Source organism: Peromyscus leucopus, chromosome 5 (genome assembly GCF_004664715.2).
Source record: "Peromyscus leucopus breed LL Stock chromosome 5, UCI_PerLeu_2.1, whole genome shotgun sequence".
Lineage (NCBI taxonomy): Eukaryota > Metazoa > Chordata > Mammalia > Rodentia > Cricetidae > Peromyscus > Peromyscus leucopus.
The window spans coordinates 56,268,115-56,340,203 of NC_051067.1; the positions used below are offsets into that span (position 1 = coordinate 56,268,115).

Here is a 72,089-nt window from a genome sequence, read left to right on the forward strand (position 1 = left end):
GCTGTTTGAAACCTGGGGCTTATCAGGGTCGCTAGGCTCGGCCTGGGAGGTAGGGACTGGACCTGTCTGGACTGAGTCTACCAGGTTGATCTCAGTCCTTGGGGGAAGCTTTGCCCTGGAAAAGGTGGGATTGGGGGGTGGGCTGGGGGGGGGGAAGGGGAGGGGGGCGGGAGGGGGAAGAACAAGGGAATACGTGGCGGATATGTAGAACTGAATTGTATTGTAAAATAAAATAAAATAAAAAAGTAAAATACCGCGCGGCGGCCGCGACCCGGCCCTGCCAGCTCGGGCTGCCTCAGGTGCCAGCGCCTCGGCCCGCGGACGCGGGTCTCCGCGGGGAGCCCAGGGGCCCGAGCAGCGGCTGCGCCCGACCCCGCTCCCGCCGACCCTCCGGGCCGCGCCGGGCGCTCGGTGGTCGGGCGCCGATGGTCATGTTGGTCGGCGGCGCCGCCGAGGCCAGGGCGGCGGCAGAAGATGGTGCCGGGGGCCGCCGGCTGTGCTGCTGCTGCGGGCGGAGGAGGCGCTGTCGGTTCTTTGAGATTCACCAGTAGTGCCACTCAGTTGTCAATATCAAGCAAACACAAATAAGCCACTTGTAATCTTCTAAGAAAAGCAGTAATACTCTTCACAGTACCTGGCGGAACTGCATTGGAGTGTGAGGTACAGCTCACAGATTGCAGAAAGATCATCATGAAGTTATATGTGTTTCTGGTTAACACTGGGACCACTTTGACATTTGACACTGAGCTAACTGTGCAAACTGTGGCTGACCTTAAGCATGCCATTCAAAGCAAATACAAGATTGCTATTCAGCACCAGGTGCTAGTGGTCAATGGAGGAGAATGCATGGCTGCAGATCGAAGAGTGTGTACCTACAGCGCTGGAACGGACACAAATCCAATTTTTCTTTTTAATAAAGAAATGATCTTATGTGACCGTGCACCTGCTATTCCTAAAACTACCTTTTCAACAGAAAATGACATGGAAATAAAAGTTGAGGAATCCCTTATGATGCCTGCAGTTTTTCATACTGTTGCTTCAAGGACACAACTTGCAGTGGAAATGTATGAAGTTGCCAAGAAGCTTTGCTCTTTCTGTGAAGGTCTTGTCCATGATGAGCATCTTCAGCACCAAGGCTGGGCTGCAATCATGGCCAATCTGGAGGACTGTTCAAATTCATACCAAAAGCTTCTTTTCAAGTTTGAAAGTATTTATTCAGATTATCTGCAATCCATAGAAGACATCAAGTTAAAACTTACTCATTTAGGAACTGCGGTCTCAGTGATGGCCAAGATTCCACTGTTGGAGTGCCTAACCAGACATAGCTACAGGGAATGTTTGGGAAGACTGGACTCTTTAAATGAACATGAAGGCGCAGAGAAAACTGAGATGAAAAGATCCTCTGAACTGGTGCTCTCTCCTGATATGCCTAGAACAACTAACACATCTTTGTTAACCTCATTTCACAAGTCAGTGGAGCATGTAACTCCAGATCCCACCAATGCTGAACGTGGCAAAGAACTTAGGGAATCTTGTCAAAGTACTGTCCAGCAAGAAGAAGCTTCAGTAGACAATAAAGACAGTGATCTACCTTTTTTTAATGTTTCCTTGTTAGACTGGATAAATGTTCAAGATAGACCCAATGATGTGGAATCTTTGGTCAGGAAGTGCTTTGATTCTATGAGCAGGCTTGACCCAAAGATTATTCAACCATTTATCTTAGAATGCCATCAAACTATTGCCAAACTTGATAATCAGAATATGAAAGCCATTAAAGGGCTTGAAGATAGGCTATATGCCCTGGACCAGATGATTGCTAGCTGTGGCCGGCTGGTAAATGAACAGAAAGAGCTTGCTCAGGGATTTTTAGCTAATCAAATGAGAGCTGAAAACTTGAAGGATGCATCTGTGTTGCCTGATCTGTGCCTGAGTCATGCAAATCAGCTAATGATTATGTTGCAAAACCACAGAAAATTGTTGGATATTAAACAGAAGTGTACCACTGCCAAACAAGAGCTAGCAAACAATCTACATGTCAGACTGAAGTGGTGTTGCTTTGTGATGCTTCATGCTGATCAAGATGGAGAAAAACTGCAAGCACTGCTCCGCCTTGTGATAGAGCTGTTAGAAAGAGGCAGAATTGTCGAGGCTCTTAGCACAGTTCCGCAGATGTATTGCCTAGCTGTTGTTGAGGCTGTAAGGAGGAAAATGTTCATTAAACACTACAGAGAGTGGGCTGGTGCTCTAGTCAAAGATGGGAAGCAATTGTATGAAGCTGAAAAGTCAAAAAGGGAATCCTTTGGGAAATTATTTAGGAAATCCTTTTTAAGAAACCGTCTGTTTAAGGGACTGGACTCTTGGCCCCCCTCATTTTGTACTCAGAAGCCTCGAAAATTTGACTGTGAACTTCCAGATATATCATTAAAAGATTTACAGTTTCTTCAATCATTTTGTCCTTCAGAAGTGCAGCCGTTCCTCAGGGTTCCCTTACTTTGTGACTTTGAGCCTTTACACCAGCATGTACTTGCCCTACATAATTTGGTAAAAGCAGCACAAAGTTTGGATGAAATGTCACAGACCATTACAGATCTGCTGAATGAACAAAAGGTGTCCACAAGTCAGGCATCCCCACAGTCGGCTGCTTCTCCAAGGATAGAAAGTACAACTACTACCTCACCAAAAACTCCTCCTCCACTAACTGTTCAGGATCCCTTATGCCCAGCAGTGTGTCCCTTAGAAGAATTATCTCCAGATAGCATTGATGCTCATACATTTGATTTTGAAACCATCTCCCATCCAAATGCAGAACAAACTATTCACCAAGCTTCGTTAGACTTGGACTCATTAGCAGAAAGTCCTGAGTCTGATTTTATGTCTGCTGTGAATGAGTTTGTGATTGAAGAAAATTTATCATCTCCAAACCCTATAAGTGATCCACAAAGTCCAGAAATGATGGTGGAGTCACTTTATTCATCAGTCATCAATGCAATAGATAGTAGGCGCATGCAGGACACAAGTGCTCGTGGAAAAGAGGGGTTTGGAGATCGTGCTGCTCTGCATGTCCAACTGGAGAAATGCAGAGTTGCTGCCCAAGAGTCTCACGTCAGTATACAAACCATCAAGGAAGATCTGTGCCACCTCAGAACATTTGTACAAAAAGAACAGTGTGACTTATCAAATTCTTTAAAATGTACAGCAGTAGAAATAAGAAACATTATTGAAAAAGTAAAATGCTCTCTAGAAATAACACTAAAGGAAAAACATCAGAAAGAACTCCAATCTTTAAAAAATGAGTATGAATGTAAACTTGATGCTCTAGTAAAAGACAGTGAAGAAAATGTAAATAAAATTAAAAAATTGAAAGGAGATTTAGTATCCCTTGAAGAGGTTTTACAGAATAAAGACAATGAATTTGCTTTGATTAAACGTGAAAAGGACGCTGTCATCTTCATGCAACATGAAAAAGATCAGAAGTTATTAGAGATGGAAAATATAATGCATACTCAAAATTGTGAAATTAAAGAACTAAAGCAGTCACGAGAGACGGTGTTAGAAGACATGAAAAAGCTACATGTTGAAAATGATAGGAAAATAGAATCACTGAGAACCGAATTTCAGTGCTTAGAGCAAAGCCACCTAAAGGAATTAGAGGATGCAATGCATGTCAGGCACACACATGAATTTGAGAAAGTTATGACAGACCACAAAGTGTCTTTGGAGAAATTAAAAAGTGAAAATCAACAAAGAATTGACCAGATACTGGAATCTCATGCCTCAACTATCCAGGAAAAAGAACAACAGCTGCAGGAATTGAAACTCAAGGTTTCTGCTTTGTCAGACATGAGGTGTAAATTAGAGGTTGAACTTGCGTTAAAAGAAGCAGAAACTGATGAGATAAAACTCTTGTTGGAAGAGAGTAGAACACAGCAGAAGGAGACTTTGAAGTCTCTCCTTGAGCAAGAGACAGAAAATTTGAGAACAGAAATAAGTAAACTAAACCAAAAGATTCATGATAATAATGAGAATTATCAAGTGGGCTTATCAGAGTTAAGAGCTTTAATGACAATTGAAAAAGATCAGTGCATTTCAGAGTTAATTAGTAGACATGAAGAAGAATCTAATATACTTAAGGCTGAATTAGACAATGTAACACCTTTGCATCACCAAGCATTTGAAATAGAAAAAAACCTTAAAGAACAAATAGTTGAACTGCAGAGTAAATTGAATTCAGAACTGAATGCGCTTCAAAGACAAAAAGATGAAAAAATAACCCAGCAAGAAGAGAAGTATGAGGCTCTTATCCAGAACCTTGAGAAAGACAAGGAGAAACTGGTCATGAGCCACGAACAAGACAAAGAACAGCTAATTCAGAAACTTACTTGTGAAAAAGATGAAGCTGTTCAAACTGCACTAGATGAATTTAAATTGGAGAGAGAACTTGTTGAGAAAGAGTTATTAGAAAAAATTAAACATCTTGAGAATCAAGTAGCCAAAAGTCCTGCCTTTGAATCATCCAGAGAAGATTCTTCAAGCTTAGTTGCTGAACTTCAAGAGAAGCTTCAGGAAGAAAAAGCTAAGTTTCTAGAACAGCTTGAAGAACAAGAAAAAAGAAAGAATGAAGAAATGCAAAATGTTCGAACATCTTTAATTGCTGAACAACAGACCAATTTTAACACTGTTTTAACAAGAGAGAAAATGAGGAAAGAAAACATTATAAATGATCTTAGTGATAAGTTAAAAAGTACAATGCAACAACAAGAGCGTGATAAAGATTTGATAGAGTCACTTTCTGAGGATCGAGCTCGTTTGCTTGAAGAAAAGAAAAAGCTTGAAGAAGAAGTGAGTGAACTGCGTACTAGCAGTTTTATTCCCTCGGCACCTCTGGTTGCAGCCCCAGAGCTTTATGGAGCTTGTGCACCTGAGCTCCCAGGTGAGACAGAGAGATCAGCCGTGGAGACAGCAGATGAAGGAAGAGTGGACTCGGCAATGGAGACAAGCATGATGTCTGTTCAAGAAAACATGCTATCTGAAGAGAAACAGAGGATCATGCTTCTAGAACGGACATTGCAGTTGAAGGAAGAAGAAAACAAGCGGTTAAATCAAAGACTGATGTCTCAGAGCATGTCCTCAGTATCTTCACGGCATTCTGAAAAAATAGCCATTCGAGATTTTCAGGTGGGAGATTTGGTTCTCATCATCCTAGATGAGCGGCATGACAATTATGTGTTGTTTACTGTTAGTCCTACTTTGTATTTTCTGCATTCAGAGTCTCTTCCTGCCCTGGACCTCAAACCAGGTGAGGGAGCTTCAGGTGCATCTAGAAGACCCTGGGTCCTTGGAAAAGTAATGGAAAAGGAATATTGTCAAGCCCAAAAGGCACAAAACAGATTTAAAGTTCCTTTGGGGACAAAGTTTTACAGAGTGAAAGCTGTGTCATGGAATAAGAAAGTATAGCCACAGAAGAAATCTACATCTGATACCATTTTCTGATTTGTCCTCTAGTGCTAATAAATCACTCCAAAACAACTGGCCATCCTTTTTTACAAAAGTCAACATGACAGTATGCTTCATTGGTGGACTTCACTTACCTTTTAAGTGGATACATCTTAGGAACAATAAATTCATCAAAATTCTTGGCTGAATCAAGATGGTTTTGTTTTGTTTCCACCCAAAAACTAGAAATTCGGACCAAACTAGTTAATGTTCTCCAAGGGCAAAGCCTACACTGTGGCTTGTGACTAGCCTCATTAATTGCCTGTTAATAAACATTAGCTGAATAGATACCAGTGTTGTTGTTACCAGCATTTGTTCTGTTGTGAACTCAAGAGTCCTTGCACTCTTTAACACGTTCTTTATAAAATGTGTAAATCCTTCCAAGCTATTTAAAGAGGAGTGTTATTGCATGCAGATAATCGTAATTTTGAGTTTGCCTCAGAAGACTGCTAACAAATTCTTTAATTTTTTTAAGATACCCTTTGATGTTTCAAAAAATTAACAATGTAATTTGACTGACTTTAAGATCGGCCATAAATAATGAGCAATCTTCAAAAGCACTTTCCACACAGATCATCTGGTCTCCCAGGGAAGAAAAGTCTGCACCACTGATATTTTCAAGTGCAGGACTCAGACTTCTCAGCTCTTAGGACTGTTTCAAATAATCATATTGATGAACTCTTAATTCATGATTGAGCTTCAAAAAAGATATTCATTGTACATTAACATTTAGAGGTCATTTAAATAACAAAATAGTGTATTGTAAAGGACCTGTACAATTTTAAGACAATAAAGAATTGAAAATGTAAAAAAAAAAAAAAAGTAAAATACCGAGCTATAACCAAATAAAAGCGCGCGCGCGCGCGCGCGCACACACACACACACACACACACACACACACACACACACACACAAGAATCCCTCTTCTCTCTCTGACCAGACAGCAGGAGCTCGGGCTGGTGCTTGGTTGTGGATCTCTGCATCTGCTTTCATCAGTTACTAGATAGAGGCTCTATGATAACAGTTAGTCTCTGGCTTTAGGTAAGAGTCCTAGTATGTAGTAAGAGAAAACCAAGGTTGTTGAGAGAGATTGAGGATGGACTGTGATTGGGATCACACATCTCTAACCCCACACAGAACTTGTTTGAGTTTACACAGACTCAGGCTGTAGTGAATTGAGGTCGAGGTGCTCCAAGATTTTATTTCTTTTCCTTGCTGTTTCTTTCATTGCTTCAGAAACAACTTTTTAAAAGAAACTGTGCGGTCTCCCATTCAAGTACTAAGCAATGTTAATTAGCAAATTGCAATTGGATTCTTGATATTTCCAAGTTTAAATTTGAAACTCCATAGGCTAAGATTTTATTAACCTCATTCTGTAGCTTCAATTTACAGTAGGCACATAAGATTCTACTCAGTCATGATCTCATAAGTGTTACAAGTATTTTCAAACAAAAATATTCCATTCCTCATTTTTAGGACTCAGATAGTGAACTGATAGGAGCAACTTGACATTTTTGGTGACTCTTCTTAGGTGTGCCTCTTTGGTCTGATAAAAGGTTAGTGAGTATAATCTGTTTTCTTGTTGATCCATGGGCTAAGAACACTGACTTCTTTTTTTTTGACATTTTTATGATTAGCTTTATTAACAGGATAATATGTTCATGCACACACACCTTTTACAACCCAAAATATAAGAGAACACTGACTTCTTAACACCATCTAAAGTCCACTTGCCTGGAGCTTGAAGAGTCTATGTTCTCCCATCCTTCAATTTCCTAAATGGCTATTATTATTTCCCATTCTTCAGCCAAATCAATTTTGGTTATAATTAGTCAAAAGAAACACATGTGCAAATAAGAGAGATGGTACCAGACACAATTCTTCAGGGAAAAGAACATCATATTTATTTCAATAAGTGATTAAAACTTTAGTGTCTTTCTTCCAGGATGTTGAATGTGGTTCCAGTTGCCTGTGAGTTGCTAAGTAGTATGGATCAACCAGAAGTGGTGGGTCTCATTAGCATCACCTCAATCATGAGCAGCAGCATCATTATCCACATTTAGGAGCTTCAGGTAGAAGCCATGATAAAGGGTATCATGTTAATATTCATCAGAAAATGGAAAATTGGGGTGTCCAACAGCACTAAAATATGAAAGAGAAATGTCCAATGTGGGATCAATGAATCTGGCTCAAACAAAATATATAATTATTGTTACTATAATTTATTATTATTTCTTGCGGGCTCTGGCACTAGAATGAATTTGAATTGCTTTATTTCCTGTTTTCAAAATCTGCCTTTCTTACTTTCACGAATGCAGCTTCATAAAAAAATTTTTTAAATACCATAAATAAGTTATTTAGATTATAGTCCCTGGCCTAGAACAGAAAACCAAAAACGTTTTCACATATGTGCTTTTGACTTAACTACATCTGTCAATCAAACACAGCAGAGAAAACCCCAGAATCTTCTTCAATTTAAGTCACCTAAAGAAAACAGGTGCTAATTGTGCATCTTTAGTACAACAACAAGTCTAGATAATTATCAACACAAAAAATTAAGAATGCCCGACTCACGAGTTCTAATTTCAATTCTGCTAAATATGCACTAGTTATTTTTGTCATTCTGAATTTCACACAGTGCATTATGTTTAAATTGGTGACACAATGCCTTTAAAAAGTCTTCCATGCCCATGGAACTTTCCATATATGTTTGTAGATCTCCTTATATTAATATCAATGCAATATATAAAGTAAAAATATTTACTAGCCATTTGGTGCTTTCTCTCTATATATATTATTCCCATACATTATCCACCATTTGCTCTATGCTAACAAAATTTAGTAATAAATCTACCAAATTTTGAGCCCAAACAATTGTGGGTTTTTCAATGCACTTTCAAGCACTATAACACTTATTTCCTTTATGAGTAATATTTCCCACCACAAGCAAAAGGATAATGGAGATTCCCCTTCAACAAGCAATAAATTTAGACAAAAACCTATAGGCAGCTATTGATTTCAAAGAGAGGGAGAATTATTATATTCTAGTGATGAGTCCCTTGTTTGGTTATCCAATACAAAGGGGTCAGCCCTAGAATCGTATACACATAAGCAACACTAACAGACTTATCAGATTATACACACACACACACACACACACACACACACACACACACACACGTATGCAACAGTACTAAAGAAAAATAGGCCATCAAATTGAGAGGAAGGAAGAAGGGGGATGGGAGTGATTGGAGGGAAGGGACATGAGAGAAGCTAGAGGGAGGAGAGGGAAGGGGAGGAATGATGTATATTTTAATTTTATATGTAAAATTTTATATTTTAATTAAAGTAATTTTAAAACAATGCTTATGGATGCCTTACTTGCTCCTGTTTGTAACATACAGTTAGGATCGTGTTCTAAAGTAGAGAATGAAAGAAGAAAAACATTTTAAAGATTGTAAACTCTCTTTAGTAAATGTACTTCTGCTTAAATAGTCTTTCCTTACTTTTGAATCCCTCACCAAAACTTTTAGCCTCTTCATGGAAACCTTTTTGTCTCTGAAACTCACCAAAAGATCCATTGTGGGTCTCTGAACAAATTTGCACCAAAGGAAGGGAGAGACTTAAAATTAGGAAATTGATGCAACATGTTTCTCAAATAACCTTACAGCATTTACTGAAGTTACTTACAAATTCACCGGAAAATATCTGAAATTTCTGTTCAGGCCATCTAAGACTTCCATATCCTCTGGAGGCAAGTGGAATTCAAGTACCTATCACACAAGGAGAAAAGATTTTCACAAATCTACTCTGTGAACTTGCCAATCTTGAAAACCCAAGTTAATTATATTGGTTCAGATAAAATATTTAAAAGAGCTGATAAATTTACAAAAATAATGAAAGACATTGGAAAATACACAGGTCATCATCCATTTATTCCATCTGGTGGAATAAAAACGAAACGTTTTTTTTTTCTTTTTGTGCATGATTTTGATTAATACATCGAGAATTTCACACAATGCATTTTGAGCATATTCATTCCTTGGCTCCTCCCCTTACCATTTTCTCTGTCCTCTCATTCCTTCTCCTCCATCTGTGAGATTACTTTTTCATTTTCATCTTTCTCCATGGAGTCTGTTTTGTACTGCCCTCTTACTTTTGGTGTTGAGATAGTCCTAGTATGTGCTTGCTATAAGTGGTTACATCATTAAAGGAAAGTAACTCTCCTCTCAGTAGCTATTAGATATACCAATGTCTCCTCAGCTAGTGGTGTTTTTACATGTACACCTTACCCCTTCTTGCTAGAATTTTGTCTGGCTGGAGCTTGTAAATAGCTTGTACATGTTGTTACAATCACTATGAGTTCAAATGCACCTCTGCCTTGTTGTGTTTGGAAAATACTATTTCCTTCATGTTATCAGCCGCCCCTGGCTAGATCTTACTATCTTTCTGCGCTCTCTTCTGCAAAGATCCATAAGCTTTGGGATGAAATATATTCAAGCTGCACTACCTGAGGAGACTCAAACATGGCTGGAGAAGAAACAAAGATGGCATCACTCAATGACTGCATTACCATGTACTTAAAAGTTCTGAAGAATCAAGAAAATAGTTTTAAACACAGAAGTTAATCAATCAATTTCCCTGGATATAGATATATTTGAACAATATCCCTTTAAATAAAATTTAAGCCAGGAGTTGTCCAAATATAAATGATATCTTAGGACAAAAGAACTGGCTTGAAAAACTTCATTCTCTAAATACGTGATTTTTCTTTTAACCTCAAAATGACTTTCATGAAAAAAACAAAAAGGTCTCATGTAGAAAATAGAAAGATCATCAATCAATTAAAATAACAAAGCATAAACTGATATTCATTCAAAATGAATAAGCACATAAGCACTAAATTACGTGAAAATATAGGGGAATATAAAAGATAATAATAATCATAATAATTTACATAATAAAAATAGAGATGCTCCATTTCAGAAGGTAAAGATGTCATTTGTACATGTCTTACTTAGTGATGGAAACTAAATCTCTTTGTTCTCTATCAGACAATATTTTCTTTATTATTTGAGAGGGCTGGGATGGAAGAAGAATACCAAAATATATTGTATGAAAATTTTAATAAAAAATAATTAATTAAAATAAATAAGAAAGCATTTAATCCCAGAATTCAGGAGGTAGAGGCAGGTGGATCTCTGTGAGTTTGAGGTTTGCCTGGTCTACAGAGTGAGTTCCAGGAAAGCTAGGACTGTTACACAGAGAAACCCTGTCTCAAAAAACAAAACCCAAAAAATAAATAATAAAAAAGAAGGAATATGTTATTAAAAGTACAGAAAGTTTCAAATTTAGACTAAAGTACAAAGATCAATGCAATGAATGCCTGGCACCTAGATCCGTGACTTGTGAGAATATTCTGGCATTTATTGATATTTCTGGAAATGACCACATTTGTAAACATTCAGTTTTGTGTTCTGTTAGCAGTTCTTGAAAATCACATTTGAAATCTCACATGCACAAGAAATGCTACAGACAATGATTTGACAAAAAATTTACAGAGGTTTCCAAAGAAACTTATGGGTGAGGAAGAACACCCAGTGTAACACGAATCTTAAAATGTCTTATTAATAGAAAACCCAGAGCCAGATATTGGGGTAAAAGCTGAAAGATCAGATAGGCAGAGAGCAAGCCACTAGTTCTTACCCCTATGAAATCCTCCACCAATAAAGAGTGAGTTTCTTTTTCCTCATGTCTTGTATACCTTTCTGTGTCCTGCCATATTACTTCCTGGGATTAAAGGCATGTGTCCTTCCCAAGCAAAGACATGAGATCTCAAGTCCTGGAATTAAAGGTATGTGCCACCACTGCCTGGCTCTGTTTCCAGTGTGGCCTTGAACTCACAAAGATCCAGACAGATCTCTGTTTCCAGAGTGATAGGATTAAGGGTGTGTGCCATCACTGTCTGGCCTCTATATCTAATCTAGTGGCTGGCTCTGTCCTCTGAACCCCAGATAATTTTATTAGGGTACACAATATATTGGGGCACACAGTATATCAACACCCCCAGGGTTCTAGATACCCATAGCTTCCCACATTACCTGAATGTTCTCTTTCATCTCATTCTCTTCATAACTATGAGCCAAGGCAATGACCCCACGCTGCACCTGGTAGCAAAGGGCAATCTGTGCTGGACTTCGATTGTGCTTTTTGGCCATGGCACAAAGAACTGGATCATTCAAAAGAAATGGGGCATTCTGGTCTACCCTAAAAGGAAAAGCAGAAATACTGAAGCTGAGTGTTTGGTTTCTTAGGGGACATCCAAACACATCAAGATATTGCTCTAGACAAGAGATCATCATAGTTTTTCCCTTGACTAGAAGCATCAGTACTTTGAGGAGACTTTCTAAGATACAAATTCTCCTGTCTTCCTGAATCAGTTCAGAGAGAAGCTATTTAAAGAGAGGATTGTAGAAATAAAATGTTCTTATATGATACCTATGAACCATATCAATGACCAACATGACACAATGAAGGTGCAGTAGTGGCACACATACCTTGGCAGTAACCAATAACTCTCTAATTAGACTTAGATCCTCCATTCAACAAGAGGGGCACCTTGCCTGGTACTTGAAACCTAGCCAACTACTCAGTGACAATGAAGTCACAGATGTTGGGGGAGAACTTGCAACCACTACTTTACTAAAACTGCATAATCTTTAACAACAATCTAAACGTTTGTCCTTACACCCACAAATAAGTGTAGTCTTTAGTATATATATATATATATATATATATATATATATATATATATATATATGCTTGCAATAACAATTAGTGAAAACAGAGGCAATGAATTTGAAGAAAAGTAAGAGGGACATATGGGGGGTTAGGAGGAAGAAAGGGAAAATGTTACAACTAAATCATAATCTCAAAAAAAAGGTTCTGCTTATTACCAGGTTTCAGGACGCTGAGATCCCAGGGCTCCATAGGCAACCAGAACAATATCTTTTGACTTGCAGAAATCCAATAGCTTGCTCTGGTTCAGATAAGGATGACATTCTACCTATAGATGGACAATATAGAAATATATTGTACTATAAGAAATTCTATTTAATAAAATAGTTTTTACTGTGTCAGTGTGTGGTTGTGTGTGTATATGTGTGTCTGTACATGTGTATATTGGTATCCTTTAAGGGTAGAAGGTGGTAGATCAATCAAGTCTTTAGAAGAGCAGCAAACACTCTTAACTATTGTTTCATCTCTCTAGCCCCCAAAGTGCCAATATTAATATGAAAAATACATATGAAAAGTAAACAGAACTTAAATAGAAAAATATGTGCAACATGACATTGGAATTAAAGAAAGTAACATGGCTAATTTCTTTTATAAATTGACTTCATATTAGTGACCCTTATTCCCCTGGTTGAAAGTTATTAAGAAGTAAATTAGAACAGAAGACACATGTGCATAAATGGTAAATGGTTGATTTGATTGCAGAAGACACAAAAGAGATGACAACTAAGATGTGGTCAGGAACAAGGTCAGCTTGTGTTCTATGAGTGGACTTCGTCTACCACTAAAACCACTGTAAGCATGTAACTCATCTGTCTAATGTGGGTCCTTTTATAGCAAGCATCCAGTCAGGAACTATGCTTTTGGCTCTGAGGTCACATTCATATCTGCAGATTTTTATATTCATTGGGCACTAATATCATGCTGCCATCATTACTAAGACACCATCAAGAAGAGATACAATTGAGAATCTGCAATGTGCTCTGGGACAAAGACACCACTGTGAGAATATTGTATTCTATAAATTTAAGATGAATGAGAAGTGGGAAGGAATGGTTACCTGCTGTATGACAGAAAGAAGACCATGAAGACCAGAAAAAGAGGCTTGAGGGTTCTCACCTGGTTGCACACAGGCTTGTACTTGAGCCCTGGCTTGTTCAGGATCATCTCTAACAGCCTGCGGTTAAAGTTGGACACCCCGATGGACTTGACAAGTCCTGCATCCTTACACTTCTCCATGGCCTAGGGAAGGAAGAATTGTTTAGGGCCATATATACATTTATAAAGTGTATTGACAAGTTCTATATCACATTGACACAAGCTAGAGCCATTTGGGAAGAAGGGCTCTCAATTGAAAAAATGTCTCCCTAAGATTTGCATGTAGGTAAATGTATAGAATATTTTCTTAATTAGTGATTGATGAGGAGGGGGAACCTCAGCCTATTGTGGGTGGTGCTATCCCTTGCAGGGTGTTCCTGGATGGTACAATAAGGCAAGCGAGCCAGTAAGTAATACTCTCCCATGGTCTCTGCTTCAGTTCCTGCCACTAGGTTCCTACCTGTTTGAGTTTTCCTGACTTCACTCAGTGATTGACTGTGATGTGAAACTATAAGCTGAAATAAACCTCTCCCTCTTCAAGTTTCTTTTGGCCATGGTGTTTTATCACAGAAATAGAAACCCTAACAAAGACATTTGGTTAATATGAATGAAAAATGGAACTGTTAAAAGAACTGTCTAGAAATGGCAATGTATACTAAAAACAAAAGCAAACAAAAACAAACAAAAAACCCTAAACATGAAGTACTACAAAGTACTTTAAAAAACTGAACTAAAAGAAAACAATCAATCCCATTTAAAATTGTGTTATGGGATAACCCTAGGTTCCCTTTCTCATCTTGTCACCTTATCCTGTCCCACACTTCTGGTGGAATCTCCTATGCCACCAGAAGCCAAACCAGCATCCTGAACCCTAGAAGCCCCCAGGCCAGATTGGTGGCCACACACATAGCCAGAATTTCAGTCCCAAACTTGGACAGCAACCACCTGCTAGACCAGAGGTCATTCAGGCCATCAGAAGTCCATCCCCCAACATGGATGGAAACTCTACCCAACCACAAGTCATGGCAGTCAGAAGACCAGAGAGGAATCAGAAACCAGGGAAGAAAACATTCATTCAACAAGGACAAATGCAGGATTTGGTGCCTAAACATATAATAACTCCAGATGTCTAAATATAAGTATAAGAACAGAAACAGCCCAGGAACTATGCAACCACCAAAGCCCAGAAATTCCACCACAGCAAGCCCTAAATATTCCAAAATAGTCAAAGCATATGAAAATGACCTTAAAACCAACTTTATGATGATGATAGAGGTCCTTAAAGAGGAAATGAATAAACCTTTAAAGAAATCAAGGAAAAGACTAAAAAAAGGGGGAAGAAATCAATGCATCTCTTAAAATGTCTAGAAAACCAGTAAAAACAAACAGTGGAGAGAAATGCATTTTCAAGTCTGTTCAAGAACTGAAAATGGAAATAGAAGCAATAAAAAAAACAAACTGAAGGAATTCTGGAAATGGAAAATCTAGGTAAGTGAACAGGAACTACAGATGCAAGTATCACCAACAGAATACACGAGACGGAAAAGAGAACCTCAGACATTGACACAATAGAAGAAATAGAAACAGTGGTCAAAGAAAATGTTAAATCTAAAAAATTACTGGCATAAAACATCCTTGAACTTGCTCTCTAGACCAGGATGACATCAAACTCAGAGATCTGCCAGCTTCCCCTTTCCCAGTGCTGGGATTAAAGATGTGCCTCACCACACCCAGCTCTAAGCTTTTCTTTAGTTTCTTTTCACAAATTGGAAATTTAGCAGAGTGGGATCCTGACCTGAGGTCACCACTCTCTTTATTCCATTTGTTAATCTGTTTATCTCTTTGAACACAGAATTTAGTGCTACTCCATTTTTGGTACTCTTTTTCTCCTCAAAATTTACATTTTGTAATTTACCCTGCACAGCTTGCTCCTTTTTGTTATAAATCTTCATTAGAGTTACCACTATTAACCATACAACAGAATCTACACTAGGCTGTTTTGAGATTTCCTCTGCCAACAGAATTAATCCAAAACTCCTCACTTTAGCCTCAGGCAGACACTTCAGACAAGGGCAGAAGGCAGTCATGCTGTGGGATGTTCTGTATGTCCTGTGGGAGCCTGTTCTCGGGTTCCTCATGGCTTTACCCAGCAGGTCCGCATAGAGGATGATTAGGACCACGGGCCTGAGTGCAGGTGTATGAGATGGTCTGCACTTGGCTGTGCTGTGGGATGGCCTGTATGGCAAATGTGTTGCTCTTATTGGTTAGTAAATAAAACACTGATTGGCCATGGCTAGGTAGGAAGTATAGGCAGGACTAACCGAGAGGAGAAATAAAAAAACAGGAAGGCAGAAGGAGTCAATGCCAGCCGCCACCCTGACAAGCAGCATGATAAGATGCCGGTAAGCCATGAGGCGCGTGGCAAGGCATAGATTTCTGGAAATGGATTAATTTAAGTTTTAAGAACAGTTAGCAAGAAGCCTGCCACGGCCATACAGTTTGTAAGCAATATAAGTCTCTGTGTTTACTTGGTTGGTTCTGAGTGGCTGTGGGTCTGGCGGGTGACAAAGATTTGTCCTGACTGTGGGCAAGGCAGGAAAACTCTAGCTACACAGTCACTTTCTTCACCAAAATATCACAAGAATGATCTCTAGGCAACATACTAAAATTCTTCTCTGAAACCTCTTGAGTGAGGCCCCACAGTTCAAATAACACTTAGCACCACTGTCTTCCATGCTCTTATTAGTATGGCCAAGTAAGCAGTGCTTAAAGCATTCCACTGCTTTCCTAACCATGACTTCCAAAGTCCAAATTCTTCCAAACACAAACATGGTTAGGCCTATCACAACAATACCCCAGTCCTGGGTACCAACTCCTGTCTTAATTAGAGTTTCTCTTGCAGAGAAGAGACACCATGTCAACTCTCACAAAGGAAAATATTTAGCATAGGTGGCAGCTTGCAGTTCAATCCTGTACAATAAAAGAACTTCCAGAAGTATCACCATCTCTGATATCAAGCTCTGCTACAAAGCTATAGTAATAAAAACCTTAATGTATCAGCATAAAAACAGACAGGTTGGTCAATGAAATCCAACTGAACACCCAGATGTAAATCCATACTTCCATGGACACCTGCTTTTCATCAAAGTAGCCAAAGTTGTACATTGGAAAAAAGAAAGCATCTTCAACATGGATCAGATGGTGCTCACAGACTGCAACCCCTAGCTAAGGAAATATTGTCAACTGATGGGTGCAAGAGGAGGGAGACTCAGTTTTCATCTTGTCCAGCTTCTGATAAGTTGCCCGTCTTACAATACATCACTCCTGTACATACAAGCAGTACTAAGTGGACTCAGTGCGTTTAAAGTAGAGTACATCAGTTCTGGGGACAGTGCTGGTGAGGAGTTGGAGGGGGAAGATTTTATTAAAAGACACCTGTGTGTGATATTGCAGAGAGTACTCTTCCAATTATACTCTGGTCTTCACTTCTACTTCTCTATACTCAATTATGTATTCTGTTCCACTACTTCAGGAAAGCACCGTGAACACAAGATGCTCCTAAGACTCAAGGGTCAATATTCCATTCTCATAAGTGAAAACATGGCCAGACTCTCTCTTTTGGGTTTCTCTGAGGTCTTACCTTCATGTACTCACCTCCCAGGTAGCACAGAGATCTACTGTCTCAAATAATATTTTTCCATTTTCATTTATTGTATATATCTCCTCTGATGGCTGTAATGAAAGCACTTGTTATAGAAATCTCAGTAAATACATGCATCCCACCCATTGCAGCAGTCTTAGAAATCTATTGAAAATAGGAAAGTAAACATCCATGAAATAAGTTGTGTACAACACCATCTCTCATTTATATAAACAAATTTAATTAGGCTACATGATACAAATGACATACCTTAATTGACATTGGGTAATGAATAAGATAGAGGTCAACATAATCTAGTTGGAAGTTTTTCAGTGATCTTTCTAAGCCAACTTTGACCAGTTCTGGTCGATGGAATGTAGACCAAAGCTGCAGGGTTAAAGAATGGGCATTGTCTTAGTTAAAAATAATAACAATTGAGAAATTTTGTAATGAGTAGAAAACAATAACCACGGGGCATACTATTTATTTCAGTTGAGTTATTTGATCTGAACTATCTATGTGAACTTCAGAATACTACTGGTTACTCTTAGTTAATCCGATTAATACGGTAAAGACACTACTAAAGGGGTAAAATTTACCAAGTAATAATGCTCAAATCTCTGAATGATATGTAGATGTTATAAATCTAAATTTCTATAAGCATCCCATCCTCTCAAGTCCCCAGAAATATGTTATCATATGTTTATTAATATAAATCATGGGAAATATGCTATGAACATTTAATGACCAGTGGGCACAAATTTTCATGAATTGCATAGATTTTGTTTAACATTCCATGAACTCTGATGTTTTCTTATTTTCAGTAGGAAATAAAATGTTTAATATTATAAATGTTCAGGATTTTCTAAGCTTCCCAAGATATAAAGAAAACCCAAAATTGATCAAGGCTATTTCTGAGTTCACAGATAAGACTGAATCATGCTGTATTGAGCCTGGGCTCAGGAAAGAAAAGGATTTGAAAAATCATACATTTGTAGAAAGTAAGAAGCCTGTGGTTCTCTGTGATTTAAACTAAGCCTTATATAAAATATATGTGTGTATAAATGTTATACCAAAAACACATTTCACCAGCTAGCAAGGCAATAATATAATTTTAGATTCTTTACATCACATTTCATTAATTCATATACCAGCCTGCCACACACATAATACCTTTGTAGTGAGGAATATGTCTTCTCTCTTCACAACACCATCTGCAATCTTTCTTCGAATAGCCTGTCCTGTCTCCTTTTCATTTTGGTACACATAAGCAGAATCAATATGGCGGAACCCAATATCTATTGCTATTTTAGTAGACTCCAAAATCTTACTCTTAGGAACCTAGATGGGAAAGCAAAATTATAATTTGGACATAAATGACTGAGAAGTATGTTTTTGAATATCATCTTCAAGCCTCTTAATTAAAGGACAAGGGAATAATTCCTAGAATGCAATTTCCTGATTTTCTTCTCCATAAGGCTTTACAGAACTTCCAGTGAGCAACAATGAAATACATAGGCAGAAGCAATCACTCCCCCAAGAGGTAACTTTAATCTATTGTGGGGTATTCTCCAGGCAAGACTGCTTAGACATGGGTTTATGCCAATAAAAACCCTTTATTAACTAGCCAGCGATTACACTGGATGTTCAAGATCCCACTATAGTACTGAGTCTTCTTCAGGGTGAGCTTTCAAGCACACACACACACAAAAAAAAACATTTCCTGGGTTGACACATTCAGTTAACAAGAACAGTTAGCCAGAAACAGAACTACAGAAGCCAAAAAGCAAGGTTAGTATATTTAGAGACTTTCCTAATGTAGATTGGATGGGTTAGGTCTTTGTTTTAGTTTTGGCATGTGGTGCTGTCTATGTGCTGAGTTTTATAGCCTGAATTGCAGTTCTATCATGGAGTCATTTGTGCTAAGGTCTGGAGACCTATCAAGGTCTGGGGCCCTGTTACATTACTGATGCCATTCACTGCTTCTGTAAGTAGAGTAGTAAACACATACCAATATTTGTCTTGGTCTCTTTTTATTAATAAGAATTTGCCATCTTAAGAATCTCTTCACACATAGGCAATGTTGGTTAATAATTGACATTACTTAGAAGAATAGTGAGACCAGTGATTTCCTAGAACTTCCAGGAATCTGCACGTGGTTATAATCACACCTGATTGACCCCCCCCACACACACACACACCATGTGTGTGTATATATATCTCTGTCTCTCTCCCTCCTCTTTTCTCTGTCTCTCTCCCCCTCCCTCCCTCCCCTCCCTCCCTCCCCCCCCCTCTCTCTGGTGCACACGTGCGAATGTGTGAATATAAGTGTGTGAAGAGGATAGTGAACTAAGAGTACTTGTGGGGATCAGAGAACAATTTGCAGTTGGTTCTTTTACCATGTAGATCCTAGGGCTAGAACTCTAGTCTTCAGACTTGCCTGCAAATACTTTTCTTCACTGAGTCATGTTGCCCATTCTTGCATTATTGACATAGTAGTATTACAAACTAAAATTAGTGAGTGGAAATTTTCCTAGAATGAAGTATGGGAGTAATGTGGTACAGATTTCTATGAGAATTCTTCCAAGGAGTTTCTGTGAGAATTCTTAGAAGAAAGACACAGAATTTTCATTTCACCAGAGTTGAAATATGACAATGCATGAGAAATGTATCTACAAGAAAATCTCTTAAATCATGCCCTAAAATTTCTCCAAGCACTGATTATCTTCACCCCTATGCTACCACACACAATATTTTACTCATCCAAAGAAAATCAGATACACATATTCACTGCTAGTAGAGGCAGTCAAGACACAGTTAATATTCTCAGTAGTTATAACATTGAAAACAAAAACTAAATGTTAATAAGTAAGATTGATAAGAGGACTTGAACTGATGCTGCAATGATATTTTAAATCTTAGGAACATACACCGTTAGTCTGTGTCACCAAAAAAATCACTGGTGGGAAAATTTATAACCCATGAATTCATATTTAGAAATGTGAAATTATCCTTATTGTGTAAGGAATTTTTGCTGTGTCTGTAATCACTTAAAGCACAAATTCATTTTTTACAGAGACCGGTCTAAGGTAGAATTTTAAATTACTGCCTTTTCTTTGCATTTGAATAATGGCTTGAAAGTTCACATCTTAGGGGTAAAGCAAAAATCTAATGCATTCATGCCCATATTTAATGATTTTAGAAACTTTCTTTTCTCAATAAAAGTACAATGAAAAGATGATGATTTCCATGCTCCTCTCCCAACACCAGTCTGACTTTCTTAGTTTGATAAAGGACTCATCAAGGTGAAACTTTAATAGAACACTTCATTCCATTCTGCCCTTTGCACTATTGGTTACTTCAAAACAATTAAGTTGTGCATTAATATTCATAATTATGCAAGATATATGAGTATGGACATGAAATTCAGTTAACTTGTCCAAATTTATACAGTTGAACAGTCTAAGGAAGACTTTAGACTATTTACTTGCTTCTAGGCTACTAAGTTCTCTACTTTGTATACTTCATGTCACAATATCATCTTTATCACCGCAAGAGCAAATAGTTCATAGCAGCTTCCGTAAGGTTACAGCTTCCCTAGGTTTTATATTTTACAATCATGTGAATTTCCCACAGTTGTCAGTATTGCATAGAAAATTCTACTTATCTCAATTCCAGCATTTACTGGGAGTTGTTGAAGGCTTCCCTGCAGAACAGAAGTATTCCTCTACCAATTATTCTATGTTTTACATTTCCAGTAACTTTTGACACATCTGTTTTCTAGTGTTTTTTCCTTACTGAAAGCAAGGAAGAAATATATACTGAATTGTAGAAACAAACAGAGAAATTACTCCCAATTTTATTAGTATCAAGTCAAGGAAGCTGTGAGGCAATTTGCGGAGTAATGACTTTCATCTTTAGAATTAGGCTAGCAAATGAACTAAAATAGGGAAAATACAGTGCCCAGAACAATCACCAACAGCATAATCAGACCCTGTTAGGGCATGTTCTAGCTATTTTCATTCTTAACATGAAATAGTCCCAGCTAGCAGAAACTAAAAATCAGAGATGATAAAGGAGAGTTCAGCTCCCACATATCATAGATCAATTTTCTTTTGAGACTCTTGATTCCTAATCCTCCATCTTTTGTTACCTCTGGATTTTGAGCAGTGCCATAGCCCAGTACAGGCATGATGTGTCCATCATTGAGTTCCACGTACTGCTGTTTGAAACTCATTGTTTTTCACACTCTTCTGATTGTGCAGGTGGTGTATAAATTATCTCCTAGTTATGCATGATTGAAATAGGGGTGGGGTGGGGGCAGAGCCTAATTCCTAGAATCTGTTCAATGTTTAACCAATAGCCTGTGGGAGCAGTGAGATGATACAAAGCAACTCATGATTAACATTCAGAACCAATTTATTTGATTTATGTGACTGTGGTTTTGCCACTGAGGGGCCCACTGACCAACAGGCTCTCATCAGGTCAGAAAAAGGGAGAGGAGATGTGGATAGGTGAACTATTGGACAGATGTATAGACACACATGGGAACCTTATCTGAGGGCCAAAGCGCGATTCTTCATTTCATTTTTTCTATTTCTTGATTGTTCTCCTCTGTTTTCTCTCTGTTCTTTTATTTTACCCTGTTGTTTTTCTTTTAAATTTTCTACCAAATCTAGTCTCTCCTAATGTTCTCCTATTTTTTTCCCTGATCATTCCCTTCTATTCTTCTTTCCTGCTGTTTTTCCTTCTACACCTTTTCTTCTTTTTCTATCTCTTATTTTTTTCTTACCTTCTTTATACCTCCTAATCAAAAGATTTCTGCACAAGAAATGATTACTTCACAACCACAAGTTACATATTTTCCAAAAACTAATTAAAATCTTTACTATTGAGAGCCACTGGTAGCAAAAGACCATGGGAGTATATAGCAAGTGACAACTAGAGTTCAGAAGGTCAGTCTATCAGAACTAAGGGTTCTGTTAGAGGAAATCATCACACAAGGCATTATGGAATTACTGCCTTTTGAATGAAATGGCTGTCTCTTGTTGTAAACTTCTTATGCAATAATTCTATGATTCTCCCCATTTACCATGCATTTCCATGTTATGTGTACATGTAATCTCATAATTGCATCTCAGTCTTAGGGACAACTCTCCTTATACATTTGGGGTAAAAGGGTAACTGTCCCCAGCTGTGTTTATTTTTCATTAACATAAATCAGAGACCTGAGTCCCTCCCTCCCAAGGAAGCAATGCGTGTTTTATGCCTGGGCTTGTATGTATGTTGTGACTCCTGATAAAAAACTGTACATGGACACCCTTTGGGGCCAGATGGCCAGCAGAAGGGATAGAGGGTCTCTTTTGTTGTACTGAGACAAACTAAAAGTACTCTTACCCCTATTGCTTCCTTGGTCTCTGACCTAGAGCACAAGCAGTGGTGGGCTGGGGCATACTGTTGTGGTGCCACATGTCAGGTGAGCGGCAGCCAGGGAGAGACTCAAGTCACTACCAAGTGGATAGGTGCTGGGGCAGGCCATGAGCACTGTGGGGCTGGACATACAGGTTTAGGGCCAGGCCACTGTGCAGCTGTGGGGTAGAGACTTTGTGGTGCAAATGAAAACCAGCAGGGGCTGACAGTGTGCCTGACCCAGCACACTGTGGGACTCAGTGGGGAATTGCCCCTCTGAGGTCGCAGCCAAGGAGTGGCCTACAGGGGCCCTTCACTGGAGGGGCCCTGCCGGGACATGGAGTCCCTTCCAGTCTGCAGCTCTCACGCAGTTGAGAATCTGACCCATGCTGCACCCTATCCCCTCCCATGCAGATGGGTGGGGCTCCCACAATCTGCCTTGAGGGCTGCCTGCCAAACCTGACCAAGGTTTGGTTCCAAGAACAGAATGGAATATCACTGTCTATGGTTGCTAAGCTACAGCAGTTATAATGCTGTAGCCAGGGCGGCTTTGATCATTCAGATCCAATAGATTCTTCCCATTGTTACAGTGTGAATTGATGTGAATTTAGTTATTCTTGTTACAGCATATGCATCTATTTCTGTTCTTGTTTAAAATATTGTAGCTGTACAATAGATCCTAGACTACTGAGGTAACCCATAAGAAAGACTTTGGTAAGAGTTTCTGTGTTAAAATATAATGGACTGAAGTGCATAGAAGGTTGTAGAAGGCCAGAAGGAATGTTAACTGTGTTGTGGATTATGTTAAAAATGGAGATATATACATTTGTATTATGTGAACTTGTATGTGACTTGGATTTAACTCTATATGTGTGAATGTAAGTTAGCTTTAACTGTGTATTTATTTATGTGTATTTAACTTGGATCCAACTGTGCATATGTGTGCAAGTAATTATTGTTTACAAAAACATGTTTTAAACAGCTACCACATGGCTTTCCTCCATCTTGGCTGATGACCTAATCATGATGTAGGTAGCCACATGGCTGGCAGCTATCTTTTCCTAAGGTTATAAAGATCTATCCATGTTAACAAAAGCTAACTTAGAGATTTATACCTAAGTACTTATGTCTTTGCCAAGTGTTCAACAGCAAGCGTCTAGAGAATTTAAATAGATGGCTACATGTGTTTAATAAATAAGGTATTTGATTAAAATTAAGGTTGTACTTCAATGCTTTTATACACAACAATGTACCTTGCTCTGGCAGCTAAATTTTGTAATTTAAGAGTCACCCAGGTGATAGTCACCAGAAACTGAGATGTTCATTTCTTGTGATGCAGCAAGACATTGATCTAGGCAAAGGGCTTGGAACAGCTTGTGACTCCATGAGTCTCAACCCTTTGGGGGTTTAAAAAAACCCTTTTTATAGGAGTAGCCTAGGAACACCTATATGCCAGATGTTTGCTTTGAGATTCATACCAATGGCAAAACTGCAGTTATGAAATAGCATTGGGAAAGTTGAGAACCAGTGATTTGGAGAATGTTTCTCCTTACTCAAGATCTTTTCAGGCTTAAGAAGGTATGACTAGCCTCTTTGTCTTTACTAAATTTGTTAAGTTTAAGCTATTTGGATCAACTGAGTTGTGGGAACCCACAACTGACTCAGTTTCCCAGATTGAATCTGAAGTCTATTCTGAGTCAATAGAGTTCAAGCTTGCTTGCTCCAGGGCTACCAGGAAGTCCTAATTAGCCCACAGGAAGGAACACACTATCTAGCTAGATGCAGAAATGTAGAGTAGAAATGTATGTATAGTATGTTCTAACAAAATTAATCTCAAATTTGTATCAATATAGTGTATTATGTACACAAAAGTTGTGTACACTATACAAAAATGCAATCCAGTGTAAAATATTTAAAACTAGTAGTTGCTTTTTGAAAAGTAGATTCAATAATTAACCTTTTTATCTTATCATATATATAGCCTCCCTTTTTTCTTTTCAGAGTAGATTCAATAATCTATCCCTTTATCCTGTCATATAAGTATCCCCATTTTTCATTTTCTTTTTTTTCAAACAAGAACCTTGAATCTAATCTCCTTTGTTCAGCTTTTTAACTTATTATTATTACTGATAACTGCTTATAATAAACCACCCTACACAATGACAAATATCCATAACCCATTGAAAAACCAAAAACCACCCACCCACCTCTTGGGAATGTGGGCATTGTGTTCTTAAAATTACTTCCTGCTGTTTGAGCATGACAGCATCCTTAGGGGATCCCAGAAAGAAAAATTTGGGTCAGTTATCAAGTCCTGGGAGAGGTAGTTGTATCAATTGTTGTTCAGTCTCTATGTAATGGGAAAGTACAGGGCTTGTCTAAAGTCCTGGCTAGAGTAGTCTGTGAGGTTTAATCTTCTCAGTTAGCTACCTAGAGATTGTCATGAGCAGTTTGTAGCTCAAAGCCAATCTTTAGGTTGTGTTGGTCAGCTTAGTGACATTATCATAGTCCTAATGGACTCATTATTGTGGGGACCCATAATCCTTTTGGAGACTTCAAAATTCACTGTTAGGTATGGTCATGGTTCATTGGAGAAAACTTAAACATTTTAAATGTCATATGCAACAGATCTCAAAGTGGTTAAAGGATCAATATTTGTGATGTATATCCAGAGTACAAAAACTTAATTCATAATTACCTGATAGAGATTCAAACCTGAAATCATGTATAGGAAGCTAGATGAAGCCTTTTTCTAGAATTAGTTAGTACTCTATATGACCATTAATATCATTACAAAAAGTTGTATATATTCATATATATAAAGTTTTATATTTAAAAAGTTTTAAAGAGTCAAAATCCTTTAAACCAAAGGATTATGAGATTAGTAGCAATAAAATATTCCTTTAATTTTGCTTTTTCTTCTGTTCCATATTCCATATCAGGTGGATCTTTTTTTTTTTTTTTTTTTTGGTTTTTTTGTTTGTTTGTTTTTTCAAGACAGGGTTTCTCTGTGTAGCTTTGCGCCTTTCCTGTAGCTCACTTGGTAGCCCAGGCTGGCCTTGAACTCACAGAGATCCGCCTGGCTCTGCCTCCCCGAGTGCTGGGATTAAAGGCGTGCGCCACCACTGCCCGGCAAGGTGGATCTTTTAACATAAGACAGAGATTTTGGATTTTACTTTAACAAGCATGCTTGGGTTTAGAGAAGGAGAGAGCCACACTCCAACTCCAAAGCCTGCTTTTAATTTTTTAATTGGAATGGGACTACAAAAAGACCATTTGAATTATATGTCTGTAGAGAACAACAGAAACAAACAATTAGGGAGATTTATGAAATTTTATCATGTTGAAAATGTGATATACCAGTCGGACAGTGGTGCCTCACGCCTTTAATCCCAGCACTCAGGAGGCAGAGGCAGGCAGATCTCTGTGAGTTCAAGGCCAGCCTGGTCTACAAAGTGAGTTCCAGGAAAGGTGCAACACTACAGAGAAATCCTGTCTCAAAAAACCAAAAAGAAAGAGAGAGAGAGAGAGAGAGAGAGAGAGAGAGAGAGAGAGAGAGAGAGAGAGAGAGAGAGAGAGAAAGAGAAAGAAAGAAAGAAAGAAAGAAAGAAAGAAAGAAAGAAAGAAAGAAAGAAAGAAAGAAAGAAAGGAAATGTCATATACCAAAAGGTCAATTTATTCTTTTTCTTGGGACATTTTTTTTCAGGATGATTTGTTCTTTTTCTTCACATGTCTCTTTGTCCAGTGGTCTTCAGATTCTTCAGCTGGATGCCTTCATTCTCCTGAAAAGACAAAAACAAAACACTTCCCCAGCTCTAACTTTGAGGAGGTTCCCTTTTGGCAAATTATAGCTGACCAAATGAGAAGCATTTGTTAATCTTGTTAAGTTAGTTTAGAATGAACAGTCATGCTATTTGATGAACTATCTAACCAAGAAGTCTCTTGTTCAAATCAAACCTTTATCAGTTTTGATGGTGGACCATAGCTTTTCTTCTCTTGAGGAAACAAAAGCAAAACCTCTTCTCCAATGTAATCCATATATTGGTTTCCATTTTGAGGTCAGCAAATCTTTAAAGTATACAGGATGATTTAACTCTGTATTTTTTTCTATTATCCAATGTCTTTCCACAGCTGTTGTTCCTTTCTCATTAGCATTTAGAATATTCAAAGTTAATAAAGCGTTATGTAATCTATTTCTAGGGACATTTATTACCCCTTTCTGTTTATTTAGCACACCCTTTAGAGATCAATTTGATCTTTCTATAACCGCTTGCCCTGTAGGATTATGTGGTTCACCTGTAATATGCTTTATATTGTAATGAGTAAAAAAAACTGTTCCACATAATAGCCACAGATTCCCCTGTTCTCCCACTCTCGCCCCCCTCCCCCTCCCCCACCCCACCCCCCATTCCCACCTCCTCCAGATCAAGGTCTCCCCCGAGGACCGGGATCGACCTGGTAGACTCAGTCCAGCCAGGTCCAGTCCCCCCCTCCCAGACCGAGCCAAGCGTCCCTGCATAGGTCCCAGGATTCAAAAAGCCAACTCATGCAACTAGCCCAGGACCCGGCACCAACACACAGCTGCCTCCCAAACAGATCAAGCCAAATGACTGTCTCACCCGTTCAGGGGGCCTGATCCAGTTGGGGGCCCCTCAGCCTTTGGTTCATAGATCCTGTGCTTCCATTCATTTGGTTATTTGTCCCTGTGCTTTATCCAACCTTGGCTTCAACAATTCTCGCTCATATAAACCCTCTAAATGATGTTGTAAAATAAATTTACTTAAAAAAAAAAAAACAGTGGCAGATTCTGCCAAAAAAAAAAAAAAAGTTCTTGAACTTATTTACAGCATATGTCCATATTGTCATTAGCAAAATTCTCAGAGGTGAGAAAACTTGTTTAATAGCCTGTATATGTGCAATACCACAGGTCTATGTCTAAGATATGTTTTTTCAAGACAGTTACTGAACTTTATCTTAATAATCTAGCCTGAATTTTGAAGTCAATGAAATTATACATGCTAAATGAATATTTGGGACTCAAATGAAGAAATATCTATGTCATACAAGTATATGCATCTAGATGTTGTTTGCATAAATGATATAGGAAAATAAAGCAAATGTCTTGAATGAAAAAAAAAACTGTTCCATTTAACTAGAGACATATGCTGGAGCATTGTCAGTCTTAATTTGTACAGGTATACCCATGATGGCCATAACATCTAGCAAATATATGATTACAGAACCAGCCTTTTCAGGGCTCAAAGCACTTGCCCATTAAAATCCTGAATAGATATCAATGGTGTGGTGCACATCACTTTAGTTTTCCAAATTCTACAAAATGAAACATAACCATTTGCCAGATTTCAATCCTTTGAGTACCATTTGGGTTACTTCCTGCAGGTAGTGGAGTTTGGTTGTATACAGAAGAAGAAGGACATTTCCTTATAATTTCCTTGGCTTGTTGCCAAGTGATGGAAAAATCCTTTTTCAAACCCTTGCTATTGACATGGTGTTTTTTATGAAACGCTAGGCCTCCAGCACATTTCCTATCAATAGTTGATTAATTTCGTCATTAACTTGTGCTAGAGGGCCTGGCATATCCATATGAGACCGGATGTGTGTCATATGTAAGGAATGATTCTTATTCCTGATTATTTCTTGTAACTGAATAAATAATGATGTTAATTCTTACTCAACAGGAATCAATTCAGCAGTTTCAATCCATGTGTCCCTCTTTGGGTCCTCCTTGTTAACTAGCTTCTCTGGAGCTGTGGGTTGTAGTCTAGTTATCCTTTGCTTTACATCTAGTATCCACTTATGAATGAGCACATACCTACACAAAGGCAAACATCCATAATCCATCTTTGGTGAATGTGGGTGTTGGTTACTTAATACTACTTCCTGTTGTTTGTGGGTACTAAAATCTTTTTTGGAACCTTAAGAAAATCAGGATAATTGCTAAATCTTTGCTGGAGAAGTCTGTGAGGCTGAATGATCTCAGCCAGCAACCTTGAAGCTGTTTTGGATGCTGGATCCCTGGGAGCATGTGTTTTCATTGGTGTCTGGTCCCCTTGCTCTGAAAATATATGCTTTTAAAGGCAACATACATATCTGCAATAATATAAGTATAGATTGCACATTGTACATAAATCAGCCAAAGATTTTTTTCTTATGTATTTGAGCAGGTAAAATATACATCACATGTCCTGTAGTCCTTCTAGGTTTATTTCTTTATGTTTGTAGTAATGGTTTTCAGGGGGGTCTTTCTCAATCAAACCTGATTTTCTTTAACCCAGAATAAATCCACAGCCTGCATTTCCTATGGACGTAAAAGCATAACCTCTCCCTTAAAGTAACACAACTTTTGACTTAAATTTTGAAGTCAAGATATTTTTTAAATATATAGATTAGCTTAATGTATCAGTTTTCATAATCCATTGTCTCTTAGCAGTCAAAAAATTTAAAGACAACACAATAAGATATATGATGCAGACTGTGTATTTCCCATCTTTATGTGGCTTATTTCTTTTATATTATTTTACTCTCTTTTTAAGAACTTTATTTTATAATTTTAAAACCTTATATTTCTTTTTTTGTGACTGTCTATGCCTTCTCTTTTCCCTCCCAAACCTATTTATTTTTAAACACACTGTAAACCATTTAGAGGTTTTGGGTTTTTTTTCCCATCTGAATTTTTTCTTTATTGCATATTTGTAATATTATTTTTGACCATATATGCCTTTAAACTGTTAAGCAGCGCAGCTAGGACCAAAGCATTTGTTTTGGCAGCTGGCTCAGCCTCACTTGGTTTCCTGAGAACCTAGCTTCGTGATGGTGGTACCAGTGAGAGTCACGTTTACTGCCCCAAATCTGTGATGTTGTGTGTCTGACCAGAAATAGTAACTGGCAAGCAGATGAACCACACATGAAGACTTTGTTCTTGATCTTTGAGACACTAGACTCTTCTTGTAACATTTGCCAAGACAGATTAACTTTCAAATATTTTTAAATGATTAATCACAACAAAATAGATAACCAGGTTTACATTTTACACACTTCAGTTTATGGACAGAATTTTATTTACAAAATATATAGGCTAATTGGGTATAGTTTACTGCTAGATATCATTAAAATGTATCTCAATAAAACAATAGCCATATGAATATCCGAATCTTAGACACTGAAGAGCTCCTTATAATGTATCATTTGAGAATATGAGGATTTTACATGATTAGCTCAAGCTTCTTATAGAATGAGGTGGTTTTGTTGTTGCTGTTGTTGTTTTGTTGTTTATACACATACTTCTTTATTTCTCTGTTATACTCTGATGCTTCCACTTACTCTGGTTTAAATTGCTCTTGAACTTTTCAAGAAACACTGAGACTCTGTAGGGAGCAGAGTTCATCATTTTATACTAAGCAAAGCAGTTTCAGATATTTTAAAGTGTTAGCTTCCTACCTGGAAACCCCACACAAATTATTGAATCTAGGATTCCATTGTATTTTTGTATGTAAACATGTTTCTCAGTTTCAAAGATAATATAATTTAGTTCCAGAAAACTGAAAAATATCAATAGTTCATAATCTGCACTTTCAGGAAAAATGACAATGATTTACAACTATGCCTTTTCAGTTATGAATAAAATATTACCATAAAACTATATTTTTGTAATATTAAATATATGAGAAAACAAACAAAAACACCAAAAATCAACATGATGACCACAAGTAGCACACACATTTCCATTTCAATAATTACTTTAAATACCAATGGCCTCAATTCTCCAATTAAAAGACTTAGGCTTACTAAATGGATCAAGAAACAAAAACTGCCTACCTGTTGCCTACAAGAAACACATTTTATTTTTAAAGATAGGTGCTGCCTTAGAGTAAAATGTTAGACAATTAAATGGGACCAGGAAGCAAGGAGGCCCTGCTGTTCTAATAGCTGACAAACAGACTTTAGACTAAAAATAAACAGGAAAGATAAAAAGTGTACTTCATTTTAATGAGGGGAGCAGTTAACAAAGAAGATGTTACTATCCCAAATAATAGATAAAATATTAAAGGCACAGATTAACATCGGTCCATTAATAGGTGATTTCCCTCTTTCTCCAATAGACAGGTAATCAGACAGAAAAAAAAAAAAAACAAAATTATCATACATCAAATAGACTTAACAGAATTTATAGAATATTTCACCCAAACACCAGAGAATACACATCTACTCAACAGAACATGGAAGCTTTTCTAAAATATATTATATCCTAGACACAAAACAAATCTTTATAAATTCAGAAAGATAAAATCACTCTTTGTATCTTAACTGATCATAATGCAATACCGCTTGAGTAGATGCAAATAAGTCTCTAGTAAATACACAAACTCATGAAAATTGTACAACTTGTTACTGAATAGGTCAAAGAGGAAAAAAAATCAAGAAAGGAGTAAAATATTTCCTGAAAGAAACACAACACACCAAAACATCTGGGACACATTGAAAGTAGCCCTGTGTGAAATTTATAGCTCTAAGTGCCTACAATAAAAAATCAGAGGGACTACAAACAAAGGGCTTAAAAGTACAACTAAAAAATTTGGAACACAAGCAAAAACAAAATCCAAACCTAGTAAAAACCAAGAAATAGCATAAATAAGAGCATAAATCACTACAATGGAAAAAAAGAAAATGAAACAAGTAAAAAAGCAAAAAGCAAACAAACAAAAAAATTCAATGACCCTAAAGGCAAATTCTTTGAGAAGATAAATGCTCCACAGACCGCTCTTGGTCCAACTAAAAGAGCACTCCCAAATTCCTTCTATGAATCCACAATCGTTTTTCCTAAAATCAAAACCAGAGGGGAAAATGGGAAATTAAAGGAAAAAATATCCAATAAAATGAGTGCAGACATATATCAACAAAATTAAACACCATGACCAAGTTGGCTTTATCCCAGAAATGCAGGGATGATTCAACATACACAAGTCAATAATTGTAATAAAAACATAAATTGACTTAAAGACAAAAATACACATTTTCATCCCATGATCATACATATGATCATCCCAATAGATGCAGAAAAGCCTTTGAAAAAATCCAGCTTGCCTTCATTGTAAAAGTCCTAGAGAATGTAGGACTAGAGAAAACATACCTCAACACAATAAAAGCTATATATGAGAAACCCACATCCAACATCAACTTAAATTGAGGAAAGTTGAAGCAATCCCATTGAGGTCAGGAATGAGACAGGGTATCCACTCTCCCCATTTCCTTTTAACATCATGCTCTAGGTGTAAGCTGAAGCAATAAGGCAAAAGATGGAAGTTAAAGGGATGCAAATCGATATTTACAATTAGTTAGGAAATGGAAACAACTTAAATGTCCTTTAACCAACAAATGGGTAATAAAAATGTAGTACACTATAAAATATTAGTGAGCCTTAAAGAAAAATGAAATCATAAACTTTACTGGTAAATGGGTGGAACTAGAAAAGATAATATTGAGTTAAGTGACTCAGACCCAGAAAGACAAACATTATATGTTGTTTGTCATCAGAGGCCCCTTGCTTTAACTCTTTAGATGTGAGTACATAGCCTGGAGTAACTGCAGAAACCAGGAATGCTAAGGGGGACTATTGCCAGAATATGGGTATTGTGAAATGGAGAGGGAGATAGCAGGGTACAAATGATCTGATCAGGGGAATGGATATGGGGCTCTTCATGGAAGGAGAGATAAATAGAGAAAAGGAGAGAGGAAGGTAAAGTTGAAGGCAGGATACAAGGGATCTGATTGAAGAAATGAGCAGGAGGGATTATCTGGGGAGGAAGACAGAGGTAAATATAAAAGAAGGATGGAGAAGAGTAAAATAATAAGGATGTCTGGAAAAGTCTAAAGAAATTATACTATTAACTATGTATTCAAATGAACTATAATACAGATAATTCTGTGTATAAATACTCATATATTTTAAATGAACTTTTCTAATCTGAGCTGACAGTACTCCCTTTAAGAGCCACAGATTACCTAACAAAATAACCAGTACCAGACATGAAAGCTCTCTGTCTCAGTTTTGGGTTTTTATTGCTGTGAAGAGACACCGTGAGCATGGCAACCCTTATAAAAAATATTTCATTGAGGGGGCTCACTTACAGTTTCAGAAATTTGGAAAATTATCATCATGGCAGGGAGCATGGTGGCATGCAGGCAGAGGTGGTGCTGGAGCTGAAACTGCTACATCTTGCAGGCAACAGGAAATCAACTGACACACAGGGCAGTATCCTGAGTATATGAAGCCTCAAAGCCCACCCCCATTGTGACACACTTCCTCTGACAAGGGCATACCCACTCCAACAAAGCCACACCTCCTAATAGTGCCACTTCCTAGGAGATTATGAGATTATGGGGTTATTGCATTCAAACTACCATATTCTACTCCCTGGCCTCCATAAGCTTGTAGCAATATCATAAAGCAAAATGCATTTTAGTCCAGTGTTAAAAGTCCCCATAGTCTATTACAGTCTCAACAATGTTTAAAAATCCAACACATGACAATCTCTTAGCTGTTATCACCTGTTAAAATCAAAATCAAAATGCAGATCATGTAGTTCCAACATATAATGGCACAGGACATACATTACCATTTGAAAACACAGGGAATGGAACATAACGAAGAAATACTGGACCAAAGCAAGACAGAAAACCAGCTGGTCAAACTCCAAACTCTGCATCTCCACATCTGATGTCAAAATGCTCTCCACACCTTCAATTCTGTTGAGCTTTGTTGACTGCAACACACTTCTTTCTCTTGGACTGGTTCCACTCCCTGTTAGTAGTTCTCCTTGGCGGTATCCCGTGACTCTGGCATCTCTAACATCTTGGGTAATAATTACAAAATTCCAACCTTCCAATATCTGAGATCTACTCATGTTCTTCTGGACTCTTCCAAAGGCCTTGGGTTACTTCTCTAGCTCTACCCTTTGCAGCACACGCAGCTCATCTTCTAGGTTCTGGCTGGCTCCACTCCACTGCTACTACTGTTTTTGGTGCTCACTCCATGGTACTGGCATCTGAAAAAATGCTTGGGTCTTCTGCTGCAACTGGGCTGCACTTTCACCAATAGCCTCTCCTATGCTCTCCTCATGGTGCCAAGCCTCAACTTCTTTGCATGACTCCTTCAATCCTGGACCTTCAATTGCCTCTGAGGCTGCACCTTCACCAATGGCCTTTTCTCTTCCCTGAGAGTGCCAAGCCTCAGCTGCTTTCCTTCAAAACCAGTACCACCTTGGTGATGCTTACACATTACCAAGCCTGGCTGCCAGCAAGAGGTACAACCTTGGCTACCTCTGAAACACAGCTTCTGTGTGCTCTCAGGAGACACTTCCTAGAAGATTTCACCTCAGTGATGCTGTTTTTTTCTGAATTACTGCTAATTTCTTAGATCCAGCTGACCAGCATCAAGTATCCCCTCAAAGAAAAATTTTGCTTTAGTAGTTCTAGTATCTTGTTCATCACAGCTGATTCTTTAGCCTCAGCTAACCAGAACCACAACATAAAGAGCAATATGGCATCACCAGAACCTAGCCCTCCTCCAACAGCATGACCTGAACATCACAATGTAGAAGAAGCAGAAGAAAGCAACCTTAAAATTAGCTTCATGAAGATGCTAGAGGCCTTTAAAGAAAAAAAAATGAAAAATTCCTTTAAAGAAATTGAGGAAAAGACAAACAAAAAACTGGAAGAAATCAGTAAAGAAACTGAGGAAAAGACAAACAAAAAGCTGGAAGAAATCAATACAAAAATTGAGAAAAAGACAAACAAAAAATTGGAAGAAATCAGTAAAGAAATTGAGGAAAAGACAAATAAAAAATTGGAATAAATCACTTAAAGAAAGCTAAGAAAACCATGAAAAAGCAATTAAACATGTGAGAGAAACAGTTCAAACCCTGAAAAGTGATATAGAAACAATGAAGAAGACAAAAACAGAGGGAATGCTGGAAATAGAAAATCTGAGCAAATGAACAGGAAACACAGATGCAAGCATAACCAACATAATTCAAGAGATGGAAAAGAGAATCTCTGGTGTAGAGGATACATTAGAGGAAATAGTTTCATCAGTCAAAGAAAATACCAAAGACAAAAAAGTCATAACACAAAATGACCAGGAAATCTGGGACACCATGAAAAGACCAAACCCAAGAATAATAGGGATAGAGAAAGGAGAAGAACACCAACTCAAAGGCACAGAAAATATATTCAACAAGATCATAGAAGAAATAGGACCTAACTCCTCAATGGAGACTTTGAAAGCCAGAAGGACCTGGACAAATGTAATGCAGACACTAAGAGACCATGGATGCCAGCCTAGACTAAAACACCCAGCAAAATTTTCAATCACCATAGATGGAGTAAACTAGACATTCCAAGACAAAACCAGATTTAAACAATACATATCCACAAATCCAGCCCTACGGAAAGCACCAGAAGGAAAATTCCAACCAAAGGAAGTCAGATACACCCATGAAAACACAGGCAATAGATAAACCTACAACAGTAAACCCCAAGAAAGAGAAATATACACACACACTACCACCAAAAGATAACAGGAATTAACAATCACAGCTCATTAATATCCCTTAATATCAATGGACTTAAATCACCTATAAAAAGACACAGGCTAACAGAATGGATACGAAAGCAGGACCCATCTTTCTGCTGCATACAAGAAACACTGCTCAACTTCAAAGATAGACACTACCTCAGAGTAAAAGGCTGGGAAAAGTCTTTCCAACCAAATGGTTTTAAGAAACTAGCTGGTGTAGCTATCCTAACATCCAACAAAATAGACTTCAAACTAAAATCAATCAAAAGAGATCGAGAAGAACATTACATACTCATTGCAAGAAAGATCCACCAAGATGAAATTTCAATTCTGAACATTTATGCCCCAAATACAAGGGTACCCACATATGTAAACGAAACATTACTAAAGTTTAAATCACACTTAAAACCCCAAAATTTAATAGTGGGAGACTTCAACATCCCACTCTCACCACTGGACAGATCTTCCAGATTGAAACTTAACAGAGAAATAAAGGACTTAACTGATGTTATGACTCAAATAGACTTAATCAATATCTACAAAACATTCCACCCTCACAAAAAAGAATATACCTTCTTCTCAGCACCCCATGGAACAAACCTTCTCTAAAATCAACCATATACTCGGTCACACAGCAAATCTCAACAAATACAAAAAAAATGGAATAACCTCCTGTATTCTATCAGACCACCATGGTTTAAAGTTAGATTTCAATAAGAACAAAAATTACCAAAAGTCTACAATCTCATGGAAACTGAATAATGCCCAACAGAATCACCAATGGGTCAAGAAAGAAAGAAAGTAAGAAATTAAAGACTTCCTAGAGAACAATGAAAACATATCCAAACTTATGGGACACTATGAAAGCAGTGTTAAGAGGAATATTCATAGCACTAAATGCCCACATAAAGAGGTTGGAGAAATCTCACACTAGTGACTTAACAGCATTCCTGAAAGCTCTAGAACAAGGAGAAGCAAAGTCACCCAGGAGGAATAGATGCCAGGAAATAATCAAATTGAGAGCTGAAATCAATAAAATAGAAACAAAGAGATCAATACAAAAAAATCAATGAAACAAAGAGTTGGTTCTTTGAGAAAAATCAACAAGACAGACAAGCCCTTATTCAAACTAACCAAAAGGCAGAGAGAGAGCATTCAATTAACAAAATCAAAAATAAAAGGGGAGACATAACAACTGACAATGAGGAAATCCAGAGAATCATCAGGTCATACTTCAAAAACCTGTACACACCACAACAGGAAAAACTAAAAGAAATGGACAATTTTCTGGATAGGTACCACATTCCTAAGTTAAATCAAGACCAGATGAACTATTTAAATAGACCAATAATCTCTAAGGAAATAGAAACAGTCATTAAAAGTCTCCCAGTCAAAAAAAAAAAAAAAAAGCCCAGGACCAGATGGTTTCAATGCAGAATTCTATCAGATCTTCAAAGAAGAGTTAGTACCAATACTCTTTAAATTGTTCCACACAATAGAAACAGAAGGAATGTTGCCAAACTCCTTCTATGAGGCTACAGTTACTCTGCTTCCCAAGCCAAACAAAGTTGTGGCAAAGAAAAACAATTACTGACTAATCCCCTTCATGAACATTGTTGCAAAAATACTCATTAAAATATTGGCAAACAGACTCCAAGAACACATCAAAAAAAATTATCCACCATGATCAAGTAGGCTTCATCCCAGAGATGCAAGGTTGGTTCAACATACAAAAGTCTGTCAATGTAATACACCATATAAACAAACTGACAGAAAAAAAAAAAAACCACATGATCGTTTCATTAGACCCTGAAAAGGCCTTTGACAAAATCCAACACCCCTTGATGATAAAAGTCTTGGAGAGATCAGGAATACAAGGAACATGCCTAAACATAATAAAGGCTATATATAGCAAGCCAACAGCCACAATCAAATTAAATGGAGAAAAACTCAAGGTGATTCTACTACAATCAGGAATAAGACAAGGCTGTCTGCTCTCCCCATATTTATTCAGTATAGTACTTGAAGTTCTATCTAGAGCAATAAGACAACAAAAGGAGATCGAGGGGATACAAATTGGAAAGGAAGAAGTCAAACTTTCACTATTTGCAGGTGATATGATAGTATACATAAGTGACCCAAAAAATTTGACCAAGGAACTCTTACAGCTGATAAACTCCTTCAGTAATGTGGCAGGATACAAGATTAACTCAAAAAAAATCAGTAGCCCTCCTATATACAAATGACAAATGGAATAAGAAAGAAATAAGAGAAAGATCACCCTTTACAATAACCACAAATAATATAAAATACCTTGGGGGTAACTAACTAAGCAAGTGAAAGAGTTGTATGACAAGAACCTTAAGTCTCTGAAGAAAGAAATTGAAGATGTCAGAAAATGAAAAGATCTCCCATGCTCATGGGTAGGTAGGATTAACATAGTGAAAGTAGCAAACTTGCCAAAAGCAATCTACAGATACAATGCAATCCCCATCAAAATACCAACACAATTCTTCACAGATCTGGAAAGAATAATACTCAACTTCATATGGAAAAACAAAAAACCCAGACTAGCTAAAAGAATCTTATACAATAAATCAACCTCTGCAGGCATCACGATCCCTGACTTCAAGCTCTACTATAGAGCTAAAATAATAAAAAACAGCTTGGTACTTGCCTAAAAACCAACATATGGACCTATGAAACTGAAATGAAGACCCTGACATTCATCCGCACACGTATGAACACCTAATTTTGACAAAGAAACCAAGATTTTACAATGGTGGAAAAAAAGCATCTTCAACAAATGGTGCTGGCATAACTAGATATCAATATGTAGAAAATCGCAAATAGATCCATATCTGTCACCATGCACAAAACTTAAGCCCAAGCAGATAAAAGACCTCAACATAAATCCAGTTACTCTGAACCTGATAGAAGAGAAAGAAGGAAGAAGTCTTGAATGCATTGGCACCAGAGATCACTTCCTAAGTATAACACCAGTAGCACAGACACTGAGAGCAACAATTAATAAATGGGACTCTTGAAACTGAGAAACTTTTGTAGGGCAAAGAACTCAGTCAACAAGACAAAAGGTAGGATAAAATATTGCCGCTGCCTCTGACAAAGCAGAGGCTGTAAAGGATAAAAAATAAAATAAGGAAGTGTCACACAGTTTGAAAACACCAGTTTCTATTGAGGAACCATATAGACTGTGGCTTAGGTTCACGACTAAGAAAAACAACTGAGTCCCAGTAGCCCAGCTCCATTAAAATCTTTTAATCTTAAAGTTGCGAGATGTGTTCACAGGTTGCAGAGTGCATCATAGGTGAAACAAAACTTTGAAAACAATTTAAAGTTAGACTAAGATGTTTCTGTTAAATAGCTTTGAAGTAAAAAACCTAAGAAGGCAATCTAAAGTTTTAGAAAGGCACATAGTTGAGTGTGGAACCCATTAAGGTCAGAGAAAAAGAACAACACAGCCCAATTGCTATTACTGATGTGCCATTCTTGCTAGGATGGGTTGGTGACCAAACGTGATGATTAATTCCTTGTGCCCATTGCTGCCTTCAGCTTCTTGATATAAAAGACTGTATGTCAGTGGGTATGCACTCTGAGAATTTAAAACAGAGCTGTTTCTTTTTCATATACAAAAGTTTAGGTTTGTGATTCTTCTAAAATTTCTTGTAAGATTACTTTTGAGATAAATAATAAAATGATTGGTCCTTTGTTTGTAACTGTGAAATGCAGCCAAATATTTTAATTATTTATTTTCTTTATTTATTTATTTTATTTTTTAATTTAAAATTTTTTTTTTCAAGACAGGGTTTCTCTGTGTAGCTTTGCACCTTTCCTGGAACTCACTTTGTAGACCAGGCTGGCCTCGAACTCACAGAGATCCGCCTGTCTCTGCCTCCCAAGTGCTGGGATTAAAGGTGTGCGCACCATCACTTGGCTAATTATTTATTTTCTTAAGTTTTAACCTTTAATTCTCCTTCTTAGATTTATTTCATCTTGCTTTTAACTGTTTTATTTGGAGAGAATTTCTTTTTCTCTTTTTCGCTTTTACCAATTTTCTGTACTTCTTTCCTTTGACGGTATTCTTCTCCACCTCCTCCTCTCTTCTTTGGCCTTTAATTTTTTTTAACAGTGCCTCTCCTCTTTCTCCCCTGTCCTATTTCCTTAATCTTTTTCATGTACTCTCTCTACATTCATTCTAAATATTTTTTAATTTTAGACCATAATCTGCAACAGTCTCACAATTCTATATTTGTCATCACTGCTGATGTAGTGATGGGTCATGAATAACTTTAAGTGTGTTTCTGAAACTCATTTTGAATGATGTGGTTTCTGATAAAACAGTTTGTTTTTTCCTCATTGAATGGTCCTAGCATCTGCAATAAGATATATATGAAACAAAAATATACCCTGCAACACAGAAATGCAAGAACAGAAAAGCAAGGCAGCATGACCCTTCCAAAAACAATTTCTCAGCTACTGATAGTCCTTAACTACTGATATTGTAAACTGATAAAATGCCAGAGGCTAAAACTGTCCTGGTATTAAGGATCACTGTCGTGAAAAAGAGACAAAGAGCAATTCAATTCAATCTCAGGCATGGAGAGCAAAGGTATCAATAGAGAGGGAAAAAATCTGCTGATGGATAAAATGATAACCATGTGCATTATATGCATTGGTGATTCATTCTGAGTTACCAATAATGCATCAGTATCATATTAAGGGAAAAATAAAAGTAGTTCCCCTTGGAGTCATTTAACCAAAAGGGAGTCCAGATTTCAGTTCTCTGCTCCATGTTCCCTGTGTCTTCTACATTTTCTGTTGTATGAGGCTGAATTTGCCTGCCTGAAAATTGAGGTTGTCGCTGTGTTTCCATCTATCTAGTCTGTCTGTGTATGCCTATGGTGTACCTGTGAATATCTCTGGTATGTTATTTTTGTGTATATTATCTATCTCTTTTGCTCTTAACATAGGACTTCACTCTCTTTATTGAACAGAACAAAAAGCATCACATGGGGAAGGAATGGGATACATTACAGAAATATTTAACATAGTTATAGATGGGACTAAGTCACTGTCTCCAACTGATTCCACCTGGCTCTAATAACAAACATCAATATTTATCAACCAATATCCATAAAAGTTGCTTTCAAATTTTATAGTAGATCTTAGAAAGTTGCTTTCAACTTCCATGTTTCATACTTTCAGCAAATGATACACCTTCATTGTCTAGGTCAGGTTCCCAGAAGAGTATTTAACTAAGGATTGTAACTACACACTACTTTAAGTTATAAAATTGATTACATGAAAAAACAAAGGCAAGTAAAGTTGATTATTATATTATTTTCTTAAAAGCAGGCCAAACAAGCAGCTGACCACATAGTAGGATGATAGTCTTGATTCTCTAAGTAGCCTCATGATATATTTTTAACTTTGACTGTGAGGTCCAGCAAAAGTTCCAGTTTCTTAGAATGTAGGAAATATTTCATTGTCACAAATCAATACATATGGGAAAAGTCAGAAAAAGTCAAAGAAAATTTCAGCAATGGATTTTTGAGATTTTTGAGACACAAAAAAAGCAAAATTGTTTTTAAGTGGAAAAAAAGCACAAAAGGTAAAAAAAAAAATACATTGGGTCCAGAAATGTGGTTTCACAGTTTTAATCTGAGCATTTGAGAGATAGAGGCAAGTGGATCTCTGCGAGTATGAAGCCATCTTTTTCTACATAGTGAATTCCAAGGCTTCCAGAAATATATAGTAAGACCCTGTCTCAATAATTGATGATGATGATGATGATGATGATAACAATAATAATAGAAAGGTCAGTATCCCTGACAGAATCAATCAAGAAGAAGAAAGAATAAGAGGACTGTAGTTGGTTTGTATTGTTATGTTTTGTTTTTTTCTCTTTGGGGCCATGCCACCCAACTGTCAAATAAATACACATAGATGTATTTTTATGAATGCCCAGCCTTAGGTTGGCTCATTTCTAGCAAGCTTTTCTAACTTAAATTATCTTGTTTCTCTTGTTTTACATCTTGCCTTTTGGCCTTTTAACCCATCTTTATTCTATATATTCTTCCATCCTTCTTACTCCATGGCTGGCTGTGTTGTTGAGTGACAGGACCCTGGCAGTGTTCTCTCCCCCTTTTCTCACTCCTCACTCTCTTCTTCTACTGAGCCTAGATTTCTCCTCCTATTTATTCTTTCTGCCTGGCAGTGCCACTTATCCTTTCTCCTGCCTAGCTATTGGTCACTCAGGTTTTTATTAGCTAATCAGGTGTTTTAGGCAGGCAAAGTAACACAGCTTTACAGAGTTAAACAAATGCAACATAAAATGAATAGCCGGGCGGTGGTGGCGCACGCCTTTAATCCCAGCACTCGGGAGGCAGAGCCAGGTGGATCTCTGTGAGTTCGAGGCCAGCCTGGGCTACCAAGTGAGCTCCAGGAAAGGCGCAAAGCTACGCAGAGAAACCCTGTCTCGAAAAACCAAAAAAAAAAAAAAAAGAATGCAACATATCTTTGCATCATTAAACAAATATTCCACAGCATAAATGAATATAACACATTTTAAACTAATATTCCACAACATTGCCCCTTTTTTGTCTAACTAAAAAGGAAAGATTTTGACTTTAACATAGCAAAACTATATACACAGAAACAGTTATCAAGTTTATATTTATAATATTCAGTCCACTGATATTTAGCAAATTCAGAGAAAATACTCCATTATCTATCTTATCTTAGTGATTCCAAAGTTTTATACCTAATTTACTTTCTATCATAACTATGTAAAACTATAACTCTAACTATTTAGTCTTTAATTCCATCAAAGACCCCAGAAGGATGTAATATTTCCTAACAACAGAGACATCTGACAGCCTGGACAGTCAGCCAAGGACCCTCTGCAATGTTGGGGCACCCATCTTCAGCCTACAGGGCTAGAATATCTGGCAGACTTTTCAATGAAGCAGGAAATTTGAAGGACTGGTCCACCTTGTCTTGGCAAAGTTCAACAATCTTTTTGAATCCTGCTTGTCCAATCTGAACAGCATATTGTCAGCAGTCAAGGCAAGAGCAGTTTCTTGCTCAAATGGGTAGCCTTGCCACATTGAAAGAAAACTCCATATGGAGTTCCTTCAATGCCCATCATCCTTTTATGAATTAGAATGGTGATACCAGGAGCAGGCATGTCTCACTGTCATGAAAAGCCCTATGTTAACAAAGGATATTTAATGCCATATCCTACAGGCCTTCAAAGTGTTTTAAGATCATCTATATATCTAAATATATTTATTTAACCTTGAAAATATGCCTAATGTGACCACAAACTTGATTATTATGGAGTAATTACTAACCTCTTTTCTTAATTATACAGTTCATTTTAAAGGAGCTGCATAAGCATGATACTCAAACCAAAAGTAGAAACAAATACAGTATAACAAAAATAACTAAATTTGTATCAATATACCAGAATCCATGCCAATGGAAAATATATGAGATTAATAGTTGTCTATTAATGCTATATTCCTATATTCCTCTAAATGACAACAGATATCCCAAAACCAGCATATCCCAACTCTTGAAAATGTGGGTGACATTTTTCTCTAGACTGCTTACTGTTGTCTGTGGTTTAAGACATCATTATGGGTCCCAAAAAAATTGAGAATGGTCTAATCCTGGGAAGACCAGCTCTAACCTTTGTTGATATATATCACCTGTCAAGATTCAGGAGGTCTCCCACAATCAAATTTGATACATACTAATCCTGAAGGAATCCACAGCCTTTCATTTCCTATATAAACAAAAGCATAACCTCTAATCAAAACCATTTTTACTTCCATTTGACTAATACATTTTTTACTTCCAATTTAAACTTTAAGCATTCCTAATGTTTATTTACTAGTAATAAAAAAAATTAGGCCGGGTGGTGGTGGTGGTGGTGGCGGCGGCGGCGGCGGCGGCGGCGGCGGCGGCGGCGCACGCCTTTAATCCCAGCACTCGGGAGGCAGAGGCAGGTGGATCTCTGTGAGTTCGAGGCCAGCCTGGGCTACTGAGTGAGTTCCAGGAAAGGCACAAAGCTACATAGAGAAACCCTGTCTCGAAAAAAAAAAAAAAAAAATTCAAAATCAGTACAATACTATATAGGATCCAGACTTCCTGTGTATTTTCCATTAATATATGGCTGTTTTCTTTTTCTTTTTTTTTTTTTTTTTTTTTTTTTGGTTTTTCGAGACAGGGTTTCTCTGTGTAGCTTTGCGCCTTTTTCTGGAACTCACTCGGTAGCCCAGGCTGGCCTCGAACTCACAGAGATCCACCTGGCTCTGCCTCCCGAGTGCTGGGATTAAAGGCGTGCGCCACCACCGCCCGGCTGGCTGTTTTCTTTTACATTACTTTTACTCTCTTTAAAGACTTTACTTGATTATTTTAAAACTATTTATTTCTTTCTGTGACTGTCTATACTCTTTCTGTTTTCTTTCTTAAACCTATGCACATTTTTTAAACACACTGGTACCTGTTTAGAGGTTTTTTTCCCCCATCTGTACCTCTTTGACTACATATCTTTAGTATTTTTGACTGCATGAGTTTTTAAATTGCTACATGGCATGGCTAGAAACTGCTACAAAGCCTTTGCTATGGTTTGGGTGGCTAGCTCTGCCCAACTCTCTGGTCTGTGAAAACCCAGCCTACAGCTCACTGGGCCTGGTCAGAGGTAGGTGACCAAGAAGGGCATTGAAGTCAACATATCTGGAATGCTAGTGTCCTTCACTGTGACAGGTGCTTTTTTCTTTGTTTGTTTGTTTGTTTGTTTGTTTGTTTCTATTTAGCATGTAAAAGACCATTTAAGTGCTCTGCTGAATAGCATAATTTCTTAAAGGAGCCATGTCATTTTCTTTTAAATGTTCTCAGGTCCTATGTGGAAATTCAAGCTCCATGTTGGAACAGCAAAATTAGTTGTTTGTTCTACCTTGACTTTTTGGGGGCCTGCCACCCAGCTGCCAAATAAATACGCAGACTTTTATTCTTACTTATGAATGCCCAGCCTTAGCCTGGCTTATCTCTAGCCATCTTTTCTGACATTAATTATCTTGTTAGCTAGTCTCTCTGGAGCTGTGGAGTTTTGTCTGGTTATCTTTGCTTTACATATAGCATCAACTTATGAGTAGGTACATAACATGTTTGTAATTCTGAGTCTTGGTTACCTCACTCAGGATGATATTTTCTAGTATCATCCATTTGCCTCAAATTTCATGATGTCATTGTTCTTCTCTGCTGAGCAGTAATCCATTGTGTATGTGTACAACATTTTCTTAATCCATTCTTCAGTTGAGGGGCATCTAGGTTGTTTCCAGATTCTGCCTATTATGAAAATGCTGCTATGAACATAGTTGAACAAGTGGCCTTGTGGTATGATTGAGCATTCCTTGGGTATATGCCCAAGAGTGCTATAGCTCGGTCTTGAGGAAGATTGATTCGCAGTGTTTTGAGAAACGCCACACTGATCTCCAAACATTGGAGGAGTGTTCCCCTTGCTCCACATCCTCTCTAATAACCCACAATACCAGAGAAGCTAGCTAATGAGGAAGACCGAAAGAGGGATGTAGATCACCCTGGGAAGGGGGAATTAGATGATATCTCCATTAGTAAACTGGGGGTGAGTGGTGGGCAATGGAGGGTAGGGTATAGGAGGTGAGAACATAAGGGAATGGGATGGTCAAGCTGGAATAGGAATGGAGTGGGAAAGCAGTGAAAGAGATACCATGATTGAGGGAGATATCATGGGGCTAGAGAGAAACCCAGTGCTAGGGAAGTTAACAGGAATGACCCCAGCTTGGACTACTAGAAATAGTGGAGAGGGTACCTGAACTGAACTGGCTTACTCCAGTGATTAGATCTGTGAATACCCTAACTGTCTGTCATCACAGAGCTTTTCTACAATGACTGATGAATACAGATACAGAGATCCACAACCAAACACCAGGCAGAGCTCCAGTTCATTCAAAGAGAGAAAAGATAGACTATGAGTAATTGCATCAGGATCATGATGGGGAAACCTGCAGAGATGACCAAACCAAACAAGAGGGAACTCATGAAAATTGGATCAATGGCTGTGGAGCCTGCATGGGACTGGACTAGGCCCTCTGCATGGCAAGACAATTGTTTAGCTTAATCTGCTTGGGGGGCCACCTAGCAGTAGAATCAGAATCCATCCCTGGAGCATGAGTGGGCTTTTTGGAGCCCATTACCTATGATGTAACACCTCATACAACACTGAGGCAAGGGGAAGGGCTTGGACTTGCCTCTACTGGATGTGCCTCCCCATGGGAAGCCTTGCTTTCTTGTGGGGGAGAATAGAGGGTGGGTTGGGAGAGGAAGGCTGTGGGGATCTGTGGAAGAGAACAGGGGTATCTTTGATTGGTGTGTAAAATGAATGAAAAACATTCTTAATAAAAAAAAAACTAAAAAAATGTCTTGTGTCTCTTCTTTTACATCTTGCCTCTTGGTCTTTTAACTTTTCTTTATTCTATATGTCCTTCTTTCCTTCTTACTCTGTGGCTGGCTGTGTGGCTGGGTGACTTACCCTGGCAGCCTCCTCTTCTCCTTTTCTCACTCTTCACTCTCTTTTTTTTCAGATGTGCCTAGGTTTCTCCCATTTATTCTTTCTGTCTGACAGCCCTGTCTATCCTTTCTCCTGCTTAGCTATTTCTACTCATCTCTTTATTAGACCAATCAGCTGGTTTAGGCAGACAAAGTAACATAATTTTTCAGAGTTAAGCAAATGCAGCATGAAAGAATGCAATTATATCTTGGCATCATTAAACAAATACTCCACAGCATAAATGAATATGGCACATCTTTAATATTCTACAACAGAGGACAAAATCAAAGAAATATTATTTTGTAACACTGGTGAAGGAAAAAATAAACATAGTCACGCTGTCTTTGATGACAAAACCAAATCATAGGACAAAAAAAAGAGTTAAGATAAACAACAATGCGTGGAAAGATTAGTCAAAGAAAGCATAGTTGTAAATTCTCCAGACCTATAGAAACAATTAGACATTTAAACTGATGAATTGTTTTAAACACCTAATAGACTTTTAAAGAGAAAACTCTCAGTGACATTGCATAGTCAAGGTGACACAACACAAAATAAAAGCACAGCATTAATGAACTAATGAGGTAAGGAAAACCACCAACTCACCTATGTACAAAGAACCATTAGAAAAACATCAGTTCTGAGATCAATGCCCAGATTCTTAGTTAGGGTTTCTATTGCTGTGAAGAGACACCATGACCATGGCAACTCTTGTAAAAGAAAACATATAATTGATGTGGCAGCTTACAGTTGAAAGGTTCAGTCCATTATCATCATGGCAGGGAGCATGGCAGTGTACACGCATACATGGTGCTGGCTACATCTTGATCAGAAGGCAACAGGAAATGCACTATCTTTTGGGAGCATTTTCTTTCAAACCACCACACCAAGAAAGTGTGGAGAGACATTCTTCAAGCCCCATAAATAAATAAGTATTCACAAGCTAGCATTACTATTTTCAGCAAAAGTTGTTTTTTTAAGATTGAAAGAAAAGTAAGGTGTTTCTAAGACAAGCAGTTAATGTGCATCAAGCTAATGCAGTATATGATACTTAAGTAGATATTGTATGTGATTGAGGAAGGAAGATGCTGATGCCTAGGGTACTTAAGTGGATGGAATACAAGGATGAGGAAAAAAGACAATCTCAGCCACAACAGAAGAGGAAAAAATACATTTATGAAGGAAATGACTAAATAAAGGACAGCTAGGGAGGAATTTATCATGTCCAATGGAGTAAGCTAGCAAACTCATGATATGAACAAGGGAGAAAGAAATGAACAAATAAAGAAAAAAACAATAAATATACAATAATTATTAAAATCATCAACAATATTCTTAAATGTAAATGATTTTAACTAATCAATGAAGATACATAGACTGCCTGATTGGATTGGATTTTTGTCATAAGGAACACAATTTCTTGATCGGATTCTTATTAAGAGACAAAGCATTAAAAAGAAAATCCCCAAGTAAACAGAAGTAAAAAACAGGCTAGCATAGCTATTCAGATGGCTGATAAAATATATCTCAAATTCAACTGGTCAGAATAACACAAAATAACATGTTATTTCCTAACAGTAGAGAGAACAAATCATCAAGAAGATTAAACATGGCAAGATGAGATGGCTCATTGGGCAAAGATGCCAATAGCCAAGCCTGAAGATCTATGCTCCTTCCCTGGAATGCACATGGTAAAAGGGAAGAATTGAATCCTGCAAGTTGTTCTCTGACCTCTGCACTGTGCCATGCATGGCACATTCTCATATATAAATGTAAATTATAATGTGTCAAATATTGCAACACCCAATTTTACAAAATAAACTTTTTCAGGTGATAGATTAGGTAGGCCCTGATTCAGTAATGGTGATGATTTCTGTGTACCATGGTCATCTCTATATAGATCAACTAAACTAAATGTCACCAAATAAACCTAAGAGATTCTACACCACAGATCAAAGGGCAGATCTACTAGACATTTAATGAAGAAGTAATATCTATATCCCTCAAACTGTTCCATAAAATAGAAATAGAATGAGGATGATAAGACTCATCCTATGATTCCAGTATTACCCTGATGCCAAAACTAAATGAAGATACAACAAAGAAAGAAATCTAGAGACCTATTTTCCTGATGAGCATCCATGCTAAGTACCTCAAAAATTCTTGGTAACAAAACCTTAGTGCACATTACGAAGAATATACACTTTGAAGGAGCTGGTTTATTTCTAGAAATGATTGATTGGTTCATCATGTGCAAATAAATAAGTGTAATTTAGTACATAAATACACTTAAGAAGAGAAATTACATATCAACCGATAAAGACATCTTTAGATAAAACCAACATCTCTTAGTTATAAAAGCACCAAAGAAAATAAGAGTAGAAGGAATGTGCTTCAGAATAATAAAAGCCACATACAAAAACTCTCAGCCAACATCATAAGTGGAAAATTTTGAGCATTTCCTTTAAAATATAGAATAGGGTAAAAGTGTATAATCTTTCAACTCATTATCAATATAGTGTCCAACATTTTAGCTAGAACAACAAGACAAGTCAAACATTAAAAGAGTAAAATGTAAAAGAAAAAACAATAGCGATTTGCAGATTATATGATTGTATATGTTAAAGATTTTAAGGCCTCTATCAGAAAACTCTTAGGCTTGATACAGTTTTAGCAGAGTGCCCTACATAAAACCAACATGCAAAAACTAGTAGCTTTTCCAAATACCAATAGAGAACTATAAGAGGATTAAGTTGAAAAAATCCATTTATAATCACGTAAAAAAAAAAAAACAACCACAATAAGATTAAGAACACAAAAAAAAACATGCAGCAATTTTTTTAGTATAGAAGATAGGAAGACATCCTGTGCCCACGGTTTACCAGAATTAACATTGCAAATTATCTGTTGTACAGAAGGAATTGTACATATTCAATACAGTCTCCATCAAAATTTTAATGGTCTTGTTCTCAGAATTAGAAAAAAATAATCTTAAAATTCATATGGAACCGCAAACAACTCTCAATGATAAAGCAAATCCTCACCTAAAGAACTACGCTGGCAATATCATAAGACTTGGTACCAAAATACATTGCAGAGTTATAGTTATATATACTGCATGATAATGACTCAATAAACCAAGCAGCTAGACAAGTGGAATCGTTGAGGGGACTCAAAACTTATACCCATACATTTATCACCACCTGATTATTACAAAAGTATCAAAAAAAACTTTGCAGAAAAGATAGTTTAACAAATGTTTCTAAGACAACTGTATTTTGTATGTAAATGAATCAAACTAAATCCCTTTGTCTCAATACAAAGATATCATTTCAAAATGATTCACCAACTTTAATATGAGGCACAATTTTTGGAACTGCTAGAAAGAAATCATTGGGAAAATATGTCAAGATACCAGCATAGATAAAGATCTTCTGAAAACTAATCCAATAACATAAGAAATAATCCCTACATGTCTGTAGTGGCTGAAGTTAGCCTTGTCTACAGAGGAACTTCCAGGACAGTCAGAGCTACATGGAGAAAAATGTCTAGAAAAACTCAAAAGAAAAAAAAAAGACAGAAAAGAAAAAAAGAATCCCAAGAATTAACACAGGGAATTTTGTGAATTTAAAAAATTCTGCACAGCACAGAAAATAAGCTCTAGGTTGAAGAGACAGTCAATAGAATAGGGGAAAAATGCAAAATACATACCATATAGGCTCTTTATTATAGAGGATTCATATCTAGTATATATGAAGAATAGTAAAATTAAACAGACAACTATTGATTTTTCTTAAGTAATCTGTGTGTGTGTGTGTATGTGTGTGTGTCTGTGTCTGTGTGTCTTTGCTTTCTATTGCTGTGATAAGCACAATAACCAAATGCAACTTGAGAAGAAAGGATTTATTTTAACTTTTAGCTTATAGTGTACCATAAAGGAAAGTCTGAACAGGAACCTGCAGGCAGCAAACTGGACAAGCAGAGATGGTGGAGAAAGTTTTGCAGCCTATGGAGCCAGTCTGCAGCAATGTAGGGCTCCAAAGGATTTCACAGAGTTGGTCTACTAGAATTTTTTATCTGGGGGGATGTAAGGAAAAAAAGAGTCTCTTGATGGTTTCCTTCTTTACTTTTGCTGTATTCTTTCTCTCTGTATTTTTCTCCTTCTGTATTCTTTCTCTACAGTTTATATATCCCAACAAAGTCAGGCAATATAGGAATTATAATATGGTTACACTCTATTTTTCAAGTGAATGATTACAATGAACACAAGTAAGAAATAGCATGTTTTCCTTATCTCTTACATAGATAACTTTTTTTATATTACAACAAGTGAAAAAACAAATTATCCCCAGGAAGCCACATACATTCATACCCAAGCAACTTGTTATAGATTAACAGAGTATCAGCAAGCAAGATATTCTTCACAGTCATTTCTTTTATTGGCAGGCTGTATTTTGTGGTTACAAAGAAAGGACCAATTATTTTATTGCTTATCTTGAAAAGCAGTTTTATAAGGAAACTTAAAGGAATCCCAAACCTAAACTTTTATACATGAAAAAAAGTCAGCTCTACTTTAAGTCTTTAGGGTACATACCCACTCATCAACAGTTTTTATACTAGGAGACTGAAGGCAGAAATGGGTAAAAGGAATTTATCATCATCTTTGGTCATCAACCAATCCTAGCAAGTAAGGCATGTAGGCTAGTAATAATTGGGCTGCTTTGTATCCAATAAACAAATGTATCCAATAAACAAATGACTGAAATAGGTAAAACTGTCAGAAGAATAAAATATTAATATACATGTGTTGGAATAGCAGAAAAGTCGATGACAGAGTTAGGAAGTTAAGGGCAGATTCCATAGTTTACCATTTCAAATGTTAACATGGGAGCTGGGAGATCTTATTTGGTAGAGTATCTGCCTTAGAACATGAAGACATGAATTCTATCCCCAAACACATATTCTAAAATGCTGGATGTGGTGGCTCACACTTGCAATCTTAGTGCTGGCAGCAAAAAGGGTACTCCTTGGAGTCCATTGCTCATCTTTCCTAGGCTACATGGAACAGTCCAAGCCAATGAGAGACTGTCTCATGCAAAGAGAAAGATGGGTGACAACTAAGAAGGAACACAAAAGATTGTACTCTAGCTTCCAATTGCATGCTCTTGCAGTTGCAGGTGTATACATGCACACATACACACACACACACACACACACACACACACACACACACACAAACACACACCTATACATGTGTACATTTTCACACAAGTGAGCATCCAGGCACATACAAACTAGCAAACAGGCTTCTGTTGTCCATTCTGGCTAAATGTCAATATGGTGATGTTTTGTCTAGTGTAGGACAATCTGCAGTTTGGGGTTAATCATACTGTTAAGGGAGTCATTTAAGATAAGTGGGTGAGTTTAAAGTCATAAACTGGAACTCTTTCATTGTGAAAAGACCAAGACCATTTTTTTTTATTCTGGTTTTAATATGTGACTATGTAAAAACCAAAGCTCTGTCAATATGCACAATCAATCTACCTCTGTGTCTTCTACCTTGCAATGTAAATAAGCTCATTCCAAATCATGTTCATTGGTAGCTCATTTTGTTTTTTAAAATTTATAGAAAACCATTTGCACTAACATTAGTCTGGTCAACTCATTGTACAAAAGCAAAAGAGTCAATGTGCTGTATTACACGTTTATCATTTTTCCCCTCATGAACTACCTATTTAGCATCAGTGTCTTTCTACCTCCTACACTTCACATAATATTTTTATGTAATTAAGTTTTCTGTAACACATGCAAAAGCTCATGATGTATAAAGGACCTCTGAATCACAGACTGTTTTCTCTTGTCACAGCAACGTTAATCTTGCCTGAGGGCCTACTCTGTCTATTGTCAACTACCACTTTAATAATATATTTTGTATGGGAGAAGCCAGCATAGGTAGCTAATTTGTTGGCTTGTTGAGCTTTATTCTTTACAATCCAGAAGTTACATAAGATTCCACTTTGGGGGAATGTATTGAGGACTTTCATAACTCTGGGGTTTTAGATGAACATGGAAAGTATCGTGCTCACTCTGATGTAAATGTTTGTTAAAATCCACAAGAAAATATATTGGTAAAGTAATTTTCTGTATTGGAGTGGTTTCTATTATAAGCTTTGCCACTTTTCTTGGTATTCCTATAAAGACGGCTAGAGTATTTATGGACCAACTTCAAAAGCTTGGAGTGAGATAAAACAAATAGCATTGTCCTAGTTTATTTTACTGTTGCTGTGAGAAAATTCTGACAAAAAGCCATTTGGAGGCAAAGGGGTTTACTTGGCTTATGAGATATAGTCTCTCCTAGAGGCTACTGAAGCAGGGGCCATCCGTGGTGAATTGTTGCTTACTGACTTGCTTCCATGGATTGCTCAGTTACCTTCATTAAACAACCTATGGCCATTTGCCTAGGGATGGCACTGCCTAACATGGGCTGAGATCTTTAATATCATTCAGTAATTATATAAATAATCTTCAGGTATGCCCACAGGCAAATCTGGTAGAGGCAATCCCTTAATTGAGCTTCCCTCTTTCTAGGTGATTCTGGTTTGTGTCAAACTGAAAAACAAAACAAAACAACAAAAGTAAACACTGACTTTTAATGCACTTGATACTATCCTTCACAACCTTGTAGGTAATAAAATTAAAAAAAATGAAAACATGAAATTGGGGATATATGGGGGGAAATGGTGGCACATATAAACTTATTTTATTGTATACATGTATAAAATTTCAGCAATAAAGAAGACAGTTTAACAAATATATTTTGTCAATAGAAAAATGTAAAATGCCAAGTTTTCTTTAATTAATAAATTCAAAACTCTAAGTTTTCTTTAGTTAAAGAAGTTTGACACTTTATTGAAAATCAAAATTTGAAAATGCTATATAGTCATTTTTATTTGTTTTCCACTTACATTCTATATGATACTTTATGAATGCCAATACTATACACCAATTGACTTCATAAAATAGTGAAATTTATCTTTTATTATTATAAAATGATCAACAATTAATCAATCAATGTCTTCTAGTAATTCAAAATAATAGGTGAATGACTCTAAAGGATGTTTTTAGAAAAAAACTTTAGCTTCTGAATTTTCTTAAAAATTATTTTTCTAATCTCCCATATTCTTGGATCTATAGAATATAGTAAAAATGGACATTCTACAAAAAGAAATCTACAGATTCAATGTAATCTACATCAAAATTCTGACACATTTCTTCACAGACTTTAAAGAACAATTTTTGACTTCATATGGAAACACACAAAAAAAAACCCAGGATAGCTAAAACAATCCTGAATAATAAAAAATTTCTAGAGGTATCTCCATTCTTGATTTCAAGTTGTACCACAGAGCTATAGTAATAAAAACAGCATGATATTGGCACAAAAACAGGCACGTAGATCAAGGGTACCAAATTAACAATCCAGATATAAATCCATATGCCTATAGATGCCTGAGCTTTTGATCAAGAAGCCAGAAATGGAATAAAGACAGCATCCTCAAAAAATGGTGCTGGTCAAACTGGAGGGTGAGTGTAGAAGAACCTGAATAGTTCCATACTTCTCACCCTGCCCCAAATCAACTGCAAATGGATCAAATACAACAAACAAAACCAAATACACTGAACATGATAGAGAAGAAAGTGGAAAATAGCCTTGAACCCATTGACCCAGGAGAAGAATTTCTGAACAAAACACCATTAGCACAAACGCTAAGACTGACAATTAATAAATGAGACTTCATAAAACTGAGGATGTGGATTAAGGGGGAAACTCATCCATTACTGGTGGAAATGCAAACTTGATCAGCCACTATGGAAATCAGTGAGGCAGTTCCTCAGGAAGATGGGAATTGATCTATTTCAAGATCCAGCGATCTATCTGTGATGGTTATTCTTGGTTTTCAGCTTGAATACATCTGGAATTAAGCTGGGTCTTGAGATAGATTGATTCCCAATTTTCAGAGAAGTCACCATACTGATTTCCAAAGTGACTGTACAAGTTTGCACTCCCACCATCAGTGAAGGAATGTTCCCTTTGCTCCACACCCTCTCCAATATAAGCTGTTATCAGTGTTTTTGACCTTAGTCATTCTGACAAGTTTAGGTGGTATCTAAAGTCATTTTGATTTGCATTTCCCTGATGACTAAGGATGCTGAGCAATTCCTTAAATGTTTTTCCACCATTTGAGATTCTTCTGTTGAGAATTCTCTGTTTAACTCTATAGCCCATTTTTTAATTGGATTGTTTGATATGTTGATGTCTGATTTCTTGAGTTCTTTATATATTTTGGAGATCAGACCTCTGTCAGATATAGGGTTGGTGAAGATTTTTTCCCATTCTGTAGGCTATTGTTTTGTCTTATTTACTGTGTCCTTTGCCTTACAGAAGCTTCTCAGGTTCAGGAGCTCTCATTTATTGATTGTTGCTCATAGTGTCTATGTTACTGGTGTAATATTTAGGAAGTGGTCTCCTCTGCCAATGCATTCTAAGATACTTCCTACTTTCTCCTCTATCAGTTTAGTGTAGCTGGATTTATTTTGAGATGTTTGATCCTCTTAGATTTGAGTTTTGTGGATGGCAATAAATATAGATCAATTTGCAGTCTTCTACATGTTGATATCGAGTTATGCCAGCAACATTAGTTGAAGATGCTTTTTTCCCCAATGTACAGTTTTGGTTCTTTTGTCAAAAATCAGGTGTTCGAATGTGTATGGATTGATGTCAGGATCTTCAGTTAGATTCGACTGGTCCACATGTCGGTTTTTATGTCAATACTAAGCTGTTTTTATTACTATAGCTCTATAGTAGAGGTTGAAGTCAGGGATGGTGATGCCTCCAGAAGTTGCTTTATTGGAGGGAAGGGGTAACAGAGGAAATCACCATGAATAAACTGAGGGTGATGGGGGCGCAATTGAGAGGAGAGGATTGGGGATGAGAACACGAGGGAACAGGATGGTCGAGTTGGGATACGGATGGAGTTGAGAGTAATAAAAAACATATCTTGATAGAGGGAGACATTATGAGTTGTGGGAGAAACCTGGTGCTATGGAAATTCCCAGGAATCCACAACAACATGTAGCAGGAAGTTTCTCTGGTCCTCTGGCCCTGCACTCAGGACAAATCTCTCCCACCTTTCATGTCCCATGGCTGCTTGGTACCGAGTAAATACACAGAGGTTTATATTATTTACAAACTCCATGGCCTGTGAGTCAGGCTTCCTGTTAGCTAGCTCTTATAACAACTCATCCCATTTCTATTAATGTGTATGTTGTTACATGGCTGTGGTGTTACCAGTCTGCTGGCATCTTGTTGCTCCTTGGGCAGTGGGTTGGCATCTCTGTCCTGACCCCACCTTTCTTTCTTCCTATCTTTAGTTTGAATGTACTACCTAATCTTATTCTGTCTCACCATTGGCCAAACAGCTTTATTTATCAATCAGTCAGAGCAACACATATTCACAGTGTACAGAAAGTCATCCCACAGCAAGGATGACCCCAGATTAGACTACTAGCAGTAGTGAAGAGGATTCCTGAACTGGCCTACCCTGGTAATCAGATTGGTGAATACCCTAACTGTCATCATAGAGCCTTCATCCAGTAACTGTTGGAAACAGGTGCAAAGATGCCCAACCAAGCACCAGGCAGAGCTCTGGGAGTCCAGTCAAAGAGAGAGAAGAGGGATTATATGAGCAAGGGAAGTCAAGATCATGATGCAGAAATCTACAGAGACAACTGAACCAAGCTCATAGGAACTCACAAACTTTAGACTGACAGCTATGGAACCTGCATGGGACCAGACTAGACCCTCAGCAAACGGGAGACAGATGGGTATCTGGGTCTGTTTGAAGAGCCCATGGCAGTGTGGTCAGGATCTATCCCCAGTGTATGAGCTGACTATCAGGATCCCATTACTTATGGTTGGACACCTTGCTCACCATTGATGGAGGAAGGAGGAGCTTGATCCTTCCTCAACTGAATGTACCAGGCTTTGCTGTTCCCCCATGGGAGAACTTGCCCTTTTGGAGGAAGGGATGGGGGTGGGTGGGTTGGGGGTGGAGATGTGGGAGGAGCAGGAGGAGGGATGAGAGGGGGATCTGTGTTTGGTATGTAAAATGAGTTTAAAAAAGTCTTAAATTAAAAAAAAAACATATTGAATATGGAGAAGTCAGTCTGTTACCTACACAGAGCCTTCACTCCTTTGTGTTAGCATATTTGTGTAGGAAGGTACTCTACAGCTACCAAAGAAGAAATCTAAACATCAAGGTAGCTATAAATCCTTTGATCTACAATGATGTCCAGCCTGCAAGATATGCTAGGGCATAGTGGCACAAAGCTTGTGGGAGTAACAAAGCAGTGTCTGAGTTGACTTAAGACCCACTCAACAAGGTGGAGCCCATACCTGATATTGCTTGAGTGACAATGAACCTGAGACTAGATAGTCTAGAGACCTAGGCTATAACCAAACAATACTACTCTAAAAAAAGAAAGCATATCAATAAAATGACTCCTAATGACATTCTGATATACTCATAGATCAGTGCCTTATTCGGCCATCATCAAAGAAGCTTCTTCCTGTAGCAGAGAGGAACTAATAGAGATACTACAACCAGACATTACAGAGTGTGAGATACATTGGATATGCTAGGACCATGGTGGCACAAAGCTTATGGGAGTCTCCATTCAACCCTAAATGGGATGTTCCCACTCAAATCTCTTCCCTCAGGGCTTAGGAATGCCCTCTCCAAGGTGGAGGCTGAAAGAATGTTAAGAGCCAGAAGATGGAGGACTCCAAGAAAGCAAAGCCCTCTAAATCAACAAGATAAGCCTATTTATGAACTCACAGGGACTGAGACAGCATGCATAAGTTCTGCATGGGTTTGCACCGGATAAGGTCCTAGAGCTACAAAGAAAAGTGGACATATGCCCTCACCCCCAACTCAGAATTAATTTCCAACTGATAACCACTTGCAAGTAAAAGTTCAACCCGCCCCCCCAAGGGAGTTTCACTAGGGAAACAAACTAGTCTTACGGGTTGTTGGGTCCGGGGTCGTGCAATAATGGGGCACAGACCACCAAAGTCTATTAAACCAGAAGCAAAATTTATTCCAGGAAAGAAAAAAAACAAAGGGGAAGAAAAAACAAATCACTACAGGGCACGAAAGCTTATCAGCTAGCCGAGACCACAACCAATGTTCAGGATTCTGAGGCTGTGGCAATGCAGGCAGACTCTGGCCCCCTTTATATAGTAAGGGGAAGAGCATCAGGCACAGAGCTCATGCTAGGAGTCATATTGAAACAACTGTTAAAAAATAACTTTGGTCCAGGCAGTTGCTGACTATAAGGTGTCAGGGCATTAAAAGTTAGCCCCTGGCTCTTTATAGAGGAACTGACTGTAAGCAGAGAGCCATTGTTAGAGGTTAACCTTTAGAGCTGATGACTGTCAGCTTCCATGTCTTAAGCTTATAATTTTATATTTCTATATTCCTGGACACTCCACGGTAGACTGTTTGCCCAGCAGTAGATGGCTAACAGGCCATCTTCTGTTGGCATCTTTGGAGGTTCCTTGTCTCATAATGTCATGTCAGGGCTTTTCTTTTCTTTTTAATTTTAGATCTTTTTTTTTATTTTTTCACACACACACACACACACACACACACACACACACACACACACACACACATCTTTTTACCCTATAGTTCCTTTGCATATATATTATGGCTTCCAGTTTAAAGTTTTTATGGGATTCCTGGATCTACAAGTGAGTTGGATTCTGAATCTTTATCTTTTTTGTGCCTTTTTGGGCTCTTTTCCTTGTGTTTGATTTTTTTGTCCTATTCCAATGTATTAGTTTTTGTTTTATGTTATGTGATGTTACTATATCATATCATATATCATATCATATCAATCATATTTCTTTAGGAGCCTGTTTGTTTTCTAATGAGAGACAGAAGGGGTGGATCTGGATGGGAAGGGAGTTATGAAGGGGCAGAGGGAGGTAAATGGGGTATCAGGATTAACTGTATAAAAAATCTTTTTTTTTTCAATAAAAGGGAAGAAAGAATTCTCTCTTTTATAAATAAGTTAACTGGCTCTCATTTTATCCTCACTTGTGGAAAGCAGCTTAACTCCTCCCACATGTCATGAACTATTCTTTAGCCTAGAAGGCAGAGGAAGAGCGACCATTACTTAAAGGACCTGTAAAGAAGAACATCAAGCAGAGACAGCTTATCCTGAAGAGCGACAGAAGATGAACTCCAAGTGTCAAAGTGTGGAACTGAATGATGGACACTTCATTCCTGTGCTGGACTTTGGTACTGCTCTACCTTTAGAGGTAAAAACAGTGATGCGTGGTTTGAAAATTCAGAGGAAATAGAACCAGAATAAATGTAAATCTATATGACTTGCAAAGTCACTCACTTCCTGGTGACTCTGGGCTTCCTGGATTCTCTCTTTCCTCGGGCTAGGTCCTGTAACAGAGACTGTTCAGAGACAGAGTGTGGTCATTAGCTTCCTGTTAATTATCTTGGAGCCATGTTTTCTTTTGTTTAAATCCATTTCCTTTTGCTTGACTTCCTGAAAATGAATATTACAGAGGCTTTAAATGTTTGCTTACAGTGTATTTTTCCTTTTGAGAAAAGTCTGTTCAGATAGGCTACCGATTCAAAAAATGGATTATGTGGTTTTTGTTAGTTTTGAATTCTAGACTAGTGTTTTGTAAGAAGAATGGTTCTTCATGTTCTATAGATTTTTAACTATTCTTGAGTGACTGATACTTTTTAATTTCAGGATAGGGGTTTGTGGTGTAAAAATCTCAAAATTTAATATGATTGTATTTTTATATTTCTTCTGTTGCTTCATATGCTTTGAGAGACATATTTTAAAAGTTATTTCCCACATAGAAGCTGTTATCTAATTATCTTTGTCTGTTGTAGTACTTTTTATTGTAAGTGATACATGGAACCAGTTTATGTGCCCATCATTCAGTAAATAGATAAGGAAAATGTACTATGTCACTCCTGGCTAAATATCCAAGAACATCAAATGAACATATTATGGAAATACTTGCTCATTAGTCTTTATTGTATCACTATTCACAGTATTTAAGTTATGAATCCAACCTAGGTCCCCAACAATAGAACAAATATTTTATATATATATATATATATATATATATATATATATATATATATATTCATTCAAGCACAAAGATGACTAAGGTTTTGTTGTTTTTAAGAAAAAGAATAAAGGTAAAAGTAATCATATAAAGCAAAGAAATCCATTCTCAAAAGGACAAATATGTTTCCTCTGATTTACAGTTCCTTGATTTTATACAGGTACACAAGATCATGTGTGTAGATATGTCTATCATAAAGTGAAATTGTTTAAGTTAATGAAGGGGATTAATGTGGAGGAAATGAAAAGGAGGAAGGGGACCTGGCAGTGGTGGCACACACCTTTAATCCCAGTACTCGGGAGGCAGAGGCAGGCCGATCTCTGTGAGTTCGAGGCCAGCCTGGGCTAGAGAGTGAGTTCCAGGAAAGGTGCAAAACTACACAGAGAAACCCTGTCTCAAAAAAAAAAAAAGAAAGAAAGAAAGAAAAGAAAAGGGAGAAGGGAAGGAACACAGTGTTGGGTGGGGCATATGCTCAACATTATATGCTTGTATAAAAATGTTCTTATGTAACATGGTACCATATGCAGTAGATATACACAATAAAAGTATTTTAAAGCATAGATAAAACATCTCATCTATTCATTGTGAATTATTCATTTATAAAAGAAAATGGTATTCTTTTATTTGTAGTGACATAGATCCAACTGTTGTATACATTCCTATGATTGTCTGCTAAAGGGAAACATTAGTTACTTATGCTGTCTCAGAATAGGACACTATAACAAGTTAACTTGAATAATAAACATCACTAGAGGCTGAGGCTCGAAATGACAGGGGATGGACAATGATCAAGAGAGTTTATGTGCCAGGAATGAAAAAGCAGTTGGATAGAAAAAGTAAGTGTTTCAACAATTCTCGCTCATATAAACCCTCCTCTTTCTCACTAATTAGACTCCCAGTGCTCCACCCGGGGCCTAGACGTGGATGTCTGCATCCAGATTCCTCAGTCCTTGAATGGGGTTTATGGCACAACTATTAGGGTGTTTGGCCATCCAATATGCAGGGACGCTTGGCTCAATCTGGGAGGAGGGGACTGGACCTGCCTGGACTGAGTCTATCAGGTTGATCCCAGTCCTCGGGGGAGACCTTGATCTGGAGAAGGTGGGAATGGGGGGTGGGCTGGGAGAAAGGGGAGGGGGCAGGAAGGGAGAGAACAAGGGAATCTGTGGCTATTATGTAGAACTGAATAGTATTGTAAAATAAAAAATAAAATATATAAAATAAAGAAAGAGTAAGTGTTTGTGTCTCTTAGTTTGGAGGAAGAGTGTAGTTTGCAATAATTTAACATGTATTTCTCAGTATCTAAATTTAAAGAAAATAAGGAAGGAAAATGGACAGAAATTATAAGCCATGTCAAATGTGGGCTGTCCCTATTTCTTCAGGGTGCATGGTCACTGAACACCGTTAGTATATGAAATTAATACATATTAACTGAAACAGAATTTTGAAAAAAAATCTAGTTTTAAAGATCAGAAGCATGTTGATGTTCAATGTTTCATACATTCTCAAACTCTTTTCCTATTAAGTTGCAAGTTTGTCTACATAAATTATATACAAAAAGAGTAAAAAAGAAAACTAGCTGTCAACTTCCTCAATTGCAAGTTGATTGTAACCAGAGAGATTTTTATACTTATTTTTTTGTTGAAGATATTTTACACTTTTATAAATCCAACTTGTAAAGATATTAGTACAATAATGTTTCTAAAATAAGATATGTGAGTCATTTAACTTTGGTGCTCTGCTTTGAGTTTGACTTATTATTGATGTGGGATGGTCTGTATGTCAAATTGCTCTGATTGGTCAATAAATAAAACACTGGTTGGCCAGTGGCCAGGCAGGAAGTAGGTGGGACAAGGAGAGAGGAGAAAGCTGGGAAGCAGAAGGCGGAGAGACACTGCAGCCGCCGCCATGACCAGCAGCATGTGAAGACGCCGGTAAGCCACCAGCCACGTGGCAAGGTATAGATTTGTGGAAATGGTTAATTTAAGATAAAAGAACAGTTAACAAGAAGCCTGCCACAGCCATACAGTTTGTATGCAATATAAGTCTCTGTGTTTACTTGGTTGGGTCTGAGCGGCTGTGGGACTGGAGGGTGACAAAGATTTGTCCTGACTGTGGGCAAGGCAGAAAAACTCTAGCTACATATTATGTCATTTTCTTTATATGATATGGGCTAAGTAGATGTTCCCATGTCTTATTTTTGTGGCTGTTGATTTTTCCCAGAAGTATCACTCTGCAAACAGGCTGGTCTTGAAGCTTTAATCCCCTGGGCCTTTCCCGTGCTGTTATTACAGATTTTGGTTGCAGAACTAACTCCATTAACTATTCTTGGTGCAAAAGAAACAACTAGAAATAAAAATGGGACAATAACCTAGCAGAAATGAGGAACTTAGTAATGGAATTTAGACATAATTGATCTGTGTTCAACATGTTGGACTTAGTACATAATAGTACAAACAATTCTTTGCAATGAAAGTGTAGAACTGGAGAGTTTACTTGCCTGGAATGAAAGCTGATTTCCAGTAATGTGATTAGCCTGACCACAGATGTATGTCTATAGACTGGTTCTAGATTTTAGAATTCACTTTTTTGTTCTATAAATTTATTCTTTTTAATTTTGTTTGTTCTCTTTCTTATCTCCTCTTTTTTCTCTCATTGTCCTCTCTCTCTCTCTCTCTCTCTCTCTCTCTCTCTCTCTCGCTTGCTCGCTCTCGCTGTGTGTGTGTGTGTGTGTGTGTGTGTGTGTGTGTGTGTGTACTTGTTGTGTTCCATTGTGGAGGACAGAGAGCAGCAGTCTTAGGTCATTTCTCTTCCACCATTTGGGTCTAGGGTTTGAAAAAGGGTCATTAGGACTGTTGATAAGTTCTTAACCTGTTGAGTCATCTCAATGAACTAAAATGTTTTTAAAGTGTCCAAAGGACAATGATCAACAATGACAAGAATTGCTTAAATTTCTGTGGAGGAAAGTAGAATAAAAGGCAGGAGAAGATTGGGAGCACTTGAGAAATCAAAAGAGGCAAAAGGTGATATCTAGAGAAGAAAGCAGGTGTGTCATTGTGTGTCGTAATTTCATTGATAAAACTAAGAACACTGATTTCATAATATGTGTGGCAATTTACTGCCTGGACAAGCACTGGGGCTCTCATAAACGAACTTTGATTTGGAGACAAAACTTGGGGATGTGGTAAGTCAAGTTTTATGTAACAAACTAAAAATGAAGATCTTTGAATGGAGGCTCTAAACAGTATCCATTTAAACACCAGAGCACCCTTTGTGAATTCAGTGTTTGGGTAATTTGATGAGTTCTGTCTTCTTTTCCTGAAAGAAAGCTCATGGAAGATCTACAGTATAAGAATATGTAAGAATTAAGTTTGTAGGAAGAAACCAAATGAGCATTTAAATTACCTCAAACAGCTAGAGAAAGATTTACTTTATGCGAGAAAAGGGACTATCAAGTTTTGGCCACACTATGATCATGGAACAGGACCTAGTCACTCAATGACCAGAGTACAAGGGAAACACAGATGCTGTCTTTTAAGCTGTATTTTTGTAGCTAAGGAAAAGGAAGAGGAAATGAAGGAGCATTAGCGACAGATTAGAGAAGTTATTCTTTTTTTTTCTTAAATTAGCTGTTTTTCTTGAAACTAGAGGGTCTGTTATCTTTTCACAATCATCAGTTATTTAAGGGAAGGGTCAGCTGTTTTTCTTCTGAAATCATCAAATAGCTGACTTCCTGGAACTTTGACAGTTTTATGGTCTTGGCTTGGGGGTGGGTGGAATTCCCTTACACTTCATTTAATTTTTATGTCAATTGGAGCATATTTTCCAGTGTAAATTTTGTTTATTATTCTTATGATTCCCTGTAGTAAATCCTGGATCCTAGGTGCTAGTTGAGCCCTCATTTGGCAATGTTCAACCTGTGCTTGGCAAGAACAGATGAGGTTCCCAGATTGCCTCACTCTTGATACCACATCGACAAATGTCACAGTAAACATACATGTAGTCTTTGCCTCAAAAGATGTGGGGGAAAATTAATACCAGATCAGGTCATGTTTTGTGCCAGAATACATTCTGAATTATGAATATCTGTCTATAAACCTTTTGTTTCTCCTCAGATTCCCAGGAGTAAGATTAAGGAGCTCACCAAAATAGCTATAGATGCTGGCTTCCGTCATTTTGATTCTGCTTCTGTTATAAAACTGAAGGTTATGTGGGAGAGGTCATACGAAGCAAGATTGCTGATGGCACTGTGAGGAGAGAAGATGTATTTTACACAACAAAGGTACTGTTTACATAATGTACCTGTGAATGAACCATGATATCTGATGTTCACAGGATTAGATCAGTAATTGATAGTGAACAGTACTTACTGGTTTATATTTTACTTGCATAAATTTGCATATTGGATACAGTGTTGATTGACAGAGAATGGTTTTCTCATTATTGCTGTATTTAGATTCATGAATTTAATTTGATTTGATGCCTCTCATTCTGACATCTAAGTTCATAGGAATATGATGTAAACTGGACTATGGAAGAGAGTTGGTAGCCTTGCTTATCTCCTGGATATCTTTCTAAAAGTTCTCATTACTCTCAAAATTTTCGATACTTTTATCAATGAGAGAAAATAAGATTAGATTTTGGATGTTAAGCAAGATGTAACTAATATAGCATTAAATAAAATGTTATAACTATTTTCCCTACAATTACATATATTAAAAATTACATAGGCAGACAGTGACAGAGATAGGCCCCCCAGATTGACATCCATCCATATGTGCATACTAAATAAGCAAAACAGCACACACATATGCAGATACCCCCACCACAAACTATTTCATATTAAGTTGCCTGGATAAGAGTATTAGACTCTCACTGTGCATTTTAAATCCAGTTAAAACATAATATTGATGATGAGCATTATTATTTCTTGATTAAAATATTGGGTCTTGAGTAATTTCCAAGATTAATTCATAATAAACATAAAAGATGTGCATGGCTAGATCAGATTAAAGAACATTTGGGAAGAAGTAGAATATTCCCCCTGTGCACATCAATTTCAAATCAGTAGAAAAATGTCTCCATGTTAGGTAAAGTAAATGAACTATCACAATTTATTACTTCAACCTGAATTCCACCCTCTACTATAGGTCTGGTGTAATTGTCTTTGCCCAGAACTAGTGAGGTCTTCTTTGGAGCAGTCACTGAAGAAAGTTCAGCTGGATTATGTGGACCTGTATCTCATGCATTACCCAGTGGCCCTGAAAGTATGTTGTTTGAATCTCCAGAAACATTTCATTTAGAGTAGTTTATATTTATGATGGTTTAGTAATGCAGCAACTATAGGTTCTATGCATCTAAAAAAAAACAACTCCTGCTATGGCACAGCGATCACAGTAGTTGAGAGGACAGAATGCTTGTAAGATTCAGAGGAGTAGAAAGTTTTCTGTGAGATGGCATCTTCTAGAGATATCAGAGAAGCTATATTCATGAAGTCTTACAAACATGCCAACTAAAGAAGATCTGAGCAAGGACCAGTAGTCGTGTTAATACTAAAGGGGAAATCTCATGAGGCCTCAGCACTAGACAAAGAACTAGAGGCAACTAAGGAATAAGAGCAAGAGAAATAATTTTCTTCAGGGAAGAGATGCCAAATTGGTTATCCACCTACTGGAAAGCCCTAAAGAATGATAAAAGTCAACTAGGATACTCCACAATGACCCAGAGATGCAATATTTATGAATACATACAATAGATATAAGAAAATAGAACCACTGGGCAGTGATGGAGCATGCCTTTTATCCCAGCACTCGAGAGGCAGATCTCTGTGAGTTCAAGGCCAGCCTGGGCTACAGAGTGAGTTCCAGGACAGGCAACAAAACTACACAGAGAAACCCTGTCTCAAAAAAAAAAAACAAAGAAAGAAAGAAAGAAAGAAAGAAAGGAAGGAAGGAAGGAAGGAAGGAAGGAAGAAAGAAAGAAAGAAAGAAAGAAAGAAAGAAAGAAAGAAAGAAAGAAAGAAAGAAAGAAAGAAAATAGAATTCTACCACGCAAGAGAATTTCATATAACTCTACATTCACAATACATGACAAATATAATTAAATTAAATATGACCCATCTATCTTATGGAGGCTCAGTTTTCAGCAATCCCTTTCCCTTGGATCATTGCTTCAGGTTGGAAAAATGTGTTTGTTGAGAGGTTACTTTAACATTTGCTTCTGTTCCAGCCAGGAGAAGATGAGTACCCAGTAGATGAACATGGAAAACTAATATTTGACATAGTGGATCTCTGTGCAACCTGGGAAGTGAGTACTGGGATTAAGGAGCACAGTGGGGTGTGCAGGGAGAGAAAAAATCAGACCACAATTTCGTACATGAAAATGGGGTGTGTCTTCTGTGTTGGGGGTTATTTCTAAGGTCTGTTTTGTTTAAGAGCTGGGGTAGCATGCATGACTTTAATGTACTAGAAACAAAGGAGTTATGCAACCACATAAAATATTTTGTGACCATCGTTTCTTCTTTAGGCAATGGAGAGGTGTAAGGAGGCAGGACTGACCAAGTCCATCGGGGTGTCCAACTTTAACCGCAGGCAGCTGGAGACAATCCTGAACAAGCCAGGGCTCAAGTAGAAGCCTGTGTGCAACCAGGTGGGGATCCTCAGCCTCTTCTCCTTGTTGTTCATTTCTTTGTTTCCCTTCTTGCCACTGGTCAATAGGTACTCTTTTAGCATTCATCTTAGATGGGGAACAAACAAGCTAACAGCACAGTATTTATGTATAGGATATTTACAATCATAGATTGTGTTTCACTCTGTGAAGTCTTAGTGGAAAACATTGGCAGATCCTTTTCTTGTATTTTAGAGAGGTATGGATGATCAATGTAGACTCTAGTCATTCATCACACTCTGAGGAAAGGTGAACTTATACCTGATATGGTAAGAATGAACGATGATTAACGGGGAAAAGCTGTAAGGAACTGTGCTTAGATAAGACTGAGAAAGCTTGAGATGTCCAGAAAACAAGGATGTTGTGAAATTAACAGATGATGCTGGTCTGGGTTTCTGTAGGGTTCATATACTTTGTTGATTATGAACCAAGACTTAGCTACATTAAGAATTACAGCAGACTACAATTCTCATCTAGGTTAGAGGGAAGAAGTTTGGCGATATTAATTGGGTTTGTAAAATTAATACTCAGAACTTTGAACAATACTTCAGCTGACTTTGTTTCTGAGCATATTTCAATTTTTTCTCCTGGTTTGTGGCATCAAATAGTGTGAAAAAACTTCCTTGTATCTGTGGCTCCGTTCTCTTGGGTATTTATAACAACTTTCAGTAGACAAGATAAGGTCACATATAGGAAATGAGGGTATATGCTATTTATGTTCTTGGCATATAAGGATCAAATCACTAGATATTCAAATAAGAAAAATAATGTGACAATTTTTATGTAATTTTATGATAATTTTAAAGCACTTAAGAAATTTGAATGGATGGTACAAATCTTGGATATTTCTTCATCTATGTCCAAAATTGTTGACATTTTGCAAGTCTGCAAATTATAGTAACATATATATGATTACACATTAATATATGTGTGTAATATGTTGCCAAACCTTTCAAAGTTAGATGCACATATCACTATATCAACCTCAAATGATCTCATAAATCTTCTCCTAGGAATGAAGACATATTATTTTATGATTTGATTTGCATTATGAGAACTGAGTTTATAACATTCCTTTCTATATGTCTTCTTTTCTTGTATATGTGCTTATGGAGTACATACAGTGTGTGCAGATGTATATGTGGAGGCCTAAGGTTGATGTTAGAAGTCTTCCTCTACAGCTCATTCCTTGAAACATGCTTTCTCATTCAAACCCATTTTGAATAAGGCTAGTCTTGCAGTCTTGCTAACTGGGTCTCTTCTTGGATCATTTGTCTCTGCCCTCAAACTATAGAAATATGGGCAGAGCAGTCTGCCCATCTCAAATAAATGTAGGTTCTTGGAGTCTGAATTCCAGATCCCCTTCCTTGTGTAGCTATTGCTTTAACTACAGAGCCATCTCTCCAGCTCGCATGCTGTTATGAATTATCAGTTCACAGTAAAATTTCTCTGTTCCCCAAATAACATTAGGTAGTTCTTCTCTCATCAAGGTAAAATTGGTATTTATACATCTTTCCCAAATATTTTCCCAGCTTTTTATACTTTCATGTAGACCAGTGTTTTCCCAAATGACATCTAGGAAGAATACTTAAAATACTGGATTGATTCAGATATTTATATTTTAATGAAAGATAGTTTTTCAACCACTGAATGCTTATATAATGAGGAATTGAGTTTGAATAACCTATGACACATAATGTTAATTTTTTTTTTGCCAAGGAAACATCCTCCAATGTTCCAATGTTCACATGGGAGTCGATAAAGTATCATGTACTGATACAATGTCCTGCTGTTCATGATGTTCCATTGACAGTGTGGTAATGCTAATAGTCTCAGGCAGATCTCTTCTTTTTCAACATTTTTTCCTCCATTGTAAATACTGTGACTTGGGTACATGATGATTTAGAAGAAGGAATTCATACTTTATGATGAACTGTCACATAATATTTGTGAATCCATCAAAGATATTTGCCTGAGTCAATTATTTTGCTTCAGTTTGACAATACTAATTCTCCCTTTCAGCTTTATCCTTACTTGTTCTTTTATTGTATATGAAAGAAAATTCATATAGCAAGTTCAGTTCCACTATTGGTAAATTTATACCTTTAGTATAAATGTTCTGAAAAAGGAGTTGCTATAGTAACTACAATTGATAATGACCTGGAGTTTTTCTTTTTCTATGTCTAATTACCTTCCTTTTTGTGTGCACATTCTTATGAAAGTATTGATTTTGAATTACTTCACTTATTTGGATTAACTTTTAGTTTTCAGTTCTTGCTAAAATCTGCCAAATTTGAGGTTTCTACCCAACTGGCTTTTTCAACCTATAGACCTTACAGTTCATGCTTTGTTGTACTATTTAATAGTCAAAACTTAGTAATTCTGTTCCCTATTCTTCATCGAGGCTCTGTCATGATTCTGCCTACAGAAGATGATTATTTGCACATAGGATTTTGTGCAAAGTTTGATTGAACTCAAAATAGTTGTTTTTAACTGTTCCTAGGAACATAAGGCATTATAGTTTTTAAATTAAAATATGGAGAATTGAATGGAAATTATGGGTAGTAATGGGGAGTGAGAGTGAATAGGATCAAAGTACAAAATGAAATTATATAAACATGTCTTTATGAAACCCATCAGTACAATAAATGTATTGATAAAACATATATATCATGGGGCCAGTGAGACAGAAGAGTGAGTAAATTCATTTACTGCCAAGATAGAACACCTGAGTTTGATCCTTCCCATGACGGAAGGAAAGGACTGACTCACACAAGTTGTCCTAGGACCTCCAAAAGCATACTGTGGTACATGTGCACACATATGTACACACACACACACACACACACACACACACACACACACACACACACACACGAGTCTCCTAAATTCTGGAGTTAGAGCTATGAACAAAGACAGTATTTTCTTTCAAATATTTAAAAAATTGTATATGTTTTTTTGAACATTTATATATGTTCCTTGGATAAACCCCCCATTTATCCTTTATTATTCCCTTCTCTACCCACACACAAACCCCTTCTACTTCCAAGGAACCTCTATTTTCATAACGTTTTAAAATGACCCGCTGAAATTGATCAAAGTTTCTTGAATAAGAATGAGTTGGGGGGCCGGGCGGTGGTGGCACACGCCTTTAATCCCAGCACTCGGGAGGCAGAGCCAGGCGGATCTCTGTGAGTTCGAGGCCAGCCTGGGCTACCAAGTGAGTTCCAGGAAAGGCGCAAAGCTACACAGAGAAACCCTGTCTCGAAAAACCAAAAAAAAAAAAAAAGAATGAGTTGGGGGTTATTTGCTTAAGTCTTAGTGTTGTTATAGTCAATGCACACTTTGTTACACAAGTTGTCCTAATTCAGCTTATTGTATTTTAACAGTTTTCTTTAAATCAATGTTAATATTCATGTAATGTGGTATCTTTATTCATTCCTCTGCAGGTAGAATGTCATCCTTATCTCAACCAAATGAAACTTTTAGATTTCTGCAGGTCAAATGACATTGTACTGGTTGCCTATGGTGTCCTGGGAACACAACGATATACAGGATGATAATGTGGTTATTAAAAATTAAACATAAAAGCCGGGCTGAGGTGGAGCACAACTTTAATCCCAGTACTGGAGAGGCAGAGCCAGACAGATCTCTGTGAGTTGAGAGGCCAGCCTAGTCTACAGAGCCAGACCCAGGAAAGACACCAAAACTACATAGAGAAACCCTGTCTCAAAAAACCAATAAACCAAAAAAATTAAAATTAAACATAAGTTAGCAACTGTTGTTGACATGCCTATAGTCCTGCAGTTCTAAGTCCATACTCTGTGATCTGGAAGCAGAGATAGTTTGCATTTTGGAGAGAATGAAAGATGATATTGGTGGTACCAGTTTAGAAACACACTTGGGAAAACCCATTGTCTATGGCCATCTTCATTCATATTTCAAACTTCTTTACATGCTATAGATTGAGGGATTTACCCCCCTTATATCTCATTCCAGGGTGAACCAGAACTCCCCTGTTCTCTTGGATGAACCAGTTCTTTGTTCCATGGCCAAAAAATACAATCAAACTCCAGCCTTGATTGCCCTGCGCTACCAGTTACAGCGTGGGATTGTGGCCCTCAACAGCACTCTCAATGAAAAGCGGGTCAAAGAGAACACAAAGGTGATAATGAGGCTGTGGGCTTCAAAATTGTTCATACTGATTCATTATTTGTACTTCTTTAGAAACTCGGGAGCCTGTATCAGCCTTGTCCTTCTACCTTGCTTTCCCAGGCTTTTGTCCTTTATATACATTTGAAGGGTTTTATCCTGCTCTGTAATAGCATCATAACTTTTGTTGTAATATAGAACTAGAATTAGGTTGAAGATAGATTTCTTGTCTTAGCATCACATTGGTAATGCACCTAGTAACCTTAAGTGAATGAAATGACCCTTTGTCAGCTGAAATGAGGCACCCAAACTAGATAATCTTAGGTCTGCAAATTATTTGTGTTCTGGTTCATATTTTCCTGCATATACATTTATTTTAACACCCAGGTATTTAACGTCTTTAAATTTAATTTTCTGTCAAGTATCTTCAAATCTGGTAGAAAGTAACTTTCTTTTCAAAGAGGAGGTCATTTATTTTTATCATGAATAGTTGTATGAGTTCAAGGAACAACCCAATTCCATGTATGGGCTCCATATAAAAACATTTATGCAATTAATTGTTCTTTGTAGGGATTCCATATATAAAAATATTTGTGCTACTATTTGTTCTGTGGTTAGAATTTTTCCTGTCTCATCTGACCTCAGAGAGGTTTTCTCCTCTTGGATGGGTTCCCTCATGTCTGCTCCAGGACATAGTAGAGCACTGTTTGCAGTAGAGCCTGCTTCATCTCCATGTAGTTCCTTGGCCTCTCCAGCTCTTGTCTTCATAGTTCTTAATGCTTCTTCCAAGCAGCTTTGGTTTTACTTCACCACTTTGCACAATTTCAAATTAGTTTCTGAGTTCTTGGAAAGGGCTTTCATGTATGATTATGTTCTAATCTAGATCAGGAATACCATTACTTCTGGCATATTCTACTGGCACAGTGCACTACAACCAGGGAAGTATGAAGACATGCAGGAAAAGCTTCTTCCACATTCTAATTCAAATGGCTATATATTCACAAAATAGAGTGGACACTGCAAGACATGTAGTAGACATTCTTATAATCTTTTACAATTTTTATATATTTTATTAAAATATAATTATACTACATTCTTCTTCCATTTTCCTTTCTCCATCCCCTTTCCAGTTCCCTACCTCTAACTTCTCCCATATCCCTCCATTGTCAAATTGATAGGCCCTTATTTCTCAATTATTATTGTTACAAATATCTGTATATAAGTGTTAGTATTTAACATTGCATAAATTAAACATGCTGAGTCCATTTTTGTTAATGGTGCTTATATGGCTTCAAGGCTGACCCCTTTGTATTGGGCAACCAATTAAGAGAATGACTTTTGGGAAAGGCTAACTCTTCCTCTGGAATTACTATATGCTTATTGTCAATCCATTAACTATGCTGTTATATTCTGGAAATTCATTGGTTTCAGCTTCTTAGGTGAATTTTGAAACTTTTTCTAAAAAAAAAAAAAAAGCTCTCCTTTTCTAATTTTTCTAATTTTCGTTATTTATTAACATGAACAGGAATTCCTTCTCTATAGACTCATATTCTTCATGACTTTCTTTTGTGGTTGACTGGCATAAGCATTCCTGTGTGGAACACACCAATATTCTTCTCTATTATTTTGAAAATGTTATCCTCTGTTCTTTCCACCTCATTTTTTTTGTTCTACCAGAATTGCTCGTTTATGATTTCAAGTGTCAGCCAAAGCATACTTTCAATTTGAAAATGGCTAACAAAATTCACCATTCCATGATTATGGATCTCTCCTCACTCTTGTGGTCAGTTAACATATTTTACCTAATGCATTAATTATCTGGAAATGAGTTTGGCTCTCCCAAATGACAATGCTTCTCACTTTTGCTCTTACTTAAACATAGCTTGATGATATTTGGTGTCTGTTATTTTACATTTTCATATTTTCTGTGGAGATTTTTTTTAATTTGCAATAAATGCCTGCATACATCATGCACAGTAGAGTCCAGCTTTGCAACCACTTTTTCACGAGCTAATGCTGTTCTATTACTGAGGTCTTACCAAGAAGTGAGAGGAAAAAAAAAAAAAAAAACGGGAACTTGAAATATCTTGAGTAGTTAAATTTCTTGTGCTTTTTAGGTCCAGGGAGTTTTCTGGAGTTTTAGGTTGAGTTTGTTTTTGTGGATGGTTTTGTATTTTCTGATGGTAGTTTACTTTAAGGTCATCAATTTTAAAGTGGGCTGGCCTTAAGCTGGCAATGTAGATGAAGATGACCAGGAACTTCTAAACTTAGTTCTGCCTTTTATAGTCTAAGTGGTGGGATTATAGATGTGTGTCATCACACCTAGCTTGCTTTGGTTATTTATGCATTTTTTTTGAAACATAAGGTTTGGAATCCACTTGCTAACTTCCAA

General features: G+C 37.3%; 3 protein-coding genes across 9 annotated transcripts in view; 2 read left to right on the plus strand and 1 right to left on the minus strand.

The window, feature by feature from the left end:
* The first annotated feature begins 442 nt into the window (after nt 1–442).
* Nucleotides 443–6,315, plus strand: LOC114708034 (RB1-inducible coiled-coil protein 1-like). Its single transcript, XM_037205951.1, has one exon. It carries the CDS (start codon nt 691–693, stop codon nt 5,452–5,454), a length of 4,764 nt encoding a protein of 1,587 aa, XP_037061846.1. The 5' UTR covers nt 443–690; the 3' UTR covers nt 5,455–6,315.
* A 1,056-nt stretch (nt 6,316–7,371) lies between these two features.
* Nucleotides 7,372–33,327, minus strand: LOC114708733 (aldo-keto reductase family 1 member C2-like). Of its 7 annotated transcripts, none has more exons than XR_005091613.1 (11): nt 33,070–33,327; nt 18,200–18,367; nt 17,297–17,413; nt 17,041–17,118; nt 13,408–13,530; nt 12,450–12,559; nt 11,595–11,760; nt 9,184–9,266; nt 9,015–9,083; nt 8,875–8,910; nt 7,372–7,635 (listed from the first exon to the last, which is right to left on the minus strand). XR_005091613.1 is itself a non-coding variant. In XM_037205956.1 (11 exons), coding segments are annotated over exons 1-10 (957 nt in total). In that variant the 5' UTR covers nt 33,160–33,327; the 3' UTR covers nt 7,372–7,635; nt 8,875–8,909. The 7 variants fall into 7 exon arrangements, 6 of the variants coding, with proteins under 6 accessions (XP_037061851.1, XP_037061852.1, XP_037061847.1 ...); XM_037205956.1 differs by having other exon boundaries at nt 9,063–9,083; XM_037205957.1 differs by lacking the exon at nt 9,015–9,083.
* A 24,625-nt stretch (nt 33,328–57,952) lies between these two features.
* The window catches only part of LOC114707814 (aldo-keto reductase family 1 member C21-like), an 18,788-nt gene continuing 4,651 nt past the window's right edge, over nt 57,953–72,089 (plus strand). The window contains 8 exon segments of the mRNA XM_037206462.1: nt 57,953–58,036; nt 62,995–63,067; nt 63,070–63,161; nt 64,030–64,146; nt 65,108–65,185; nt 65,405–65,527; nt 68,995–69,104; nt 69,545–69,710. Coding sequence (XP_037062357.1) covers nt 57,953–58,036; nt 62,995–63,067; nt 63,070–63,161; nt 64,030–64,146; nt 65,108–65,185; nt 65,405–65,527; nt 68,995–69,104; nt 69,545–69,710 — 843 coding nt within the window.

What these genes read in the sequence shown, in the direction of transcription:
- LOC114708733 (XM_037205952.1), bottom strand. Translation starts at nt 33,159, where the DNA reads ATGCAGAGTTTGGAGTTTGACCAGCTGGTTTTCTGTCTTGCTTTGGTC. An exon ending in ATTCCCTGTGTTTTCAAATG is followed by an intron (nt 18,368 to 33,069) that starts GTAATGTATGTC and finishes TTTCCCATCTAG; the next exon opens with GTTCCTAAGAGTAAGATTTT. An exon ending in ACAAGCCTGTGTGCAACCAG is followed by an intron (nt 12,560 to 13,407) that starts GTGAGAACCCTC and finishes GTCCATCTATAG; the next exon opens with GTAGAATGTCATCCTTATCT.
- LOC114708034 (XM_037205951.1), top strand. Translation starts at nt 691, where the DNA reads ATGAAGTTATATGTGTTTCTGGTTAACACTGGGACCACTTTGACATTT.